This window comes from Coffea arabica, chromosome 7e (assembly GCF_036785885.1).
Source record: "Coffea arabica cultivar ET-39 chromosome 7e, Coffea Arabica ET-39 HiFi, whole genome shotgun sequence".
In the NCBI taxonomy this organism is placed as follows: Eukaryota; Viridiplantae; Streptophyta; class Magnoliopsida; order Gentianales; family Rubiaceae; genus Coffea; species Coffea arabica.
In genome coordinates, this window is record NC_092323.1 from 16,064,745 (window position 1) to 16,136,833 (window position 72,089).

The window sequence follows — 72,089 nt, forward strand, 5'->3', positions numbered from 1 at the left end:
ACGAGAGGTCGAAGGAGTGGAAGTGAAAAATCTCGAATCCGAGACCTCCCACTTACACAGTTACACTTAAAAAGAAAATAACCACATTTCCTTTTGTTTGATATTTTAGTTGTCTTCAATGTATACTTGCCTTGTATTTTTCCGCAGAATGTCAAGAACAACTGTGGCATGGCAAAAACATAGTGCATGCTTGGTCCGTGCATGATAACATCGCTTGGAAGCTATTTCCTCCTATGTAATTTTTTTTTTTTGGGTTCTATGTAACTTAATTATGTGCTTGAGATAGCGTTAATGACTGCCACTCGTTTATAAAGATTGATACTTTTTTTTGTGAGTTTAGTTTAAGGCACTTCTAGTACTTCTTTCTTTGGTACTAGTATGATGGATTGAATTAATCTATGAATGATGTATCCACTATGTAAAGGATTCATTTATGCAAACCCTTGCTGATTATGTAAGAACAGGTCTAAATATCATAGAAAATAGCTTTAAAAAAAATATATAATAATGACAACGAAGTGTAGCGTAATTGATACAATGCTTCATCTGTAACCAATTTCAAGTTGGAGTCATCGAAGCAAAAGGTATTTGTCATGAGAACAAGATGTTTTATGACAACAGGACCAAACCATTAGCAAAAGGTATTTATCATGGGACCAAGACGTTGTATTTTCCATTGCTAAAGGGTTCATGATATATATATATATAACACTGACTCTTTGATCACTACTGTTTCAGAATTGTCATAATTTCCTGGCAAAAACTATTTGCAATGGCAACAAAGCTGTTTATTAAGCTTTTGCCACGGCTTCCAAACTGTGGTTTTGCTTTATGACGATTTCTAATATATATAATCTCCCACTGACTGGTTGCGTGGCCAAAGTTTTTTTTTCCGTCTTCTTTTAAGTGAAGTAAAAGCCTTTAGGGTCTCTTATGTTAGTTGCTTTTGATTTGTCCAAAAAGAAATTATATGGTTAGTTGACCAAGGACTTAACAATAGTTGATTATGAATTTTGTTTTCAATCTTTAAATCTTAAACCTATTTGAATTTTTTCTCTTTATTCTTTTTCTTTTACTTAAGAGTTTTTGCTTGCTTTTCTTTTTTTTTTTTTTTCTTTCAAGGCAACAAAACTCTTGAGTTAATCACACTTTGTCCGATTAATTGCTTATGATTTGTCAAAAAGGAAAACATTGGTTGATTATGAATTATGTGGTTAGCCAGCTTTGGATTTTCTTTCTATTCCTTAAATCTTAAAGCTACTTGATTTTTTTTTCTCTTTATTCTTTATCTTTTACTCAAAAGTTTTTGCTTTCTCTTTTTTCTTAAGCAAGAAAACTCTTATTATTCTTTGACCGGCTTTTAAGACTCCAGCATTCAAGCAATCGGCCCCGTTTGGTTAAGCGGAAACAGAAAGTAGGCAAAACAAATATCAAGGGTTTCTTTCTGATATACGACTGAATTTTTTTTTTCAGGTTTTTTATAGTGTTGAAGGTTGAAGATAATCCTAGGAGGATAAAAGTTTGGCCATCCGTTAGAGATGAGGAATTAGAGGGAGCCAGCAAATACACGTAATTTTTTGGGTTTTGGCAGTTGATAGAAAAACATTGGACACCTCAAACTAAAAAAACAAATGGGCATTTGGAAACCCAATCTCAAACTTTCAGCCCCTAAGAAACAAACAAAATGCATTTTCAGTAATGTCGACAACACCAATGAAGCCAGAAAACCCTTTGCTGTTTGCCTTTTGAAAAATGATAAATTACACGGATACGACTCGTGGTCGTGGTATGATATCCAAAAGGAATTGATTACGACCCATGAGCATGATACCCAAAAGAGACCGTAAAATCTACTTAATTTATGTTGATAATAAGATGAACGTATCATTCTTTATTCTCATTTTTTTCTCGTTCCACTATCTATCGAATAAATCTATTGTCCCATATTTGTCATAAAAATATTTCTCAATAAACTACCACGTTAAATAGTAATATTGTTTCCTTGCTTCGTTTTTTATTTCCTTTGTGAGGTTAATTTGGTCAATTTTACAGGATTTCAGTTGATAATATGTCAAATGCTAAGATTTATCTGCCAATTGACATTGAAGGACTTGCCGGTGAAATGAATAGGAGAATGGTCCACCTTGATTAGATAAATGAACTTTTAATTTTATCCCGAGCAAATTATATACGCATTCTAGTTGATGATTTCAATTTATGAGCTGAACAAGGTTTGTCCAAGTAGGAAATCGAGCATTATGAATTATGATGGATCCTGGGTCTCTCCGGTTGAAGTTCTATCCAATTCCGTCCAATTGTATAAATTGGCATAATTTCAGTGTAAGCTAATAACTGTTGGCACAATTGTGAGTTCCACACAAATTTAGTTATATAATTCATGTTTATATTAAAATTGTATCATTTAACACCGAAATTTTATTAGTTTATATAACTAAATAGAATTGGAACTGCAGGGTTCCCATTTCCCATTATGACACCTAATGCACTAGTATTACTGGGATATAGTTAAAAAAAAAAAAAAATTGTAGGAAACATCTACTAACGTGGAAACGGGGCTCACAAGTTCCATTTCATATAAGTTGGTGCAAATTAATAATTTATTTTCAACTTACACCAAATTATCCTTAATTTACACTAAATGGTAATAATTAACTTTAAAAAAAAATTATGAACAGTGCTGGACACCTATTAAGCAACCATGTAGATGACCAAAAAAATCAACAATAACAACCGGTGTTGCAATTAAAAATTCTCAGCATACACTGAACTGCACCTTATTTACATCAAACTAGACCTGACTTATACGAAAATCTTATTAATTTATACCAGAGGTCAACTTTTGTGAAATTGTAGGAAACATAAATTGTAAAGCCCCAAATCCTAATAACATGTATGTAGGTACAAAGTAGTATGGAAAAGACAGCCAGCGAGTTTCACATGCTGAGAATTTTTAATTGCAACACCGGTTGTTATTGTTGATTTTTTTGGTCATCTACATGGTTGTTTAATAGGTGTCCAGCACTGTTCATAATGTTTTTTTTTTAACATTTTTTTTTTTAGTATAAGCAGGAGGACTCGAACACGAGACCTCTTGCTTACACTCCCTTCCCCCATACCACCTAACTCATCCCTCTCTCAGCACTGTTCATAATGTTGTTACAAATAGTTTGTGCAACCAAATAATAGAGAGATGTAAATATTCAAACACTACATTTAAATTTTTGTTTTGATGGCCAAATCATAACCCACAACAATAAGTGGAGTTTCAATTACTAGTTTTTGGATAGAGAGGAGTTAAATTAGTAGCATGTCTAACACATAAAAGAAATAATAATGTGAGTCCGTTTAGATTGTAGATTGAAAAATGTATATGGTTCATTTTTTCATCTTACTTATACCCTAAAATTGCAAAAGTGACAAGTGATAATCACAGTTTATCCCTTAAACTTTAGGTGTGATCATACTTTACTATCCAAAATTTATATTTAGACCCCTATAAATACTGGTCAAATGTTTAAAAAATAGTTAACTTAATCCAAAAAAAAATAAATGCATTGTTAAAATAATTAACAATATAAGTCGCTTGCTCCATCTCGAAAACAGACAATATAAAAACAACATTAGAGAATTTTGAATTTCTTGTGAAACTATATGAAATTTGTTTTCAAGAATTACATGAGGAATTTGTCAAATATAGTTTGAAACAAAGAATATTTGGTTTTAAGCATGATATAACCAGCTACATATTCTTAACTTGAAATGCAAGTTATTAAGCACAAAGGAAATTGTATGTTGGTACTTATGTCACTAATCTTCCTCCAATCTTTGAATATAGTACTAACGTATTACTACCATAAATGTAAAAAATATACACTTTATTTTCGTGAATTATAGGAAAAATCATACTTTTCCACAACCATACTTTTTTTAAACCTTTTTTTTTTTCTACAACTATGATGCCCGTATGAAATGTTCATGTAAGTTTTCAGGGTTAGGTTCCTTCAAAAAAAAAAAAAAAAAAAAAAATTTCGGAGTTAGAGAGTGCTAAAGTTTTTATAAATGTTCACTTCACTTCCAATTTTGGTGATATTTCATTTACCGTTACATTTTGAAATACAAATTTTGAAAGAAGTGCTTTTAAACATAAAAGTGTGAAACATTGCGCAAGAAAAAAAAAAGTTTGACACCATTTTTTTTTGCATACATCATTTCCTTTTTATTCTTTGAGATCAAAGATCTTAAGGTTAATACATATAACTTTAAAAAGAGATTGAGAGATTAAGACAAATAAGGCTAATTGTGAAAAAAAAAAATTTACCAATACAAGTCGCTAGCTCCTTCTCAAAAGCATAGATTATTAAAATAACATCTAGAGCATTTTCAAGAAATAACACTTGATTTATTTTGAAACTATAGAAATTTATTTTCAAGAAATAAAGGAGATATTTGTCAAAAAATTGTTTAAAATAAAGCATGGTTGGTTTTTAACCATTATATAATCACCTACATAAACCTAAATTGAACTGCAAATCTACAAAAAGAAATTAAAGGTTGGGTATTTATATTACTAGACCTTTTATTCTCACTATATATAATAGCACTACACTACTATAAATCTAAAAAATATACACTTAACTCCTCTGAATTTCATAGAAATTCACACTTTGCCATAAGAATAATTGAACTATTAAGTATTCAAATGTATTATCCGAGTTTTCGAAAGGTTTCAAAATCCCTGGGTAAAGTGTATACATATATATATATATATATCTTATACTGTCAACATTGGATAAATGATAATTATGTAAAATTTGAATTTAAAATATAATTTTTGTATACATGTCATAAATCCAATGATGATAGTGTATACACTATCAGTGTTTATAAGATTTACTCATATATATATATATATATATTTATATCCAAAGTGAGAGATTTAAAGCACTAAAATGTGACTCCCCAAAACTTGCAAGGGGCAAATCGTGATTAACCCAATTGACAGTAACTCCGAGTAAAAATAAATCAGCATCAATAGGAACAAAAGTCCCACAAGTAAGCGTTTCCGAATTTCCTCAAAACGCCAAAAAATTGGGCACCAAAAATCCTCAAAACTGAAAACCCCAAATTCTCTTCTTCTTAACCCCTTCTCCTCTCCTCAGCCCTCCCAGCAACCTTATCCTTCGTCTCCTTATCTTCTTCACGTCTCCTGTTTTCTTCTTCCTTTCATTCCTCGAAACCCTTATCAAGAAACGTCCCAAACTCGAAACCCGCAAGAACCCACCATCGAAAGGTGGGCAAAGTTTGTCACCCTTCAATATATTAGTTGCACAAGCAAAGGGAGGCTCTCAAGCTCCAATGGACTCGAAGGAAGTGGCTGCTGCGTCTTCTCCGGTCTCAGGTTCTTCTCCTAATAATAATACTGGTTTTGAAATTGATATTGATACTGCTCCTAAGGTTGGTAGTAATTTGAATACTGATATTCATGGTAGTGGTAGCAATGGTAAAGTTAATTTTAGTAGTGCTTCTGATGATGAGGGGTTTGTGAGTGGTGAGGAGGATTTTGATATGGCTTCGGAGAAGCCATTTGTGGCCGGCCCTGATGAAAAAGAAAAATCCGACGGCCTTGCGGGGGAGAATTCTGACGGCCCTTTTGCGGCTTCGTCGGATGTATCTGTCCCAATCGATGATAATAGGGCTGCTTCTGAGGTTTTAGTTGGTGATAATGTCGAAAATGTTGATAAAGTTGGGGAATTAGAGGATGGGAAGGATGTTGAAGGAGGTGAGGGCGAGCCGGTGAAAGAATCTCAAGCTGTTGGTGTAGGGGATAGTCTTTCTGATAATTTGGATGAAAGTGTTGTCGAGGGCTTGGAGGGGAAGCCTGAAGCTCCTCCTGTCTTTGCTGGGGATTCGGTCTTGAATTTGGATGGGAGTGGTGGTGATAGTCAAGGGGGCACGATAGAGAGTTTTGGGGAAAGGAATGGAACTAGTGCCGGTGAAAAGGAGGAATCAAAACAACTGGAACTATTAGTGAATGCCAGTGAAAGAGAGGAACCAGAACAAGCGTCACTTGTGACCAATGCCTGTGAAGTTGCAAATCATGATAAGTCAGATAGTGCAGCGGTTGATACCTCCACCGTCAAAAATGGTCCTCAACCAATGGAAGAGAAGAATGTTGAAGGGATTCCTGAGACTGGAATGGAGCAATTGGCTGTATCAGAAGCTAAAGAAAATGGCACTGTGTCGAGCAGTGGTGATGCTGGGGAATTACTAGGTGGAGATCAAATTCAGGCTGGCAAATCTGTTGACGAAGGAACATACGTCAGCATTCAGGATGATGGATTGGAAAAAAGTGAGACTGGCATTTCTCATTGGCCTGAGCATGATAAACCAAAATCAATTCATGATGCTACAGAAATAGTAGAAGCAGAAGATGAAGCTAAGATTCAGATGGGGGAAGAAGCTGGCCTTGAAGGCTCAATTTCAGATGGGGATAATGATGGTATGATATTTGGAAGCTCTGAAGCAGCTAAACAGTTCATTGAGGAGTTGGAGCGGGGATCAGGTGGTAATTCATTTTCAGGTGCTGATACTTCTCTGGATCAGCCACAGAGAGTTGATGGCCAAATTGTCACAGACTCTGATGATGAAGTGGACACTGATGAAGAAGGAGAAAACAAAGAATTATTTGATTCTGCTGCCTTAGCTGCCCTCTTGAAAGCTGCGACTGGTTCTGACTCAGATGGGGGAAGTATCACAATAACCTCTCAAGATGGATCTAGGCTGTTTTCGGTAGAGCGCCCTGCAGGTCTGGGATCTTCATTGCGGTCCTTGAGACCTACTCCCCGACCAAACCGCCCCAACATCTTTACTCCGTCCACTTTTTCAAACAGTGGAGATTCTGAGAGCAACTTGACCGATGAGGAGAAGAAGAAGTTGGAGAGGTTACAGCAGATCCAAGTGAAATTTTTGAGGCTTCTGCACAGGCTAGGGCTTTCAACTGATGAATCAGTAGCAGCACAGGTTATCTACAGATTAACTCTTGCTGCAGGAAGGCAAAGTGGTCAACTGTTTAGCACTGAAGCTGCCAAAGCAATGGCGCTGCAGCTTGAAGCAGAGGAGAATGATAATTTGGACTTCTCCTTGAACATACTGGTTCTTGGCAAATCTGGAGTGGGAAAAAGTGCTACGCTAAACTCAATTTTTGGGGAAGAGAAGGCTCAGATTGACGCATTTCAGCCTGCCACAACTACTGTGAAAGAAATATCTGGATTTGTGGATGGAGTGAAGCTTCGGGTTTTTGATACACCTGGCCTCAAATGCTCAGCGATGGAACAGTCTTTCAACCGCAGTATCTTGTCCTCAGTGAAGAAATTGACCAAGAAAAATCCACCAGACATTGTCCTTTATGTGGACAGGCTGGACGCTCAAACTAGAGACCTCAATGATCTGCCACTACTGAGGACCATATCTGGCTCTCTTGGATCCTCAACCTGGCGAAGTGCTATAGTGACCCTCACGCATGCTGCGTCTGCACCTCCAGATGGACCATCTGGTTCCCCTATGAGTTATGAGGCCTTTGTTACTCAAAGATCTCATGTTGTTCAGCACTCTATTGGGCAAGCTGTAGGTGATCTCCGCTTGATGAGTCCAAGCCTTATGAATCCTGTTTCACTTGTGGAAAACCATCCTTCATGTCGGAGGAACAGGGAAGGCCAGAAGGTGCTACCTAACGGCCAAACTTGGAGACCTCAGTTGTTGTTGTTATGCTATTCAATGAAGATTTTGTCAGAAGCAGGTTCCCTCTCGAAGCCTCAAGATCCATTTGACCACCGCAAGATCTTTGGATTCCGGGTTCGCTCACCGCCTCTTCCATATATGTTGTCTTCAATGTTGCAGTCCCGTGCACACCCAAAGCTTTCTACTGAGCAGGGTGGGGAGATTGGTGATTCTGATATCGACCTGGATGATTTGTCAGACATAGACAATGATGATGAAGATGAGTATGATCAGCTTCCTCCTTTCAGGCCTCTTAGGAAAGCTCAAATTGCAAAGCTCAGCAAAGAGCAGAGGAAGGCCTACTTTGACGAGTATGACTACCGGGTGAAGCTCCTTCAGAAAAAACAATGGAAAGAGGAACTGAAGAGAATGAAAGAGATGAAAACAAAGGGAAAGGATGCTGAGATTGTCAATGGTTTCACGGAAGAAGATGCAGATTCAGCAGCCGCAGCTCCCGTGGCAGTTCCATTACCTGACATGGTGCTGCCTCCTTCTTTCGATGGTGATAATCCTGCCTACAGATACCGATTCTTAGAGCCAACTTCACAGTTTCTAGCCAGGCCTGTTCTGGATACCCATAGCTGGGACCATGATTGCGGGTATGATGGTGTCAATGTTGAAAACAGTTTGGCTATTCTGAATCGCTTTCCAGCAGCTGTCACTGTTCAAGTCACAAAAGATAAGAAAGATTTCAGCATTAGTTTGGACTCCTCTATTGCTGCTAAGCATGGGGAGAATGTGTCAAGCATGGCAGGATTTGATATCCAAAGTATTGGAAAGCAGCTTGCATATGTTGTCCGTGGTGAAACCAAATTCAAAAATTTGAAGAAGAACAGGACCGCTGGTGGGGTATCTATAACGTTCTTGGGGGAGAACGTGGTCCCTGGGATCAAGATTGAAGACCAGATTACTTTGGGCAAGCAGTATGCCTTGGTAGGCAGCGCTGGGGTTGTTAGAGCTCAGCAGGACACTGCTTATGGAGCCAACTTTGAGTTGCAGCGCAGGGAGCAGGATTTTCCTATTGGCCAGGTCCAATCCACATTCAGCATGTCAGTGATCAAATGGAGGGGGGACTTGGCTCTAGGTTTCAACAGTCTAGCTCAGTTCTCTGTCGGGCGTGGTTCAAAAGTTGCTGTGCGTGCAGGAATAAATAATAAGCTTAGTGGACAGGTTACAGTGAGGGCAAGCAGTTCAGAACATCTCTCTCTTGCACTCGCAGCTGTCATCCCGACTGTAATTTCCATCTACAAGAAACTGTGTCCTGGTGTTGGCGAGAAGCACTTGATGTATTAGCTCCCTCTTTCACTTGGTGTTGCCTTGATCAATACCAAACGGCTTCATTTTGGAGCTTCTGCAGATTTTTTTTGTCATCTTGTTGGGTAACATTTATGTCATCTAGTTTAGAACTGCAGCTCATTACTAGAATTTACATGTTTTGGCGTGACGTTGAATGTGAGATGGAACTAAGAGGGTATAATTTCATTTTTCAACTCCGAAAATTGGGTACCAGAATTCATTATGGTTATCATCGAAGGCATGAATTTTGCTATGATTCCTTGGATTTCGTCCCTCTCTCTGATGCTAAGTACTGATCACAGTAATATCATAAATTTATAATTATTTTGGTATGCTGACTGTCATAAGATTAAGGGTTAAAAACAAAAAAGCCTCTTATGGTGTACATAATATGTAAAAAAGTTCCCTGTGGTTTCAAAACATAACACCTCATATTTTGAATTAAATTATAAATTAACAAAATTCGTTAAATTTAATGAAATTGACGGTTTTAGCCGTTAAACTTATCGGATTTCGTTAAGTTTACCGTTAAGTTTATCGAATCCCGTTAAGTTTATCAGATTTCGTTAAGTTTAACGAATTCTGTTAATTTATAATTTAGTTCAAAACATGAGATGTCGTTTTGTATGTTTTGAAACCACGGTGGCTTTTCTGTGTATTACATGTATCACAGGAGATTTTTTTGTTTTTAACCCTAAGATTAAAATGCCCTATGGGGAAACTGGTCAAAGCAACAGTTTCGTGGGAAGATTGTCCAGAAGTTAGTACCATCCAAGATAATAATTGGTGAACTCCTATTGAGATGATCTACGCAATGGTGGACCAACTTGCTAGGAGATGTTGATCCTTAATAGCCAATGCACAAGGCTAAAGCAACACATAAAAATAGCAGGCCATGAACAGAAGTTTATTCTCATCAGAACAGGGTAATTATGCAACACGAAGGAAACAGATAATAAAACTTGAAATACAATTCCTGAATTATACGTCACTGATAAAAGAAGCTGGAGAGGGAGGATTTGGAATGTCCATGGGTGCCTTCGAGCATAAGAACTTTCTTCATGGATGGACAAAGGGCTGGCTCATTCTGAATGCACCAGACAGCAATTTTGATCATTCTTTCTAGTTTTGTCATGTCAACAACCTCCTCGTTCCCACCAATTTACGCAGTTTACCATCCATGAAACAATTGTAAGCCGACATTTCAAGAATTGCTTCATCCTCAGGCAGTCTATAATCTGCTTTTTTCCGACAGCAAATGATCTCTAGCAGCACTATTCCATAGCTATAAACATCTGCTTTAACTGTCACTGGCAAATTCCAATGCCATTCTGGTGCAACGGAACCCCTTGTTCCTCTTACCCCTGTATAAGTTCTTGTTCGGTCATGATCTAATGGCTTTTCCAATCCAAAGTCAGATATCTTCGCGCACCTGCAGTCATCTATAGGTATATTTTGAGGTTTGATGTCACAGTGGATGATTTGTGTCTCATACTCTTCATGTAAATAAAGAATTCCTCTTGCAATGTCACAAGCAATTCTGATTCTTTCGTTCCAACTAGCGTGATTTTCTGGTTTGAAGAGAATATCCATTACTCGTATGTTTATATACCAGAAGCCAAGCAACTGGATGAGATTGCGGTGGTGTGTTCTTCAATATTTATCTGATCTCATTTTGAAACTCTTTTTTCCCCTTCTGCTAATACTTTCTGTGATTTCTTCACAGCCAATACCTTCTCCGAATTTGGCAAAATCCCTTTGTATACAGCACCAAATGCTCCTCTGCCCAACTCATCTCTGAATTCATTTGTTGCTTGCTCTAGATCAGTGAAGGTGAAGGCCCTAGGAGGCATCCTCAACAATTTGACATTCCCATTTTGCAATATCCTTTATAGGCCAATTCCTGAATTTTGTGAACATAAACCCCCAAAACTACAGACATCAGGAGTTCAAATACAGCAGGTGAAATCTCAATTAATGACTAGGATACCCACATGAACTTTCTTTTTATCGTTCTTCGAAGGATTACTGGGAGGATTACTAGGAATTACACCTTCATCGATGGATACAACTCCGGGTCAATCTCCTAAAGTCTTTTTTTTTTTATCATATATTCTGAAATTGAAAAAAATCATCTAGAGATATATGAAATTGTCAATTTGGTATTGAAGACACTATATAATACACTGTAATTTATCCTTACGATGATTTTACATAGAAATGTAATCGAGTCTATAAAAGCTAACAAATGAAAAATTAAATAATACTGAAAATAAAAATTCAAATTGAATAACAAATAATATTTGATTAGGGACATGCGAACATAGCATTTTAAAGCTAAAACTCGATTCAATTTACTACTCGAACAAGATCAAATTGAGCCAAGTAATCAAGTTTGAGTCGAAATTTCACAAGTTAAGCATCGAGCTACTCTCTTGCACCCTAAATTCTACTGCTCAAACCAAAATGAAAATTATACGAAAAAAAGGGCAAGAAACATTCATCAGCATAATATAGTCAAAATAACATATTGACCCAAGTCAAACCTTATTATAGGATATCAATAAACTTTAATTAATAAAAGGGTCTACCTAACAGGTTAATTGATACAAAAGAGGGAAAAAGAAAAAAAACTAAGGAAAGAGCAAGAGCCAATTTCACTTAACCAAATATGCAGAATTGCCAAATATTTCTTTTTCTTTAGAATATTTTGACTTTGAGTGCATAACCTCAGCCCGAGGTCCAATCTGATATGGGCCTTCTTAACATTGTGTTGTTGGATGACTTAAAGGCGTTGGCCGCGAGCACCATTCATAAGCGCGCTTTCTTCTTTGACGGTAATGAGAAAAAAAGGAAAGTTTCCAAAACCTGTGTTCCTTATCCTAAGCGAATTGATTTCGACTTTTCCGTTAAAATTCAAATCAAATCCATGTCCTAACCAGATCTGGAGTCTGCAATTCCTATATAAGAATTAGAGTTCATAACGTTAGTTTCACATGATTCATACTGGAGTATCATTCTTGAAAAAACCCCCTCCGAGAAAAATGCAGCAACAGCAGTTCTATTCACCTGCTCTTCATCAGCATTATCATGACTACCAAACTTATCCGCCAAGGATTCGAGAAAACATGGGAATTTACGACGGACATTATGTTTTCTTCGCCTTGCCTGATCAGACTCCTTTTTACCCTGTTCCGTCAGCTTATGACTTCCCAGTTTATCCTCAATTCATTCAGCCAGGTTACGATTCTCGCGATTTTTTTCTTCCTGGCCCTCTGCAATACTACTACAGTTATCCTGCTGGAGCGATGTACTATGATCAGAATAACAATTACTATGTTAATCAAGAGCAAAACCTCCAATTGCCCCGGAGCCATCTTCAAGAATCTGATCAGGGACCGGAACTCCTCTCCCGTTTTAGCTTTGCACCAGAAGATGAGACTGTCATACTTGATTTGGATGCGGAGGAGCACTACCCACTTGAGAACCAGCTTCAAGAATCTGATCATGGACGAAATAGTCACTTACGATTGAGCGCGAGCTTTGCACCAGAAGATGATACTCCCCTACCTGCGTTGGATGTAGAGTTCGTCAATGAGGAAGGAAATCTTGCCAGCGTCACGACTTTGATTCCTGCTGATGACCCAATTGTTGAGTTCCTGCAACAATTGGTTCCAGAAGACAGGATTAGTAAAAATAGTGGTTTGCCGGAAGCAGCCATCTCAGAGCATCCGAAAATCAGAAATTATCAAACACTTGCTGATCAACAACCTGAAATTTGCGTAGTTTGCCAGTGCGAGTACGAGAATGGGGAGACAATTGGAACTCTAGAATGCGGGCATGAGTACCATGCCGGTTGCATCAAAAGGTGGTTAATGAAGAAGAATGTTTGCCCTCTTTGCAAACGTGAAGGAATTCAACAGAAAAGCTAGTTGAGAATTTAAGAGCAGTTCTGTTTCTCAGAATCTGGAAGGCTCTCCTCCGCTTTCTGGATTCTTTTTGTATTATTCTTTATTTTGTTTGGATTTGTGACATAAGTTAGGAAAGCTATGAACTTTCTTTGTTTAACTACTGTTATTGATCTATATTTGAGTTGCACAGAAATTCTTGAAGTTTGTTCCTGAATTTGCAAACTAAGCCTACTATGTGATACGTTTGAACTTTTAAAACAGAGTTTAAGGTTCTGCAATTGCAAATTTTAAAGGAATTTTTTTTGGATTTGTCATCTGATGAAGTTGCTTCTCAAATATCATCTTAAAATAGAGTTTAAGGTTCTATAATTGCAAATTTAAGGAACTTCTTGGATGAGTCATCATGACTTGAGAAATTATGGAGTGCTGATGTGCTATGAACCTTAAGGAGCAATTGACTCGAATATTGCTCTTGGCAAGGTCAAGTAATCCTCTAAAATGCAGAAAGGAAGAAGTTCGTGTCTCTGTCCCTGTAATTCGGATTTCTCTTGCTGTTCTAGGAGTTCTGATATCTGTAATTGCCGGAGTTTATGTTCGTAGAAATCAGGTATGGGCTTATAAGCAGATATTACTACGATCAAGAAATGTTGAATTTCTTGAGAATGTGGCTCCAAGGGCCTGTACTTTTGCTGACTTGGAGCAAGCAACAAATGAATTCAGAGAAGTGTTGGGCAGAGGAACATTTGGGGCTGTGTGCAAAGGGATTATGCCAGATTCTGAGAAGGTTGTGGCTATGAAGAAACTTTAGAAAGTATTAGCAGAAAGCGAAAAGGAGTTTCAGAATGAAATCACGGTGATTGGGAAAACACATCACCGCAATCCTGTCCGGCTGCTCGGCTACTGCCTTGATGGAGCTAAAAGGCTTCTAGTTTATGAGTATATGAGCAATGGTTCATTGGCTGACGTCCTTCTCAAACCAGAGAACCATCCGAGTTGGGATGAAAGAACTAAAATTGCCTGCGACATTGCAAGAGGTATTCTTTACTTACATGAAGAATGTGAGACACAAAATCATCCATTGTGACATCAAACCTCAGAATATACTCATGGATGAAAACAGGTGTCCCAAGATTTCTAATTTTGGGCTTGCAAAGCTATTAAAGCATGATCAAACAAGAACTTACACAAACTTTAGAGGAACTAAAGGCTATGTTGCACAGGAAAATGCCTGCGACAGTTAAAGCAGACGTTTACAGCTTTGGAATTGGGCTGTTGGAGATCATATGCTGCTGAAAAAGTCTAGACTGGAGCTTTTTCTGGGGATCAAGCTGTTCTTGAAGATTGGGCTTGCCACTGTTTCAAAGCCGGAGAGCGGCATAAATTGGTTGGTGATCAGGATGTTGTTGACACGAGAAAACTGGAAAGAATGTTGCAAATAGCTCTCTGGTGCATCCAGGATAAGCCAGCACTTCGTCCATCCATGAAGAAAGTACTTCCGATGCCCGAAGGAACTGTTGATATTCCAGATCCTCCCAGTCCTACATCATTTTTAAGTTCCACATAATTCTAGTTTTTTTTTTTTTTTTTTTTTTTTTGCAACACACTTTCTCTTTGAAGGCTTTAAATTCTGTTAATACTTGAATAGTTGCCATAAATTTTCGTAGACTTGTTAATCATACTGACTTGGCCACGAGCATAAATTCGACAACTTCATTTACATGTAGCACTTCCGTACATGCTTGCTCATAAACTAGAACGATTTGCACTTAATCTAATTAGTGATGAAAGAAGAGAACTGAGAATTGTTTTTTTTTTCCCTCTAAATAATAGACAGCATAGAAACATCCTTTCAAACTATGTATGCAACTAAACGAACCCTTTTTATGCTTTATGTTTGATCCACAAACAATAGATATATAGTTAAATATTATTTTTGGATAAAAATTCATAAATCTTGAATTCAAATTCCCCTGTCCCCTGCTGCAATGATGTACATAGGGAGGGTAGGCAGGGGCAGCCAGCCGCCCTACCCGCAAAATTTTCCAAAACTTCTGATATTTTATATTTAAATTTGACCTCTATCATTTTGTCCCCTCAACAAGTTTTAGCTCATCCTAGTATATAGACACACACGCATACGCATATACATATACATACATACATTTATACATACATGCATGCATGCATACATACAAACATACATACTCTAAATTTCATTATTACAAATTTAATGTATTTAGTATGTACTTATATTAGTTAAGGTAAAGAAACAAATAATTGACAAACAAAAAAGAAATTTAATCATATTTAGAATTATATTTATTTGCGATCGACTTGATATGTTAGTCCAAAGCCAACACCTAACCAACAAGCAAGCATCCATCTTTTCCCACATTCCTTCAACTCATTTCAAATATCCACTCTTCCCAAAACTCCATTTTTTCAAAGGCAAGTCTAATTTTTTTCCTTTACAATTCCTTTATAATTTGATTCATAAACATTCATTATTTGGACACAGATACTTATTTTAAAATTGTGATTTAGATTATTTTTTATGATTATTAATTTGCCAATTGTTCTTAATCTAAAATCTGTATCTTAAAATTCTTGAGTTATTTTTTATTGGGTTAATGTTTATTTATTGAATTTAGTTAATGACTATATGATTTTGGTCCATGAGCTAATTTTCATCTTCTGCTTTATATTTTGTCTCTTCTTATTAAAAAAATTTAGTGTTTAGTTATCACCTATTAAACTTTGGTTTTAAGACTTTAATTTTAGATTAGAGCACATCATTTGTTTTGATAATTTTTGTTAATCATTGTTTGATCATTCCCTTCCCCTAAACCCTTGTATACTATCTCTCATCTCCTAAGAACCCTCTCTCACCACCCATGTATAAAATTACATGTCGTCTCTTGTGTGCCCTTATGTGTCTCTTTGTAGTATGTCAATCCACCTATTTATAAGGAACATTATTTGACCAAAATCCAAATAACAACGGGAAATAATTCTGATTCCTAAGCTTATACAAAATAGAAAATAATTTTTAATCCTAAACAAAATAGGAAATTTCTTGATTACTACTTCAAATAACTAAAACTAATTAGGAAACTAGTTACTTCCACACAAAACAAGAATCCTGCCTAAAAAAAATTAAGCCAATTTCCTAACACAAACCTTATGCCCAGTTTTAATGAGTACGAACAGAGTCTAAATATACCATCCACATCAAGTTTTGGGGGATATATATTTCCATCCTGCGGATATCCTCCGTCAGTTAGATTAACGATATAGTTGAATTGATCAAGTAAGGATGATCAAAGCTCCTACAGAATCATCAGTTTCAGAAGCACTAGAAAACAGCTCCTGACCATTTGACAACTTCTGGCCAGGTAACAAAGTTTTCGTTGGATGCTCAAAGCTCTGCCAAACAATCTCCTATTCTCCTTATCCGAATTGTATATGACAAAAATTTCCTGAATCCAACATGGAAGCCGAGGAAGTACTGCTAGAAGCATTAACAATAATAATGTCATTGCTTCATGGTTGCTGCAAAATTACCCTACCTTCGCTTGATAACCATGGTTCACCGTCGCGGGTCACAGTCACGATTATTTCACATCCGTCACAGCATATCAGTGGGATATCGGGTGATACGCACATTATAACACATAAAAATTTTCAAAAATCTGAAAATATTACTAAAAATAGTAAATATCAAAAAAGACATAATTTGAAAAAAAATATCGGATTTCGAGTGGACTCGGATATTTTGGACGATTCCATGCATCACGGTTCGAATTGGTCAATATCGGTTGGGTCAGAGCGAGTCGCAGCAATAAAGATTTGGGGATCCACTTTCAATAATGTCCACAGAAATTTTAGTTTTGAGGATTAATCATCATCTTTCATATTTTAATGGAGCTTACGGAAATTCTTACAGACCATTTATCAGCGGATCCTAATTCCTACACACTATTTGCAGTTCCAATTTTTCACTACCATTCTTTTGACTATACAAAACTGGATTTAATTTTTCCAAATTAAGCATATCACCCGGAAGCTTCCCAGTTCTGATTTCTAGACAACCTGTATGGTCCACAATTAGTATTCTGAAAATTCAGTTCCATCTTAATGAAAACTTTGAAAACCTTAGTCCACACAATAACTCAATCTTGTTAACGTATTAGATGGTACATTTTTATTGGAGAAAAACCTATAAGGTCACGTGAAAGATATTTTATCAAATATAAAACTGGAATAGAGTACAATCCTAGTAGGTGAACATTTTTCGAATTATTATATTATGAGCAACATTAACTGCAGTAATAAATTTGAACAATTTAGTACCTGAAATGTATTGAAATTTTCACCAAGCCTTGAAACTAGCACCTTATAGGCAGATTTTTGTTTTTTTTTTTTTTGCCTTTTAACAAATTCGGAATCTAAATAATTTGAAAATTTAACCCGTCAAAGAGATAACAATATGGTTGTGAAAATTTTTCATTTTAACGTAAACATTTCCTTTAATCTCTTTATCAGCACGCTCAAAGAGAAGTTTCAAGAAACCTTTTTCTTTTATTTTCTTCTTCTTTTTTTTTTTTAAATATGTATAAGACTCATATAACCTAACTTACAACTCTTCAATTACCACTAACCTAAACACTATCATGAAGTTAGAATAGTCTAAACTCGCAACTTGTAATACTTTAGTAAAAAACTCGTAGTATTTAATAACTCTTCAAGATTTTGATCACTAAACCAAGATTTCATCGACTTCTCTTTGTGCAAATAGTCAACCGCAATTATGTCCAACAGTTACCAACATTCAAGCTGCAGCTCTAGACAGTGCCCGAGTAAGAAACGATGATGTTGTAAAACTATACCTCAAATTCCAATTGATTTTTTAAATTGTGGTTTTCTTTATTTTGCACTTCCACTTTTTCAGCATGATGGGCTAATTTGGTGTGCTGAATCTTGTTCGGCTAATTGAAACATAGTTGTCTAAAATGCCGTAGTGTTATGGCTCAGAGTGGTATAGAATCTTCAATCAGAAACTCATATTTTGACAGACTGGTAATAAACTGTAAAATAATAGTAACCTTCTGGATATCAATCCAAAAGCCTTAGGGGGGGAAAAAACACTTATCCAGAATCCTACAACTAATTTTTCTTTTGCCACGATATGAAAGGATTTAAGGTAATAGTGTGACGCTAAAAAACCAAACACAAACTACAATTATATGGCACTTAGAAAAGATGTAGGACTTGGAGGAACTGGAATATCAACAGTTCCTTCCAGCATCAGAACGACTTTCTTCATGGATGGACGAAGAGCAGGCTCATCCTGGATGCACCAGAGAGCTATCTTGATCATTCTTTCCAGTTCTCTCACTTCAAGAACCTCCTGATCACCAACCAATTTATATAGCTCCCTAGCCTCGAAACACTGATAAGCCCATTCTTCAAGAATAGCTTCATCCCCAGAATAGGTCCAGTCTGCATTTTTTCGGTAGCATATGATCTCTAATAGCATAATTCCAAAGCTGTAAACATCTGCTTTTACTGACACGGGCAAGTTCCGGAACCATTCTGGTGCAACATAACCTCTTGTTCCTCTTACTGCAGTACAAGTTCTGGTTTGATCATGTTTTAATATCTTTGCCAACCCAAAATCAGAAATCTTGGCACACCTGTTTTCATTCATGAGTACGTTCTGAGGTTTGATGTCACAATGGATGATTTGTGTCTCACACTCTTCATGAAGGTAAAGAATACCTCTTGCAATGTCACGGACAATTCTAATTCTTTCATCCCAACTCAGGCGGTTCTCTGGTTTGTACAGGATATTTTCCAATGATCCATTGCTCATATACTCGTAAACTAGAAGCCTCTTAGTGCCATCAAGGCAGTAGCCCAGTAGCCGGACAAGATTACGATGATGTGTTTTCCCAATCACTGTGAGTTCATTCTGAAACTCCTTTTCCCCTTCTGCTAATACTTTCTCGAGTTTCTTTACAGCCACAACCTTCTTGGAATTTGGCAAAATCCCTTTATACACAGCCCCAGACGCTCCTCTGCCCAACTCTTCTCTGAATCCCTTCGTTGCTTGATCTAGTTCAGCAAAGCTAAAGGCTGTTGGAGCTACATTCTGCACAAATTCAACATTTCCAATTTGCGATATCTGCTTATATGCTGATACCTTAATTCTGCAAACATAAACTCCAGCAGTTACAGAGATCAGGACTCCAGAAACAGCAAGGGAAATCCCAATAATCAGGATATACAAACGACCTTCTTCCTTTCTTTTTTTGGGAGGATTATTGTGAATTTCACTTACACCTTCATCCTTAGTTGCAGGTTTTCCTACCTTGACTAGAGCAATATTGAAGTCACTTACTCTTTTTCCATATGTCAATGGGAGCCTCTGCTTCTTGCATTGTCCATCTTTGAAGAATGCCGCTTCACAGTTGCAATCTTCAAGACAAATCTTTGCACAATCTTCTCTCGTGTTTGTTTCCAATATGAAAAAGGGGTTATCTTCCCATATAGTAGATTCCAAGTACTCAATGGTGTAATTGACCATTGGATCCGTGGAATTACAGCTACCTGCAATAAAACTTCTCTCACAGCCCGAGCTCCAATTGCCTTGATTGACAAAGTCAAATCCAGTAAGGCATTTGCATTCAACCAAGTTATCCAGTTTTGTACAGAAGCCATTGAACCCACAAAGGCCTTTAGGATCACATTTATCAGCTGAAGATGCCCATAGGATCGACCAATTGCCCTTCTGATCTAACGAATGTGAATACAATCGGAAAATACCATCCACATCAATCTTCATCAAATAGATCATCTTGTTCTGAGGCTGTCCTCCATCAGAAAGATTCTGCACTATATTAACACTTGAATTGATCAAGTACAGATGCCCATCATCCTGGAGATTTAGAGTTATATTTGGACCGTCTCCACCAGTTCCAGATGCCCAGTAAGCATTTTCCGCCACATCTGTTGTGCCCACAGGGTACTGTACAAGGTGTCCATCCGTTTGCATCTTCAGACGAAAAATTCCTCTTGAATCGTCAGTTTCTGAAGCACTGGATATGAGCTCGTGATCAGCTGCCAATCGCTGACGAGGCAATAAACTATTAGTCGGATGCTCGAAACTTTGCCATATGATTTCCTTATCAGAATTGTATAACACAAAATTTCCAGAATCTAACATGGAAGCTGAAGAAATCGGTTCCAAAGGATCAGCAACAGTTATGTCTTGGCCTTCTGGCTGTTGCAAAATGAGCCTGCCATCTGTAGACAAAATCAGCGAAACATTGCTCGAAAAAATGGGGTTATCCCTGTTGGCAGTCCAAACTGCAGTCTTTTCAGGAATTCCAGCAAGAAAAATCCCCACAGCATAGCCATTGCGTTGCTGATAGAATCCAAAAGCAAATATTCCAGATGGCGACAACCATGATGATGAGTTGCCTGTGGGCGTTAGAGAAGAACCTAAGCTAATGTTAAGAGGGCTTTTTTGAGTTGCTATTCCTGAATAGAATGCTGATGATAGGACGAAGAACAAAAAAGCAGCCATGTATGGAAATTGGAGATGCAATAGAAGAGAAGCCGGTTTTCTCTTGCTTTTCTGTGTATCCTACTTGCTTTCTTAGTATAAATATAAGACTTGCGTCGAGATTTGGCATGGTTGACTCCTCAAGTCTTTGCAACAACTCAGGTCTTCCGAGGAAAAAATTTGTATTGGCAGTTCTACAGCAGCAATAAATGTTTCTGTTGACAATTGACAATTTCAACTACCATTTGTACTGAAATTCTATAGAGAACTTACCATGCAGAGTAAAGACTGGGGGATCTTCCTTCAATAATGTCCACAGAAGTCCTAGTTTTGATGGACTAATCGTCTTTCAGATTTTACTGGATCTTACGAAAATTCTTACAAATTGCTCGTCAACGGATCCTAATTCCTGTGCATTATTTTCAGTTTGAACCTTTCACTACCATTCTTTTAACTATACAAAACTGGATTTAATTTTTCCGCATTAAGTATATCATCTGGAAGCCACCCATTTCTGATTTCCAACAACCTTTATGGTCCACAATTAGCATTCTGAAGAATCAGTTCCATCTTACTGAAGCCTTTGAAAACCTTAACCATAACTCAATCTTGTTAACATATTAGATGGTATATTTTTTTGGAGAAAAAACCTATAAGGTTACGTGAGAGATATTTTATCAAATATAAAACAAAATAAAGTACAATCCTAGTGAGCGAACTTTTTTGAATGATTTATTAGCCCTTTCTCGTTAAAAAAAAAAAAGGAATGTAACACAAGGACTTCTGATGCTGTCAACCATCCTAGTACTACCCTTGCCCGCTGTTATTAATACTTCTAAAGCTGTACTACATACGTTAGAGGGGTCAATTCTGAAGAATTAGAAGTCTGTGAGAGGCGTTAGAGAGTCGATTTTGCACCTTCGAATGCTGAACTTGATGTTGAAGTTTTAGCCTCTGACCCTACTTTTCTTATTCCACCAGCACGGCCTTTATACTTGAGATACTGAGATTATGAACTATATTATTAGATCAGGTGTTCTGCATTTAAATATAATTAGTTTGAGTGTGAAAGAAACAATTGAATGTAAATTAAGGGGTGCTAATCAATGCCAAACTTCATGGATCCAATTGGTGCCACTGACCATAGAAGTCTAGAATAAGGCTTCTTCACTATCACTCTCAACCAGTAAGCTAAAACAAATTTGGCCAAGAAAAAAAAATGCTAATTTTTAATTTTTTTTAACTCCAATGTCAAAATTAAAGTTCATAATTACCGGATAAACCATTCTAACAGAGCATTTGATGATTCGTTATGTTAGGGTTGAGATTAAAGATGTATATTGCACATGGCAGAAATTTAATCGTGCATGCAACATTAGAAAGTGAACTTCTAGTTTTGGTCTCAGTTGGATGCTTCATGTGTGCTTCTTGCTTTACCTAGTGGTGTGCTAGTAGAGGCTGAGTTGAATCCATAACAACGGATAGAGCTCGATTTGTTAAAGGCTCGAGTTGATTTTGATTTCTAACAAGGTCGAGTTCGAATTCGAATAAGAATTAAGATTCGAGTAAGTTACTAAATTGAGCTCAAATTACTAGTTATCCGGCTAGTTAAGGTTCTATAAGGCTCAAACAGTTTTTTGGGAAAACAAAACTTTGACCATAATTTATGAATTCAGTTAATATAGGGAACATATCATGAATATGTGCACATTAAAAGATTCTATGCTTGTTTCTTTCTCTTGTTTGAGACAGGTCGTGAACGTAGAATATTGTAGTAATTTACAATGAAAGAAGTTGGGACGAAATTGTTAATAATAGATTACCTAAAGAAATAGGTGAAAGAAAATTCCTCCCAAGATTTAATAGTTGATCCATTCTCTGCCTTGGTAAAGTCCGCTTTGTTGCAATAGGAACGAACCAGAATAAATAAGTTTTAGCTAATGTAATAAAGATACCAATTACTGATGTAAATCGAAGTATTGTCATGACAAGTCCCGGATGTGGATGGATGATGACACAAGTCTAGCTCTACTCCCAAAGTTAAAGAATTTGAACTTCCATTCCAAACTAATTGGTAGTGATTAAGAGAATCAAGAACTTGATTAATTATTAATCCATTAAGTCTCTTGTCCAACTACTGGACTCATTTGGGATCCTCTGGTTTCTCTCCATATAATTATATCTAAATTACTATAAGTACATAAAATTATCTATTATGTTATTACTTTTATTTTGATGACTAGATCGACATACTAAAAAACGATATCTATTCGAGAATACTTCATTCAAATTTGCATGAAATATTTATGTAATAAAATTTGCAACAATTAATCAAATGCCAAAACTTAGTCAATGTAATACCGAATTTTGTGGACAACTAATACAAGTGCCGAAGTATATTCACATTGATTTTGATGTTGGTGTTTGAGTGGGATCCAGGGAAGTAATTAGGAAATGGTTTTATTTTTTTTTATTAGAAGAATGGGGGTTTTCTGTTAGTATTATCAGCATTAACTGCAGAAATTTTTTCATAAATAAAAAATGAGGGGTAGTTTGGGACAGGGGTAGTGTCGTAAGCACCTTTTTTGGGGGTACAGGGAAGCTCTTAGGATGTCACAATGGATGATCTGTGTCTCACATTCTTCATGTAAGTAAAGAATACCTCTTGATGATTCGGCTTGATTTCGTCTAGCTCATGTGGCAAATCGAGTCAAGCTCTAACTTTAAAAAGCTATACTCAAGATTTTTGTTTTGTCAAGCCCAATCAAGTTTATTTATTAGTTAATTTTAGTTTTTAGTTTTAGTTTTGTTTAATTTTTAATTTTTTAGTTTTTTATTTAATTTTGAACCTCTGATTTTTTTAGTCGGTTTAATTTCAGTTCGATTCAATTACATTCCTGTGCAAAATGATATGTATTGTTATTGTAAAGATGTATTATAGTGTATTGCATAGTTTCTTCAATACGAAATTGACAATTTTGACATATCTTTGGATGATATTTTGTAAAATTTCTGATAGGGTGTAATTTGTTATTAAATTTATGATTAATTTTTACTTTATTCTTGACAAATATTATTTTAATTGTAGGATTCTACTTATATTTAGTATTTTGACCTAATTATAGGAGGTGGAACGCAAAAATGCTAAAAAGAGCGATTTTCTTAAAGTCATGCGATTTTCTTGAAGGCAATATCGGTGGTTGCCTTATTTTTTCTTATTTTTTTATTCGATTAGGAAATTGGCTAGTATATAGACTAGTCAGTTAGGTTTTCATTAGGGAGGCTGGTTGGCCACAAGGCAAAAGCAAGTCGTTTCTTCGTTCCCTTACTTTTTCATTCTAACAAATATCACATCGTTTTCGGGGAAAAGATTGATGTCAATGAATTCAACTTATTCGTGTAGAAATTTCTCTATGAGAGGTGGCTAAATTTCTAATCTAGTTAAAGATCAACTCAACGACACAGTCCTGAACACTTGTGAGATCGAACTAATCTCAACTTGTTCCTTCAATTTATTCATATTTGTACATTCTCTATTTCAATTTTTCGAGATTATTTTGTTAACTGGATGTCAAGGGTCTGATATTCAAAATGATCTAATAATCTATTGTCAAATTAATCAACTAAATTTGTAATTGTTTAGTCGATTAATATTAGTGGTAACTAGCATTTACACACGTTAGGGGAACATGCAATCTAATTTAAATAACCCTCTTATTGTGTTATTAATTCGGGTTAGGCTTTTCTAATTCTTAATACAATTGAAAAATTAAATTCTACGGTCGTACTTAGAGTTATTTCATAATTAGGGGTGATCAATGGTCGTACTTTGATTACCAATAAACTAATGAAAAATTGGTCTTCAGAGCTTATTAACAATTATAACTGACCTGTTAATTAATTGAGCAAACCATCTTTGCATCAATGATCGGATGAATGAACTATGTCTGAGAGGTTGTATCTTTGGCTAGAGTTTGTTTGCCATCGATTTAATTCCTACTTACTTTCGTGAATTATTTTATTAACTGGTTATGTATTTATTTTTGTTTGAGTTATTTAATTATCCCCAATTTTATAAAAATCTCCCTTACTTTGTACTCTAAAAGAAATAAATTATCCCCAATCCCTGTAGATTCGACCATACTCACTGTTACAGACAAATATATATTTTTATTAAATAGGAATTTATTATTGTACAGGCTCGACATCTGTCAATTTCAGAATATATGATTTAAGAAAAGAAGAAGTTAGAAGATTAACCTGGACAATGCAAAATTTTAGTTAGTTTCCAAATATTTTGCCCTTCTGCAATCAAGAAATTAAACTCCACCAAGTTCAGTGGGCCGAATCAATTTGGACTTCATCGACTTAGTTGTCTATAACACAACTTGCTCTGGATCTTTCACAGTGGTATCCACTTGAATCCTCAGTGATTAATTCAGCAAGTTTTTGACAGAATAGTTTGTAATAAAGTGTAAAATGATAGCAAAAGCAAAACAAATTTCAACCGACCATGACAAGAACCAGGCTAGTAATAAGCACTATACACTTCTAATGACATCAATAATCTCAACCACCGGTAGTGAAAGCTAAAGAAACACATAAAAATGATAATCCAACAATGAAGTTTATTTTCCACAAAATACATGATAGAAATAGATAGGATGTGAAACTAGAAAAAGCGAAACACAAACTACAATTCTATGGCAATTAAAAAAGATGGAAGGCTGGGAGGATCTGGAATATCAACAGTTCCTTCGAGCATCAGAAGAACTTTCTTCATGGATGGACGAAGAGCTGGCTCATCCTGGACGCACCAGAGAGCTATCTTGACCATTCTTTCCAGTTCTCTCACGTCATCAACCTCCTGATCACCAACCAATTTATATAGCTCTCCAGCCTCAAAACACTGATAAGCCCATTCTTCAAGAATTGCTTCACTCTCGGGACTCGTACAGTCTACGCTTTTTCGTACCGTCTCCATTAGTTCCAGATGACCAGTAAGAATTTTCCGCTACATCTGTTGTGCCCACAGGGTACTGTACAAGGTGTCCATCCGTTTGCATCTTCAGACGAAAAATCCCCTTCGAATCATCAGTTTCTGAAGCACTGGATATGAGCTCCTGATCAGCTGCCAATCGCTGACCAGGCAACAAACTATTGGTTGGATGCTCGAAACTCTGCCAAATGATTCTCTTAACAGAATCGTATAAAACAAAATTTCCAGAATCCAACATAGAAGCTGATGAAATAGGTTCAGAAGGATCAACAACAGTTATGTCTTGGCCTTCTGGCTGTTGCAAAATTAGCCTGCCATCCGTAGATAAAATCAGTGAAACGTTGCTCGAAAAGATGGGGCTGTCCCTGTTGGCAGTCCAAACAGCAGTTTTTTGGGGAATTCCAGCAAGAAAGATCCCAACCGCGTAGCCATTGCGTTGCTGATAGAATCCAAGGGCAAATATCCCAGATGGCGACAACCATGATGATGAGTTGCCTGTGGGGGTTAAAGAAGAACCTAAACTAATGTTAAGAGGCCTTTGTTGAGCTGCTATTCTTGAATGGAATGTTGTTAAAAGGAAGAAGAACAAGAAAGCAGCCATGTATGGAAATTGGGTGGTGGAAGAGAAGACAACCAGTTCTTTTTGTTCTTGCTTTTTTTCTTTTTATTTTACTGGTTGCATCACACTTGCTTTCTTCATATACGTAAAAGTTACGTAGAAATTTGGCATGAGTTGGCTTCTGAAGCCTTTGCAGCGATTCAGATCTTCTGAGTAAATTTTGCATGTTTCAGTTCACATTCAGTATATTGTTAGGAAGCTTCCCAATTCTGACATCCACACAACCTCTGTGGTGCAGAAATAACATTTGAAAACTCAATTCCATCTTAATCAAAACTAAGAAAATCTTGGTTGACATGAAAACTCTCACTACAGCTGTTCTGACAACCACCGATCTCACGGCGGAAGCAGGAAGCAGGAAATGCATGTGAATGAAATATAAATCCAGACTCATGAGTTACTCAGTAACTTGGATAAAAATAAATCATTTTAATCCTATAATTTTTTTTCGTTCAAAAGTTATAGGGCCAGACCTTGGATTCGAGGAATTATAACCTTACAATATTCAAGGAGTCCTTCAACTCAAGGCATTACAACTCTACTATGTTAGAGGATTCATGAAGAATTTTATGCCTGTGTTAGAAGGGTAAGAGTAGTCCTTTTAGAATAGCCCTTAGACCTGGGGCATTATGTTAGAGGGGTCAATTCATGAAGAATTTTATGGAGTCTCTGGAAATTTATCAAGTCCGTGTTAGAGGGATCAATTTTCTTATTCCACCAGGACAGTGAAGAAATTTCTATTAACTTCCACCAAGTCTAAAAAGATTAAGTTTATACTCGAGATACTGAAAAATTATAATCTATACAGTTAGATCAAGAGTTTTGCATTTAAATTAATAATTAGTTTGGGTACGAAACAAAAAATTGAATGTAAATTAAGGGTACTAATCAATGCCAAACTTCAAGGATTCAATTGGTGGCACCAACTATACAAGTCTAGGATTAATGTATTGAGATTTTAGAGGTATTTTTCTTTTCTTTTTTTTCTTGGTCATAGAGGAAGGGTGAGATTTACGAAATAGGGAGGGCGAAGAGGGGATTAGAACTCAGGTTTTCAAAATTCAAAATTCTGAAACTTCAACTTTTACCTCTGGATCAAAACATATATAAAAACTAAACTATTGATTTTAAATAAAACAATGGTGGGCAACAAAATTTATGAAATCTCTCCCAGAATTTCTTTTTTCCCCCTTTCCGGTGATCCTTGTCCTTGTGGTGCAGCCTGCATCCTTCACTTTTTATAAGAGGACACAAATAACAGATTAACAAAACATGCCTGGGGAGACTTCCACAAGACTTTTGGTGTTTAGACGGTCCTGCCACGGAATACCTTTCGGCTGTGTTGGAAATGTGTTAATGGTTTGACGGAGAGATGAATATGGAAGCCGCAAATCTTGCAAAGACTAGTCCTTACATGTTGCTCTCTATATTATTGGTAGACTATTCCTTTTAAGATTAATAAGGGGAAAAAACAATTTTTTAAAATTATTTCTAGCAAAGGAAAGGTGGGATTTAAAAAGTAACGAAGCAGCGACGGACGCAGGATTTTGGTTTAGAGGGAGGGGGGAGGGGAATGATCAAACAACGAGTAACAAAAAATAATCAAAACAAATGATGCACTCTAATCAAAAATTAAAGTCTTAAAACCAAAGTTTAATAGGTGATAACTAAACACTAAATGTTTTTAATAAGAAGAGACAACATATAAAGCAAGAGATGAAAATTAGGTCATGGACCAAAATCATATAGACATTAACCCTATAAAAATTAACACAAAAATTTTAAGGTAAAAATTTTAGAATAAGAACAATTGACACATTAATAATCATGAAAAATAATCTAAATCACAATTTTAAAATTGTCCAAATAATGAATGGCTATGAATCAAATTATAAAGGAATTGTAAAGGAAAAAAAATTAGACTTGCCTTGAAAAAATGGAGAGTTTTGGGAAGAGTGGATATTTGAAATAAGTTGAACGAATGTGGGAAGAGATCGATGCTTGCTTGTTGGTCTAAGTGTTGGCTTTTGACTAATACATCAAGTCAATCATGCACATATAAATATAATTCTAAATATGATTAAATTTCTTTTTATTTGTCAATTATTTGTTTCCTTACCTTAACTAATGTAAGGGCATACTAAACACACTAAAGTTATAATAATGAAATTATATATATATATATATATATATATATATATATATATATGTATATGGATAACAGTTGTAAGATTTTGTGTTTGTTATTGGGTGTCTTTCGCCTAATTAAACAGTCACTCATTGGTCTCATAGTACATTCTTCCGAATTTTGCCGATAAGTATCTCTATCTATATAAGTTGAATCACTAGGTTAATTATCATGCCAAACAATATTATTATTTTCCAGCGGCTGCATGCACCAAATTAGTTGAGGAGTGAGGACCAAATTTGGACTCTAATACCAATACAGTTAATTGTAGTAAATATTTTCTACTACATCTAAGAACTTGCATCTAATTGTTTAGGAACTATAAGTCATCTGCAATTCAACTATTCTTGGTATAGAAAAAATTAACCTTTTTTTTTTACATAATAGTATGGCAAATAACTTAAGTTTTTACCTAATAACGAGTCTATGTAGGATTAGTAATAAGAGACTACGAATATTTATGGCAACTATTCAAGTACAAAGTAGAAATATAGAAGTGATACACGTAAAAAACTAGTAAAGGAGAATGTGTATTGTAAAGTAGTACTATATATATTATGCCCTTTTTGTTCTTATGATTATGCATCGGCAGTTGCATGTAGCACTTTTTATTTCTAGTATAATGTAGTGATATAGAAGTGCTTATATAAAAATGCTATTATAGGAGTAACTTTTTTTTTCGACATAAAACCATGGCACTTAAAGTTTTACTTAACAACAAGTCCAAGTATAAAGTAGAAATATAGAAGTAAATGATTGACAATCCAACCACAATGTAAATGACAGAATTTAAAGTTTTAAAAGAGACAGTGTGTTGCAAAAAAAAAAGACACCAGAATTATGTGGAACTTAAAAACGATGTAGGACTGGGAGGATCTGGAATATCAACAGTTCCTTCGAGCATCAGAAGAACTTTCTTCATGGATGGACGAAGTGCTGGCTCATCTTGGATGCACCAGAGAGCTATCTTCATCATTCTTTCCAGTTTTCTCATGTCAACAACCTCCTGATCACCAACCAATTTATACAGCTCTCCGGCTTTGAAACACTGGTAAGCCCAATCTTCAAGAACAGCTTGATCCTCAGAAAAGCTCCAGTCTAGACTTTTTCGGCAGCATATGATCTCCAACAGCACAATCCCAAAGCTGTAAACGTCTGCTTTAACTGTCACAGGCATCTTCCTGTACCATTCTGGTGCAACATAACCTTTTGTTCCTCTAAAAGTTGTGTAAGTTCTTGTTTGATCACGCTTTAATAGCTTTGCAAGCCCAAAATCAGAAATCTTGGGACACCTGTTTTCATCCATGAGTATATTCTGAGGTTTAATGTCACAGTGGATGATTTGTGTCTCACACTCTTCATGTAAGTAAAGAACACCTCTTGCAATGTCGCGGGCAATTTTAATTCTTTCGTCCCAACTCGGATGGTTCTCTGGTTTGAGAAGGACGTCTGCCAATGATCCATTGCTCATGTACTCATAAACTAGAAGCCTCTTAGCTCCGTCAAGGCAGTAGCCGAGCAGCCGGACAAGATTGCGGTGATGTGTTTTCCCAATCACTGTGATTTCATTCTGAAACTCCTTTTCGCCTTCTGCTAATACTTTCTCAAGTTTCTTCACAGCCACAACCTTCTCACAATCTGGCAAAATCCCTTTATACACAGCCCCAAATGCTCCTCTGCCCAACTCTTCTCTGAATTCATTTGTTGCTTGCTCCAATTCAGCAAAAGTGAAGGCCCTTGGAGCCACATTCTCAACAAATTCAGCATTTCTGAATTGTGATACCAGCTTATAAGCCCATACCTGATTTCTACGAACATAAACTCCAGCAATTACAGATATCAGAACTGATAGGTTGCAATTTGATAGTTAATTTTATTATTAATTTTTCCTATTACTTAACCCAATGTGAATTAATTATTAGATTCTACTCACTTTTCGTAATTTACATTTATTTCAGGGAGTAGAACAAAAATGTCACAATAAAGGCCAATTTGACAGTTATCGAGAAAGAGTTCACATAGCAGGCAATCGAGGGCATTTCTGGAATAAGGAGATACAAGTCTTTTTTGGTAATTCGCAGATGGCAGCATTAAAAGGAGGAACGCAGGGCTGAAGTGGAGAGCTTCTTATTCCTCCGGAGTCCTCTCCGCAAGGGAGGGCGCCGCACAGAGCCGCCGCACAGCAGGGAGCTGGCTTCCCTCTTAGTTTTTCCATTTTTATAGTTTAGCTTTTCCTTTGACCGTTTGGTCTCCTTCGTCTTGTAGTGGAGAGCTTTTGACTTTTCCTTGGAATCTTTTGTGGCTACCTCCTACGTGAGTCAGGAGCACTGAAGACTAAATCATCCATTGTTACTTTACTTTGCTTTATTCCTTCGAGTGAATTGCATTTCCCAATTTCGGAGTTGATGGCCGCGACTCTTGTTTCAATTTTGTGTGGATTTTGTTCATCAATTATGAACTAATTCCCTCACTCTAGTCAAGGAACAACGAAGGCTCTGGGTCGCCTAAAATTTGTGAGATCGATTTAATTTTATCTTTTTCTTTCATTTATTGGTATCCGCATATTTCTTGGTTGCTATGTTTATGGTTATTTAATTAATTGATTGTCTTGGATCCAGATAATTAGTTGATTGGATAATCTATTGTCAATTAGGGCATTAAATCCGTAATTGTTTAATTGCTCTAAAATAGTGGCAACTGGCATAATTAGACTTGTGTCAGGGGAATACGCGGGCTAATCTAAAATAACCCTGGTAGTGCGTTATTTGATTAGAATAGGGCTCCTCTAATACGTAAGGCAATTGGGGAATTAAATTCTATGGGCGTACCTAGAATTATTTCTCAATTAGAGCAGTGATTAACGGGCGTACCTTAATCATCGACACAGTAAGGAGGGGTTGACTGTCATCGCTTGTTTGGCAGTTATAACCTATTTATTAGTAAATAATTGGAATTGCCTTTGCTTATCGATGATCAATTGGGTGAACCATTGCTGAAGTTATTCCTTGGCTAGATCCTTAATTACCATTCATTTGATTTTAGTAATTTTTTGTTATTTAATTTTTAGTAGTTTCTTAGATTTTATTTGAACTTTTTTGATTGTCACCTTCTGCACAAAAACACCCCCCTTGTCACTGTGAACTTGAAAAGAAATAATTACTCCCAGTCCCTGTGGATTCGACCCTGCTCACCGCTATCTACAGAAATCACTTTTAGTTTGAGCAGGTTTTATTATTGCACAGGCTTCGACAACCTGTCAATTTTTGGCGCCGTTGCCGGGGATCGAACCCGGGTCACCCGCGTGACAGGCGGGAATACTGGATTTAATTTAATCTCGTTTTCATTTTTAATTTATTTTTTTTTCTTATTTTTTTTATGGCTTCTAACACTTCGTATTTTGGTGAAATACTGGATTTTCTTTCCGGGAAATGCGATATGACTAGTTTTATTGCTGAGTCTGCATATGCAGAGGCAGTAAACTCTATTAGAAAAAGAATGGCTGCTGCAACCTGTAAAATTTGTTATGCCAGGGATCATTCAACAGGTATGTGCCCCGAATATCAAGATAATCAGAGTGTCCCATTCAATAATTACGGAGATTTTTCACCCTGGTCTCAAACGTGGTATGACCATAATCCATACGGGTATGATCAAGGATGGTGGGAAAACTCCAATTATAATTATTCAACGGGGCCAATGAATTTTCAGCAGTATGAGTCTCAAGAATCGTCATCTATGTCAGGTATGTATCCTGAAGAAATAGTTGAACCAATAGCTACTAATACATACCAATTCCAACAGGAGACACAAATGGAGGATGAGATGATGAAGGATGCAATGAATTATCTGGCAGATCAACTATGTCTATTGACATCCAGAGTGAATCGATTGGCTTCTCAAAGGGAAGAATTGCCCTCGGAAACCATTGTTGATCTAGAAGAAGATGAGAGTGCAATTGTCCGGCCAAATGACATGGAACTGCAAGAGTTTCAAGAAAACGGATTTAAAGATGCAGTTGAAAAGGAAGCTGAAGTGCAAGAAATGAGACTCCAGGATCAACTCATTCAAGTGAACGATTCCAGTGAACAATCTCCAAATGCGGTGACATCTTCTCCACTCCTTAATCAATATTTTCCTGACTCCTATTCTTCAACTCCTGTTACTGAAATTGATTTTATTATACCAGAAAATTTAAAATTTCATGACAGGAATAAGTTAAGAGTGGAGATGGCAAAATATCTTGAACCAATGAATGCGTGTGATGGAGGAGTGAGTGGAGAATGCAGATCATTGTTGACTTGTTTAGCGCCATTTATTAGTCCATGGAAGCCCGTAACTCGTGTGCCCAAGAATTACTCCATCTACGAGGGTTATCAGGACTATATAGAGGATGAAGCATTAAGACGAGCTACAAGATTTTATCCGCCATGAGCAAAACATGATAATGTCTAGCCAAAGACATTAAAGAAAGGCGCTCATTGGGAGGCAACCCAATTGTTTCTTTTAATTGCTTGATTGGTTTCGTGTCATAGTTTAAATCTGCTTTCCTTGAATTTGACTGATTTTGGGTGTTAATTTTCGTTTTTGCTGATTTATAGGTGCCCTTCAGTCATGACGCGCCCGCGTGGTGACGTGCATGAAGCTCACGATCAGAAACTTCTGGGAGCTCTCTTGCCCTCTTGACGTGCCCGCGTCACGTTCGCGGGAAAGGTAAGGATTCAAAAAAAAAAAAAAAAAAAAAAAAAAGAACAAAGAACAAAGAAAATTTTTCTTATCAACGTAGCTTTAGTTTCCAAAATTCAAAAAAAAAAATTTGATTTCCGTAGAAAAAAAATTTTTCTTTTCCTTCTTTTCTTTCTTTCTTTTTTTTTTCTTTCTTTCTTCTTCTTCTTTCTTCTTTCTTCTTTCTTCCTCCCTTGCTCCCTCTCTGTTGCCCGCCGCCCACTTGCGCCGCAACCCCCATCACGCAGCAGCCTACCGCCGCAGCTCTCCCATCTCTCTTCTCTCTGGTCCACCGCCGCCACTCAGCGGACCTCCACCAGCCCCCATCGCCGCCCGCCAGACAGTGCCGTCCACCACATCGCCTCCACTGTCCGCAACCAGCCGCCGCCCGCGACCCCAGCGCTCCACCAGAGCGCGGCTCTCCGTCGCCAGTCGCGGCCCACCTTGCGCGCTCCACCGCCATCTTCACCTCCATAGCGCGCCGCTCGCTCCTGCTCCACCGTTGACCGCCGCTGTTTTCATCGACACCGCCGCAACCCCTCACGCGATTCCGGCACAACTGACACCCACTACTGTCCCATTTCGTCTGGCTACTACCTACGGTGGAGGTAATTGGAAGTTGCCCCCCCTAATTTCTTCATTTCGTTCGGTTGGCCACCTGGTTAACTGCTGAGGTTTTGTGATTGGGTTGTAATTGTTTAATTTCTGAAATGCTGTCACTGGTATGCCATATTATTGGGGCCCTTGTTACGATTTGACTACATTGGGTGGGCTGGTGTTGTGAAATTTTCTTTTGCTAATTAGGACGGCAGCTCTGCCTGTGTTTTGATTGTTGAAATTCTCAATTGTTGGCATTGATAGTTGTTATTTTGGTTTATCGGTGGCCGGCTAGTGGTAGTGTGTGATTTCTTTTCCACAGTTTACTACACCAGTGGTACTGGTGAGGTAATTGGACCTCAATTGCATACTTCTATTTAGTTGACCAAGTGATCATTGTCCAATCCCTGAGCTGTTATCATTGAAATTAATAATTTTGAGTTGCGACTTTTATTGGCCAACTGGAGCCATTTGTTGGGATTTTGGGTGAGCTGAAATACTGCAACTGTCTAGTGACATTTGGGCGATTTGATTCTGCTTTTGCATGTTGAATTGGAATATCTGGCCGCTTGTTTTACTTGTGAGATTGGTAGCATTTATTAATTATGGAAGACATCCTGGTGATTGGTTAATATTGCTATTTTGGGACCATTGTTTGTGACCTCAGTGGCCGGGGTTCCCAACTGGTGGATTAGTACATACTTGGGGCTATTGCTTTACTACTGCTTTGATCTGCTATAGCATTTGTTGAAATTTCTGGAGATATTTGTTGAAATTTTAGAATGCATTTGTTGAGAGTATGGATGGCCCGAGTTTGCTTGTTGACTGACTGATTTGGGTAGCCCCTGTGCTTATTGACGTGACCTTGCTAGTTTCTAGTTGTTGATAATAATTGCTGGTTGTTAGTTTTGGAGTGCAACTGTTGCTTTGTTGACCATATTTGGGCTTGGGTGGCCCGTGTTTGCTTTTAATTGTTGAGTTGGGGAACACCGGTGACTATGAATGTGCGTTGGTGATTGCTATCTTTGTTGGATATTCTGTCTTTTGTTGCTTGGGGTGATAATTGGCGTCAATGGTGAGTGGCGCCACTTACAAGCACAGGTTCACAACGTAGATGAACGAATGACGAACATCACCCGCCAAGTGGCAAGGATGTCTCAGAGCTCGGCTTCCTTCCACTGTTCCCTCCTATCCTTTGGCCACTCGTGAGGGAAGTTTCGTTGCCCTCTTCGCTTTAATTGCTTTAATCCCTCCATTGAGGACAATGTAGGATCTAGGTGTGGGGGGGACAGCTATACTAGTTCTTTATTTTTAGTTTGTTATTTGTCCACCTCTCGTTCATTTTTTTTTTCTTTTTAGTGATTGGCTCGTAAGTGCATGCCAAGGTTTGATGTTGGATTATTGTCTCTGTTTCTACTATTGCCAATTTTAATAATAAAAGGGTATCAAGTTAATGTGGTTGAATTCAAGAACATCTCTTTGGTGAATATCAATAATTGTTTTACTCTTATAATTTTTGGTTAACTTTCTTAGGCATAGGGAATGATTGTTGGCATTTTTAGTGAATTGGTCCGGTTATTAACTTTAGTTCTCCATGTTTGAAAATGAGGCTAGCTGATGCAAGTTTTCTTTTGGTTCTTGTGTTATATTGACTTTTTGTGATTTTTAGCTATGCATAAACTTGACTGTACTCCGCTATTAGTTACTACTGAGTAACCGGGGATCTGCACCTAAAAGTGTCGATTCTCGCGTCAAAAAGTAGTAATTGCTATGAGTACGTGGTCACGCGGCGATAGAAGCTGAGTAACCGGGCTCCTTCATCTGGCCAATGTTGGAGTTCGCGTCAAAAGGCTCAAATGGCTAGCGACTAAGTCTTTTGTTACTATTGAAAAACAAAAAAAAAAAAAAAAGTAGAAAAAACAAGTGAAGGTTGTGTTAGTGTGTAATAAAAGTCAGCTTGCCGAATTATGGATTTAATGTTGAAGATTTTGGTTAATAGTTGGACCATTTACTGATAAATGTTATGCGTCATTCCTTTTTCTTAGATTAGTTAACCTAAAATTAGAGGAGTTTGTGGTTTAGAAGCTAACCGGAGTGATGTTTCTTGGACTTGACCATTGATTCTTGATTATTATTTTTCTTGGTACCTTGGCAATTTGTTGGATAGAGCAATGACCATTATCAAATATTGGTGCTTGTTTACTTTTCTTATGCTTGAGGACAAGCATGGTTTAGGTGTGGGGGAAATTGATAGGTTGCAATTTGATAGTTAATTTTATTATTAATTTTTCCTATTACTTAACCCAATGTGAATTAATTATTAGATTCTACTCACTTTTCGTAATTTACATTTATTTCAGGGAGTAGAACAAAAATGTCACAATAAAGGCCAATTTGACAGTTATCGAGAAAGAGTTCACATAGCAGGCAATCGAGGGCATTTCTGGAATAAGGAGATACAAGTCTTTTTTGGTAATTCGCAGATGGCAGCATTAAAAGGAGGAACGCAGGGCTGAAGTGGAGAGCTTCTTATTCCTCCGGAGTCCTCTCCGCAAGGAAGGGCGCCGCACAGAGCCGCCGCACAGCAGGGAGCTGGCTTCCCTCTTAGTTTTTCCATTTTTATAGTTTAGCTTTTCCTTTGACCGTTTGGTCTCCTTCGTCTTGTAGTGGAGAGCTTTTGACTTTTCCTTGGAATCTTTTGTGGCTACCTCCTACGTGAGTCAGGAGCACTGAAGACTAAATCATCCATTGTTACTTTACTTTGCTTTATTCCTTCGAGTGAATTGCATTTCCCAATTTCGGAGTTGATGGCCGCGACTCTTGTTTCAATTTTGTGTGGATTTTGTTCATCAATTATGAACTAATTCCCTCACTCTAGTCAAGGAACAACGAAGGCTCTGGGTCGCCTAAAATTTGTGAGATCGATTTAATTTTATCTTTTTCTTTCATTTATTGGTATCCGCATATTTCTTGGTTGCTATGTTTATGGTTATTTAATTAATTGATTGTCTTGGATCCAGATAATTAGTTGATTGGATAATCTATTGTCAATTAGGGCATTAAATCCGTAATTGTTTAATTGGAAAAAAAAAAACAATTCTAGCAAAGAACGGGTGGGATTTAAGAAATGGGGAAGGGGTAGGGTTCAGAACCCAAAATCTAATTATTATAATTTGAAACACCAATTTCATTTAATACTTAATTCATTTCTCTAAACCAAAAAAAATGAAGAGAATTAGTATCATTTATCTATAAAATGGAGACAAGTTTCCAGCCACGGCAAATCTTTCGGCTGTGTTGGAAATCTGTTAATAGTTTGTCTGAGGGATGAATATGGAAGCCGCAAAGCTTACAAAGACTACGTGCGCGTGCTTTTGCTCCTTACATGTTGCTCTCTATATTATTAGTAAACTATTTCTTTTAAGATTAATAAACTTGACTCGAACTCGGTTGACCGAGTTCAAGCGCCTCAATAAGCTAAACGAGTCGAGTTCAAGCATCCAGAAACATTGCTCGAAGGCTCGTCGAGCCTTATCGAGTTTTTTAATTTTAATTATTTAATATATTATTATTATAAAATTACTCTTATATCCAAAATAATTATTGAATTTACAAAATGTTTCAAGTCATAAAAAAATTTAAAAGGCAATAATGTCTTTTTGCTCAAAAATTGTCAAGAAAATAAAAATTTCTAACTCGAGCTCGATAGACTCGTATTGACTCGAGTTCATGCAAGTCGAGCTCGAGTTCTGTGAGCAAGCATCGAGCTCGAGCTCCAATAATACTACTCTCTCGAGCTCGAACACCCTTCTTGCATGTGTCAAACTCGAGTTCAACTCGACTCGATTACATCCTAAATCAAACCAATCAATTATGGTCAAATGTGATCAAACCAGTTAAATGGGTCAAGACTTATTTGATTATAAGTCCATATCCATAATTTGATCAAAATTTATCATTTAAGCCCAAATTTTTTTTGAAATTCATAAATGTTTTATAAGATTATATATTTAGTGGGCCAACATTTTGAACTTTATAAAATATAAATATCTTATTTAACTTTATTTGAGTTCACTCAAAGTAGAGAAACTCTAATTTTCTTAATACAAATATATGCATATTTATTCTTAAACAAGAAAACAAGTCAAAGAATAGTAACCTAAGTCCAAATACAAGAGAATTAAATAAACATAAAAAGATTGCCTTCTAATTCAGTTCTTGCATGATATTCAACATGAAGACGCAACCAAACTATTGGAAAACACTGAGCCAAAACAAGAAAATTTTCCATCCAAGTTGTTTGCACGTCAAACAACTACTGGACTGCATCGTACTTTGTATCCATAATTTTTCTATTAAATAATCTCATGGACAGAACATTGAAACCCATGATGTTTTCTTGTCAATTTTAATCCTTAAGAATAGGAAAACCAAAAGAAACCCCATGCTTGCCAACTAAAGTTTGACCAAAATAAGACCCACTGAATTCTATTAGAAATGTAGTATAAACCGAGAAGATGGTTTGAGAGTGTGGTCATCCTCCATGTGAGTTTCACATGTGAATTGTGTTGCTGTTTTGTTTCCCTTTTTTTCCACCCAACCTCCACATTTTTTCCCCTGCCTTGGGGCTAATGAGGGATGATTACTCTTTACACTTTTATCAAAAACGAGCATGTAAACAGCGGAGTGCTTATCATGAAAAGCATATACTTGGAAGGGCAATTGCTGATCTCTGGTCTGACTTCCACCTACAGAGAGGCAACTGCATTGTTATTAAAAACGTATATAATGTGCGTGGTTTAGCTACATGCCATATTTGGCCGGCAATTCTTTGGTATTTCTTTTTTCGATAGGATAATTAGAATTAAATTCTACTGGCATGCTTTGTATTAGCAGCAAAGGTCTACTTTGCCTGTACCCTAATAATTCTTTTGATTTCTAAGACTTCTCTTGCCAGCTTTTGGTGCATTCTCTTTCCGACTTTTCATAGATTCTCTTTCCAAATTTCCATAAACGAGGATGAAAAGCTACATTTTGGTCCTTATACAGCCTTTGGCCTTATTTTGTATCTCTGCGGCATCTTCTTTGCCTCTTGCCCAGCGTTTGTTTGTTTTCTTCCAATCTTTGTTGCTCTTACCTTCACCTTACCCATGCTACTGGCTACTTTTATTGGGGTTTCCTTCATCATCAGCGTGGTTTTGCTGCTATTACTCCACGAAGGTACTTGTTCTGTTCTTTTTTTACCCCTCTTCTTCACGACTTATATCTTGCTATCATGTGTATTGCAGTTTATTACCTGCTTTGTTAGTTATTTTCCTATTTTGTATTGGTTACTGCTGTTCGGATGCTCTTCTCAGGATGTAGTAACATTCATCGTCATTTAAGAGAAGGCTATTGTGTTAGAAAAACATTAAAGCAAGATCTTTAACCATGACCTATAAATCATGAGACAAGGAACATTTAAACGTACCTTGTTCCATTGAGTATGTCTCTTCTTGAACTTGTGTTAAGAACTTGACCCTCAATTGCTATAGCTCTTGATCTTCCCTCTCCTACTCTCTCTTATGTTTGCTACAATGATAGGATAATCATTTTTCAAACTAGTCTAGTGGAGAGAGGGACCAAGAGCCTATTTATAGATGCATAAGTGACCCTTCCCATCATTGATCATTAATAAGACTCATTCATTCTTCCTTCTGGATAAGGTAAATCTTATTATGAATTACTTGTTTCAAGAATGTATATACATAGTCTTAATACTATGTACATTTATTTATGTGAGGTTCCATGAATGGTAGGATAAGTTCATTTATCACCTCAGCTAGATTCATGACTTTGGTCATTGAATCTTGTGCTTCATTAATTAGGTACATGACTTTGGTCATAATATCTTGAACCAATCCATTCACCTATGTGGGATAGCATTACATTTATGTGGTCATGTAAGCCACATTATAGCATTATTCCAACATATAGAACATGGATTATCAAGCTTCATAAGCAATCATTCACTCAAGGATGGCAAGAGTTTTGCTGCAGCAACATCATCAAGGAAAATTACTTTTTCTTGCTTCGACATTCTGGTAGACTGATCTTCGACGTCATCCTCTTCTACGAAGACAAGAAACAAGTATACATGCCATGGACAGATCCTCTGTCTAATATGCTGCATTCACAGCCATTCCTTGAGTCAGGACGTTGATAGTTATCTGCTTTTGTTTTCTATCAGCCCATTTGTATTTTTAAATTTTTTTGCCTCATGCATGTCGTTCAATTTCCAGTTGATAGAAGCAAAAAATGATACGACAGCGTCATCATCAATGAGGCCTGGTTTCATGCAAACCTTAATCGAAGGAGTGTGTTTCTATCAATTCATTGACGGACAAAATCGGCATAACCTTGTAAGTTTTATATACACATTTATTCATTTCTTGCTATCTATATATTGCATCACTCTTAACTTTTGCCAGATACAATGCCAAAAAGTTCTGAGATTTGCTGCTCAATTTGTTCATAGTAGCAAGACGGCTTCATTACTCTGAGGACTGGAAACAAAACAATAACTGTTGCAATACGTGGAAGACAATTTACGGACAATTGGATATCTTTGTGGCAGAACACCAACTACAGTTTGGAGAAATTTTGGTCTTTGTTCCTGAATCTGTTACTACCTACACTATTCACAGGTTGTCAACCTGTGCAATAATAAAAACCTGCTCGACTAAAGTTAATTTCTGTAAATAGTGGTAAGCAGAGTCGAATCTACAGGGATTGGGTGTAACTGTTTCTTTTCAAATTCATAGTAACAAAGGGGGTGTTTTTGTGCAGAAAGTGACAATCAAAGAAATTCAAATAAAATCTAAGAAACTATTAAAAATTAAATAACTAGGTACTAAAATCAAATGAATGATAACTAAGGATCTAGCCAAAAAATAACTTCAGCAATGGTTCACCTAATTGATCATCGATGCAAAATCAATTCCAATTATTTACTAATAAATAGGTTATAACTACCAAACAGGGGATGACAGTCAACCCCTCCTTACTGTGTCAGTGACTAAGGTACGCCCGTTAATCACTGCTCTAATTAGGAAATAATTCTAGGTACGCCCGTAAGATTTAATTTCTCAATTGCCTTACGTATTAGAGGAGCCCTATTCTAACCAAATAACGCACTACCAGGTTTATTTCAAATTAACCCGCGTATTCCCCTGACACGAATCTAATCATGCCAGTTGTCACTCATTCAGAGCAATTAAACAATTATTTATTTAATGCCCCAATTGACAATAGATTCCCAAATTAACTAATTATCCGGATCCAAGACAATCAATTAATTGAACAACCACAAGCACTGTAATCAGGGAATATGCAAATACCAATAAATAAAAGAAAAAGATAAAATTAAATCGATCTCACAATTTTTAGATGAACCGAAGCCTTTGTTGTTTCTTCACTAGAAAAAGAGATTAGTTCATCTCCGTTGAGGAAAACTCGTGCAAAATTGCAGAATTAATTGTTGCATGCATCGTTCCTCCAGGCGATGAAGAGAACCGATTCAATTAAGAATAAAACAAAAGAACTGCCAAGGCCAAAGAATGACCAATTGTTTTTTCCGCCTCCTTCGTGCGGCCTCTGATGGCCTAATAAAATAATACTACTAAGACTAAAAACAAGTTTCCTAATTGGGATTGTCCTTCCCTCATACTATGGAAAGAAAAGAAATAGGAATTAGTCGAGAAACTAGCTTTCTCCCTACTTTTTTGCTTGTAGCGGCTGGCTCTCCCAAGGCTCCCTGGAGTCCTCCTCGCAATTGACCTCTATTTCCTCTTTAACCGTGGCCAACAAACTAGGAGATTTCCTAGTTGACACATTTCTTATTTGTGCTGAACTACCTTTGTCAATTCAAATCATATTCGATAAATTTTCACCTTTTTATCACATTTTGCTCCAAATTCCTGTAATAAGCACAAATACCAAAAGTGAATAGAATTTGACAATTAATCCACGTCTGGTAAGGTAATAGGAAAAATTAATTACAAAATAAATAATAAAATTGTAACCTATCAACTGTTCTAATCTTTGATAGACATTGTGCAGAAAAACATTTCCCATGGTATGACAGTTTTTATGTGTATTCTATCATAGGAGGTGCAGCAATTTAGTTGTAATCCAATGAACATCTTCCCTAAACTTAGCTTGTCTGATGAATATTTAGTTTGAGGACTCCGTTTATTCCTCTATTATCCTATTCTGCGTGTATATCTGTGGTATACAATATACATTCCTAAAAAATGATATGCTTCATAGACGGAGCTTCATTTATAGTTTACACATGCTTGCAAATAAAATATGCACCATATAAGTAGCTTTGTGAAGCTTCATCTACAGCTTGCAGATAGTCCCAAATGGAATATACACTATATCATTGACTCGCTCTTATATCTCCAACGTTTTCTCCCTAAGTAGCAGAAAAGGAATTGAGCATGGGCTTTAGATCTAGACATAATAAAGAACATCCTCACTGCATTTCCCTTTAAAAGATGAATGCTTTGCACTTAACCTTACAAAAATATTCCTTATTCATGAATACGGAGTATGGGCATATTTATAATTTACCATCATGCGCGAGCATGGTGATCATCTCCTAGTGAAACCAAAACAATGAATCAATGTGAACATCATAGCAATCATGTGAAAAGCTGAAACAGAAGCCAAAACATGAAACATGACCAAAACCTGGAGTTGAAACACGAAGCCATGTATTCGGTACGAAGGTGAACGATCAGCCAATTAAAGTTTGACCAAAGTGGGACCCAATGAATTCAATGTAACCAAAGAGAACTCTTATTGCATGATCTATTAAACCTTTTCTTCACAAATACCACATGAATTTAATTTGGGTTCGTGCGGCAATAAAAAAAATTCCGAAAATATTAAATCTAGTAGATCCAATACAAACGACATAGGAGCAGTCATAATTGATAATCTTTAAACTAAAACTTTCAAAGACTACAAATTATGGATTTAAAACTTAACGATTTAAAATCTGATATTGGTTGCTCTAATACCACTTGTAGGAGTTTTCAAGATCTCAATATCAGATATTTGAATACAACTGTAATATAATTGCGGAAGCGTACCTGGATTCATATTGACAAACTGCTACTTGAATTCCTAGAGATTTTGGGGTGGTCTTCCAGGTCAACGCGTATTTGCTATTCTCTTGAAAGAATCCTTTAATTTCTCTCTGGTATCTTTCCTACGATGGATATCAAGAAAGAGTTATTTTGTGATATTAGAAAATACGACGATAAGAATACGTGTAAATTGGGGATTACAACCCTATTTATAAATAACTTTTCTGTTATCTTTGGACTCCTATTTCAGCCCATCATAAAAAAATAGGAATTACTCTTAAGTCTTTACACATTAAAGGTCTATATCCTATTAGATACATTAAAGCCCAAATCATTATTCATCACTCTAATTGGATTTAATCATATTTGACAGTCTGCAACACATAATTATTCATATATAAGTCCAATATTGGATTAAAGATTCAACACTTATAAGCCCATACCTAATTTCTACGAACATAAACTCCGGCAATTACAGATATTAGAACTCCTAGAACAACAAGGGAAATCCCATAGAGACATAGACATGAAATTCTTCCTTTTTGCATTTTAGAAGATTACTTGACCACGCCAAGAGCAATATTCGAGTCAATTGCTCCTTAAGGTTCATAGCACATCAACACTATAATTACTCAAGTCATGATGACTCATCTAACAAGTTCCTTAAATTTGCAATTATAGAACCTTAAACTCTATTTTAAGATGATATTTGAGAGGCAACTTCTTCAGACGACAAATCCAAAAAAATTCCTTAAAAATTTGCAATTACAAAACCTTAAACTCTATTTTAAAATTTAAAGCGTATCACATAGAAGGATTACTTTGCAAATTCAAGAACAAAATTCAAGAATTTCTGTGCAACTCAAATATAGATCAATAACAGTAGTTAAACAAAGAAAGTTCATGGCTTTCCTAACTTATGTCACAAATCCAAACAAAATAAAGAATAATACAAAAAGAATCTAGAAATCAAAGAAGAGCCTTCCAGACTCTGAGAAATAAAACTGCTCTTAAATTCTCAATTAGCTTTTCTGTTGAATTCCTTCACGTGTGCAAAAAAGGCAAACATTCTTCTTCATTAACCACCTTTTGATGCAGTCGGCAGGGTACTCATGCCTGCATTCTAGATGACAGGTTGTCAGCCTGTGCAATAATAAAAACCCGCTCAACAAAGTAAATTTCTGTAGATAGTGATAAGTATGGTCGAATCCACAAGGATTGGGAGTACTTGTTTCTTTTCAAATCCACAGTAACAAAGGGGGGTGTTTTATATCAGGGGTAAAATTTAAACAATTCAACTAAAAGTAAAATAATAAAAATAAAATAGCCAACTAGAAATTAAATAACAATTTACTAAAATCAAATGAGTGATAATTAAGGATCTAGCCAAGGAATAATTTCAGCAATGGTGCACCTAATTGATCATTGAAATAAAGGCAATTCCAATTATTTATCAATAAATAGGTTATAACTACCAAACAAGCGATGACAGTTAACTCCTCCTTACTGTGTCGGTGATCAAGGTACGCTCGTTAATCACTGCCCTAATTGAGAAATAATCTTAGGTACGCCCGTAGAATTTAATTCCCCAATTGCCTTACGTATTAGAGGAGCCCTATTCTAACCAAATAACGCACTACCAGGGTTATTTTATATTAGCCCGCGTATTCCCCTGACACAAATCCAATCATGCCAGTTATCACTATTTTGAGACAATTAAACAATTACGGATTTAACGTCCCAATTGACAATAGATTATCCAATTAACTAATTATCCGGATCCAAGACAATCAATCAACTAAATAATCATAAGCACTGTAACCAGGGAATATGCGAATACCAATAAATAAAAGGAAAAGATTAAATAAAATTGATCTCACAATTTTTAGGCGAACCAGAGCCTTCGTTGCTCCTTGACTAGAGTAGTGAAATTAGTTCATGATCGATGAACAAAGCCCATACAAAAGTGGAAAGAAAGCAGCGGCCATCTCCCTAATTGAGAAAAGTTCAAACCGTTCAATTGGCGAAGGAAAACGTAAAATACAGAAGATGACGAAGTCCTCCAATGGCTCCTGACATGCGTAGGAGGAATCCACTAACAATCAAAAGGAGAAAGTCCCAAAACAAAAGCTAAGTTAAAGGTCCTAATTGCGCCTGACATACCAAAAGATATAGCTACTATATAGCTAGCCAGGAAAAGTCAACCAAAAACTAAGCTAAGTTTTCTTTTGCTCCTGCCATGCCCGCAGGAGGTTTCCTACTCAAAGGCCAAAAAGGCAAAAAATAATGCTAAGCTCCGAACTCCCCTTTTATTCTGCACAATTTTCCTCTATATAGCCCTGCTCCTTGCGGCGGCTCCTAGGGAAAAGAACCCTTGGCCAAAATGATCGAAAAGGGCTTGTGTCCCTTTTTTTCCAAAAATGCCCTTCCAAGCCTTCTATTTTATTTCTTTCCCAATGACTGTCAAAATAGCAGTGATTGTGGTATTTTTTTATCTACTCCCTGAAATAAGTGCAAATTACGAAAAGTGAGTAGAATCCAGCAATTAATCCACATCAGGTCAGGTAATCGGGGAAATTAATAATAAAATAAATAGTAAAATTGCAACCTATCAATTCCCCCACACCTAAATCATGCTTGTTCTCAAGCATAAGAAGAGTACACAAACACCAAAATTTGATAATGGTCATTGCTCTATCTACCAAATTGTCAAGATATCAAGAAAGACCATATATCGAGCACTAGTGATCAAAATCCGAGAAGCATCCCCCCAGTTAGCCTCTAAACTGCAAACTCCTTCAATTTCCAAATTAGCTAATCTAAGAAGAAGGAATGACGCATAACACTTATCAGCAAACAATTCAAATATTAACCAAAGCCTCCATATTCAGTCCATAAATGGGCAAGCTGACCTCTAACATACTACATAACCTGCACTTTTCTGTTTTTTTTTCATTTTTTCATCTTTTTTTTCAATAACAATAACAATAACACAAAAAGACTTAGTCTCTAGCCGTTGGAGCCTTTTGATGCGAACTCCAACATTTTTAGATGAAGGAGCCCGGTTACTCAGCTCTCACCGCTATACGACCACGTACTCATAAAAAGTACCACCTTTTGACGCGAGAATCAACACTTTTAGGTGCAGATTTCCGGTTACTCAGTAACAACTATTAGCGGAGTACAATCAAGCTTATTCACAGCCAAACAACGTAAAAACGCAAAATAACAACACCAAAATCCAAGCATAGGAGCAGCTCGCCTCATTATTGCCAAACATGGAGAACTGGAGTCAATATCGGACCAGTTCACATTAAAACGCCAACAGTCATTCCCTATGCCTAGAAAAGTTAATCAAAGAAATCAAAAGAGTCAAGCAGTCCGATATTCACCAAGGAGATATCTTGGGCTCAACCACATTAACCCGATACATTTTTATTTTAAAAACTTGGCAAAAGTAGAATTAGAGTCAATAAACCAACATCCAATTTTTGGCATTCACATGAGAGATAAGCACCAAGAAGAAAGAAAGAAAATGAGCAACTAGAAATAAAACTAAAAATTAAAAACACTAGCACCCCATTAGACCCCTCCCCCACACCTATAGGACACATTGTCCCCAATGTGACAAATAAATGACAAAAGTGGGAGAGAGAGCAACCAAACTTCCCTGAAGCCGGGTCAAAGTGGTGGGCGAGGTGGAAATGGAGGAGCGAAACCCGTATGAAGCAGAAACTACGCCAAATTCTGCGCCATGCCAGCTACATTGGCGTCGATGTTGACCCAAAGTAACAACAGCCCCAACTCACAGTCGAAAGTAAACTCAGTCCAACTAGAGTTTCAACAAATGTCCCCAGAAATTTCACCAATTGCCAGAGCAAAGCAAAGCAGTAGTAAAGCAGTAGCCTCAAGTATTAACCCAGTCACAAGAAAGATTCGAAACTTCCAAAGAGAGGCAACAGAGGACTAGATTTCCAAGGAACAAAGCAAGTAAAGGGGCCTTAGGTGGAATTCAGTTCACTGAAGTCAACAATCAATCCAGGGAATAAATCAATCCGGATAGGAGGCAGAGGCTCCACCAGTACCACGTCGGGCGGCGGACAGAGCAGCGGGCAGCGGTCAGCGTGCGTCCGTGGCTTTGGGAGGCAGCGGTGGCGTGGTCTCGCGCTAGGGCCTCTGGGTCTCGGCCAAGGAAGAACGGCGGCGCAGGGCTGGTCGTTTTGCTGGAGGTACGAGGAGAGAGAGAGATGATGGACAGTAGCTCGCGACCCACAGGTGGAGGGTGGCGGCGGCGGTCGTCCTGCTGCGGGCGACGCGTGCGGGGTCAGTCGCGACTGCGCGAGTGACCGAGAGGGAGAGAGAAATGCAAGAGAGGTCTACGGTGGTGGGGGGGAAGTGAGACGCGCACGGGGGCGGCGACAGCTGGCGCGGGCGTGGCTGGCCGAAACGGCGACATGCGGTGGTGAGATCGAGGAAGAGGGTGGCGCGCGGTGGAGGTGGAGATGGCGATGGAGCACGAAGCTTCGGGTGTCAGACAGGAGAAAAGGGGAGAAGAAAGAAAAAAGAAAGAAGAAGAAGAAGAAAGAAAGAAAAAAAGAAAGAAAAGAAAAGAAGAAGGAAAGAAATTTTTTTTTTTTTCGTGCTCCCTTTAAGCCACGGTGAGAAGAAAGGAAAATTTTTTTTGCGTATTAGAAGATATTTCTTTCCCCCCTTTTTTTTATTTAAAAATTCTTTTTTTTATTAGTTTCTCTTTTTTTTTTGATTTTTTTTTAAAATTTTAAACCTTTTTTTTTTAAATCCTTACCTGTCCCGCAAACGTGACGCAGGTACGTCATGAAGGCAAGAACCCCTTTTGACGATTCTGATCGTGAGCTTTCCGTTCGTCATGACGCGGGCACGTCAAGAGGACAAGAGAGCTCTCTGACCGTGAGCTCTTCCTGCGACATGACGCGGGCGCGCCGAGTCAGATAGACACCTACAACTCACCAAAAACGAAAATTGAAATCCGAAATCAGTCAAATTCATGGAAAACATATTTAAACTATCACACGAAATCAAACAAACAATTAAAAGAAACAATTGGGCTGCCTCCCAACGAGCGCCTTTCTTTAATGTCTTTGGCTAGACATTGAACACCACTCTTCAATCTGGGTGTAACTCAATTTTCCTGGAAATCGGTGGCCCTCCTCCAGGATCCAAATAGCCTTTGAGTGCAGCCTTCTTTCTTAATTTTCTACTCCTTTTCACCTCATACAGTGCTTTCATCCCCTTATACTTGTTCTCAGTAAGTTTGAATTTATCCCTACAAGCAAACTCAGAAAATTCTTGCAAAGAGGAATTAATAGCATGAATAGCAAACACAGGGTGAGAGTTAACAGGATGTTCCATTGTATCGAAAATATTAAAGTGGACTAGTTCTCCGTCAAATTCCATGGACAATGTACCCTTATTAACGTCAATTTTTGTCTGTGCTGTGCTCAAAAAGGGTCTACCTATTAGCAAAGGTGAGGGGTCAGGGGAATGATCATCATCCATGTCAAGTAAATAAAAGTCAACCGGGAATATCAATTCATTAACTTTAACCAGCACATCCTCGACCAACCCATCAGGGTATGCATTTGTTCGGTCAACTAATTGAATTATTATCTCGATTTCTTTTAATGGACCGAGATTCAGAGAAGCATACATAGATTTTGGCATTACGTTGATCGATGCTCCTAAGTCCAGCAAGATATTTCTAATCAGAGTATTACCTATCTTGCATGGGACAGTAAACCTACCTGGATCCCCACACTTTTGTGGTAGTTTTCTTTGGAGAACTGCTGACACATTCTCCCCAACAATAACTCTTTCATCTCCCCTCAGCCTCCTTCGATTGACACATAGGTCCCTCAGAAATTTTGCATATTTCGACACTTGCTTGATGGCGTCTAGTAGGGGGATATTGATCTCTACCTTGCGAAACACCTCCAGGATCTCTTTCTCCTTGTCCTGCTTCTTCGATTTTTCCAACCTGCAAGGAAATGGAGGGGGATTAGTTTTAACTGTAATTATTGGGTCTGGAAGTACCTTTAGATCTGCACCATTGCTATCCTCCCTCTCAAGTTCATTTTCGATCTTTTCCTCATCCTTATCCTTAGGGATCATAGGTTCAGGCACCTGAATTTCCTTCCCGCTCCTTAAAGTCATTGCGCTTACGTTCTTCAGGTTCAGTTCAGGTTGGGATGGCAATCTTCCATTTACTTGGGACTCCAAAAGGTTGATTTTTGTGGCCATTTGACTCATCTGATTTCTTATTGCCTGCATTTCGGAGTCCGTCCTTTGCTGATTTTGCGTAATGGTTGCTTCCGTCCTTTGCTGATTTTGTGTAATGGTTGCCATCATCTGTTTCATCATCTCCTCCAAAGATGGACCAGAGCTTGGGGGCGGAGGTGGTCGGGGTTGGTATTGCTGCTGGTACCCTGGTTGCTTATTTAGTACGAAATTGGACTGCCTGTTCCCTCCATAACTGAGGTTGGGGTGGTCCCTCCAACCAGGATTGTAGGTGTTCGAATATGGGTCACATTGATTCCTTGGCGCGGGCGCGTAACCAGCCATGTTCACTTGCTCCACATTTTCTTCTTGAATCATTGGGCACATGTCTGTTGAATGACCCATACCAGGGCAAATCCCGCACGCCTTGGCCTGAGATGCATTTCCTACAGCCAGTTGCCTAACAAACGAGGTCAACTCAGTTAGCTGCTGTTGGATAGAGGATGTCTCTACCTCATTCACCTTGCGTATTGGGACATCCTCCCTCGTACCGAATTGTTGTGAATTCTCTGCCATCCCCTCTATTAACTCTCTTGCTTCCCGAGGGGTTTTGTTCACCAGTGCCCCTCCACTTGCAGCATCAATTATGCTCCTGTCTCTGAAAAGGAGCCCCTCATAAAAATACTGTATGAGCAACTGCTCGCTTATCTGGTGCTGGGAGCACTTATGACACAACTTCTTGAATCGCTCCCGGTACTCATAGAGTGACTCCCCTGGGTGCTGCTTAATCCCGCAAATTTCTTTCCTTAGACTTGCAGCCCTGGATGCAGGAAAATATTTCTCTAGAAATTTTCTCTGCAACTGATCCCACGTGATAATGCTACCTGGTGGCAGGTAGTATAACCAGTCCTTTGCAGAGTCTTTCAATGAGAAAGGGAATGCCCGCATTTTTATTTGCTCTTCTGAGATTCCCGGGGGCTTCATACTGTTGCACACGACATCAAATTCCTGCAGATGCTTATACGGCTCTTCACCTGGTAAACCGTGAAAAGAGGGTAAAACCTGAATCAGACCAAATTTTAGTTCAAATGGAGTGTTATCATTTAAGGTGGGGAAGGTAATGCATAGAGACTGCTGATTTAAATTAGGGGCAGCCAACTCCCTTAATGTTCGTGTATTAGCCATGGTTCCTTCCTCCTGGTCAAAGTCACTTGAAGTGTCACCAAACGAATCTGTTGGGTCAACTCCTAGCTCAGGTCTCTGAGATGCAGCACAGGAGTGCTCCTCTCTGAGCTGTCTGATTTTCTTTCTCGTTCTACGCGCGGTCTTCTCTACCTCAGGGTCAAAAATTAAATCACCTGTACGAGAAGATCGAGGCATACACTAGAAGAAAACCAAAAAATTAGGACAGAAAAAAATAAATTTAAAAAGAAACAAATAATAACGCCAATCCCCGGCAACGGCGCCAAAAATTGACAGGTTGTCAGCCTGTTCAATAATAAAAACCTGCTCAACAAAAGTAAATTTCTGTAGATAGTGGTAAGCAGGGTCGAATCCACAAGGATTGGGAGTACTTGTTTCTTTTCAAATCCACAGTAACAAAGGGGGGTGTTTTTTATCAGGGGTAAAATTTAAACAATTCAACTAAAAGTAAAATAATAAAAATAAAATAGCCAACTAGAAATTAAATAACAATTTACTAAAATCAAATGAGTGATAATTAAGGATCTAGCCAAGAAATAATTTCAGCAATGGTGCACCTAATTGATCATTGAAATAAAGGCAATTCCAATTATTTATCAATAAATAGGTTATAACTACCAAACAAGCGATGACAGTTAACTCCTCCTTACTGTGTCGGTGATCAAGGTACGCTCGTTAATCACTGCCCTAATTGAGAAATAATCCTAGGTACGCCCGTAGAATTTAATTCCCCAATTGCCTTACGTATTAGAGGAGCCCTATTCTAACCAAATAACGCACTACCAGGGTTATTTTAGATTAGCCCGCGTATTCCCCTGACACAAACCCAATCATGCCAGTTATCACTATTTTGAGACAATTAAACAATTACGGATTTAACGTCCCAATTGACAATAGATTATCCAATTAACTAATTATCCGGATCCAAGACAATCAATCAACTAAATAATCATAAGCACTGTAACCAGGGAATATGCGAATACCAATAAATAAAAGGAAAAGATTAAATTAAATCGATCTCACAATTTTTAGGCGAACCAGAGCCTTCGTTGCTCCTTGACTAGAGTAGTGAAATTAGTTCATGATCGATGAACAAAGCCCATACAAAAGTGGAAAGAAAGCAGCGGCCATCTCCCTAATTGAGAAAAGTTCAAACCGTTCAATTGGCGAAGGAAAACGTAAAATACAGAAGATGACGAAGTCCTCCAATGGCTCCTGACATGCGTAGGAGGAATCCACTAACAATCAAAAGGAGAAAGTCCCAAAACAAAAGCTAAGTTAAAGGTCCTAATTGCGCCTGACATACCAAAAGATATAGCTACTATATAGCTAGCCAGGAAAAGTCAACCAAAAACTAAGCTAAGTTTTCTTTTGCTCCTGCCATGCCCGCAGGAGGTTTCCTACTCAAAGGCCAAAAAGGCAAAAAATAATGCTAAGCTCCGAACTCCCCTTTTATTCTGCACAATTTTCCTCTATATAGCCCTGCTCCTTGCGGCGGCTCCTAGGGAAAAGAACCCTTGGCCAAAATGATCGAAAAGGGCTTGTGTCCCTTTTTTTCCAAAAATGCCCTTCCAAGCCTTCTATTTTATTTCTTTCCCAATGATTGTCAAAATAGCAGTGATTGTGGTATTTTTTATCTACTCCCTGAAATAAGTGCAAATTACGAAAAGTGAGTAGAATCCAGCAATTAATCCATATCAGGTCAGGTAATCGGGGAAATTAATAATAAAATAAATAGTAAAATTGCAACCTATCACTAGAGTTCCAATTGTCTCCCCATTCTCGTACTCGCACTGGCAAACTACACAAATTTCAGGTTCTTGATCCACAAGTGTTTGATAATTTCTGATTTTCAGGTGCTCTGACATGATTGCTTCTGGCAAACCACTATTTTTATTAATCCTGTCTTCTGGGACCAATTGTAGTAGGAACTCAATGATTAGGTCATCAACAGGAATCAAAGTCCTGATGCTGGCAAGATATCCTTCCTTATTGATGAACTCCAAATCCAATGCACGTAGTGGAGTATCATCTGGTGCAAAGCTCGAGCTCAATCGCAAGTGCATTTCAGATTCTTGAAGCTGGTTCTCTAGTGGATAGTTCTCCCCTGCATCTAAATCAAGTATGGCAGTCTCACTGTCTAGGGTAAAGGTCAACCGGGAGAGGTTATCTCGGCCTTGATCAGATTATTGAAGTTGGTTTCCAAGTGGGTAGTTCTCCTTTGCATCCGAATCAAGTATGACAGTCTCATCTTCTGGTGCAAAGCCGAAATGGGAAAGGATGTCTGGTCCCCGATCAGATTCTTGAAGATGGTTCCGGGGCCATTGGAAGTTCTGTTCTTGATTAAGATAGTAATTATTATTCTGATCATAGTACATCGGTTCAGCAGGATGACCGTAGTCGTATTGCAGCGGGCTAGGAAGAAAAAAATCTCGAGAATCATAGCCTAGCTGAATGAATTGAGGATAAACTGGGAAGCCATAAGCTGACGGAACAGGGTAAAAAGGAGTCTGATCAGGCGGGGGGAGGAAAGCACAGTGTTCGGTGTAAATTCCCATGTTTCCTTTGCGGATAAGTTTGGTAGTGATGATAATGCTGATGAAGAGCAGGTGAATAGAAATGCTGTTGCTGCATTTTTGTTGGAGAGATTTTTTCAAAAATGATACCCTAGTATGAATAATATGAAGCTCACGTTATGAACTCTGATCCTTATATAGGAGTTGCAGAATCTAGATCTGGTTAGGACATGGATTTGATTTCAATTTTAGTGGAAAAGTCGAAATCAATTCGTTTAGGAACACAGGTTTTGGAAACTTTCCTTTTCTTCTGATTGCCATCAAAGAAGAAAGCGCGCTTATGAATTGCGCTCCCAGCCAACGCTTTTAACTCATCCAACAACACAATGTTAAGAAGGCCAAGATTAGATTGGGCCTCAGGCTGTGATTATGCACTCAAACTCAAAATATTCCAAAGAAAAAGAAGTATTTGGCAATGACAGGTTGTCAGCCTGTGCAATAATAAAATTCTGCTCAAATAAAATACAAATTCTGTATATAGCGGTAAGCAGAGTCGAATCCACAGGAACTGGGGATAATTTAATTTCTTCTCAAGTTCCAGATATGGGGGGTTTTTGAAAATGAGAGTAACTAAATTACTTGGAATAAATTAAAATAAAATAAAATAACTACAACTCAAATAACTAATTATCACAATAAAAATAATAATGGACGAACTCTAGCCAAGAGACAACTTCGGAGATGGTTCACTTAATTCGATCACAGATGCAAGGATTATTCCAGTTATTATCTGATAAATTAGTTATAGTTGTCATACACACAATAAACAACCAACTCTTCCTCAATTTGTCGATAGCCAAGGTACGACCGTTGACTATTTCTCTAATCAGGAAACAACCCAAGGTACGACCATAGAAGTTCAATTCCCTAATTGCATGAATAATTAGAAGAGTCTAATTCTAATCAATCAACACGCTACGAGGGTCTCTTTAAGTTAGCTTGTCTATCTCCCTGACACAAACCCAATCATGCCAGTTGCCACCAGTTTAGAATAATTAAATAATTACGGATTTAACTACCCTAATTGGCTTCAGGTTATTGAATTAATCTAGAATCCGGGCCCTGGATAATCGAATAATAAAACAACCATATGAACATAAAGCAGAAGATAGACGGATGCCAGTGAATAATGGAAATAAATAAAAACTAATGCGATCTCACAAATTTAGTAGAACCAAGTCCTCCGTTGTTCCTCGACTAGACAAACTTAGCCACGCCTCATGAGAAAATCTCCAAGTAATTTAGCTGAGGTCCAGGCCATCAAAGGAACCAAGAAAGAATAAAACTAAATTATGCTAAAAAACTCTCTAAAACTAGTGATAAAAAACTCTCTGTACGTCCCTTTTCTCTTTTAAAGCCAAAGATACAAATGCTATCTAGTCCCGTGGTCCCCGCACGAATTGAGAGTCCAATTCCATTTCACAAGCCTCTGTACGTTTCTTTCCAAGAGCCCAAATGACTCATGCTTCTTATCTCCGTGGTCCCCACGCAATTGAGAAAAGAGTCCATCCCCTGTAGTCCTCCGTTGTCCTCCTTTTTAGTTTCCTCTTGATAGTCAAAAACTTTAATACTCCAAAACACTCCTAATCAGCAAAAAGGAAGCGCAATCCGGTTCCAGTACAACGTGGGCCAGGCTCGTGGAAAATCTCCCACGCTTGGAGTCTTTTTCTCAATATGGTTTCTTCTTTTTAGCACATTTCAGTTCCATTTCCTGAAATTAAATCCAAATACCAAATATAAGTAAATATTAATAATTAAAACAATATTTGGCAAGGATAAAGGGAAAATTAGCAATAAAATTACTAACAATTAGCACCCTATCAGCATATTTGATTAAGCGAAGGAAATGATCATTAGTAGCAAAACCTTAAAAAATATCAAAATTACCATTGTTTAAAAATTAAAATGGCTGCGGTGACCAAAATATATAAATACGCTTTTATTTTATTAATTATTACTATTCTAGATATGTAATGGTACGGTATTCTTTGGACTACAAAATCAAACCAAATTCTAGAGCAAGATTTGATAACTAATAGTCAACAAATTGGAGTTCATTTATCAACAACAGATTTTTTTTTCTTTAATTGGCTCTTTCTCTTTCCTTAATTTTTTTCCTTTTTTTGTATTAATTAACTTGTTAGGTAGACCCTTTTATTAATTAGCTCAAGTTTATTGAAATCCCATAATAAGGTTTGACTTGGGTCAATATATTATTCTAACTACATTATACTGATGAATGCTTCATGCCCTTTTTTCATATTATTTTCATTTTGGTTTGAGCAGTAGAATTATGGGTGCAAATGAGTAGCTCGATGCTTGACTTGTGAAAATTTCGACTCGAGCTTGATGACTTGGCTCAATTTGATCTTGTTCAAGTAGTAAATCGAATCGAGTTTTAGATTTAAAATGTTTGTTTGCATGTCTAATCAAGCCTAATCAAATATTACTTGTTATTTAATTTTAGTTTTTATTTTCCGTATTATTTAATTTTTTATTTGTTAGTTTTTATACTCAATTTTGACTCGACTTGATTACATCCCTATGCAAAATGACGTGTAATGTCATTGTAAGGATGTATTACAGTGTATTATATAGTGCATTCAATACCAAATTGACAATTTCATATATCTCTAGATGATTTTTTTCAATTTCAAAATATATGATTAAAAAAAGACTTTAGGAAATTGACCCGGACAATACAAAATTTTCAATAGTTGTCGAATACTTTGCCTTTCAGCAATGAAGAAATTAAGCTCCATCAAATTTAGCATGCCCAGCCAATTTGGGCTTCGTGGGCTTAGTTGTCTACAACATAATTGCTGTGGTTCAACGTGGATCTTTCACAGTGGTATCCACTTGAATCTTCGGTGGATAATTCGGTGACTATGACATGAATCAAGCAAGTAATATAGTGTCAAATACCATGCACTAGCACATCAGCAGAATAAGCTAAGAAAACACATAAATATTTGTCCAACAATGAAGTTCATATTTCATAAAATAGATAAGATGTGAAACTAGAAAAATACCAAAACAACAAATTACAATTATAAGGCACTTGAAAAAGATGGAAGGCTGGGAGGAATTGGAATGTCACCAGTTCCTTCTAGCATCAATAGAACTCTCTTCATGGATGGACGAAGTGCCGGCTCTTCTTGGATGCACCAAAGAGCTATCTTGATCATTCTTTCCAGTTCTCTCACGTCATCAACCTCCTCATCACCAACCAATTTATATAGCTCTCCAGCCTCAAAACACTGATTAGCCCATTCTTCAAGAATTGCTTCATTCTCAGGACTGGTACAGTCTACGCTTTTTCGGCAGCATATGATTTCTAACAGCATAATTCCGAAGCTGTAAACATCTGCTTTAACTGTCACAGTCAAGTTCCTGAACCATTCTGGTGCAACATAGCCTCTTGTTCCTCTTACTCCTGTATAAGTTCTGGTTTGATCATTTTTCAACAGCTTTGCCAATCCAAAATCAGAAATCTTGGCACATCTGCTTTCATCCATGAGTACATTCTGAGGTTTGATGTCACAGTGGATGATTTGTGTCTCACATTCTTCATGTAAGTAAAGAATTCCTCTAGCAATGTCACAGGCAATTTTCATTCTTTCGTCCCAGCTTGGATGATTCTCTGGTTTGTGCAGGATTTTTTCCAACGATCCATTGCGCATGTACTCATAAACTAGAAGCCTCTTAGCTCCATCAAGGCAGTATCCAAGTAGCTGGACGAGATTACGATGATGTGTTTTCCCAATCACTGAGATTTCGTTCTGAAACTCCCTTTCCCCTCCTTCTGCTAATCGTTTCTCAAGTTTCTTCACGGCCACAATCTTCTTGGAATTTGGCAAAATCCCTTTGTACACAGTCCCAAATGCTCCTTTGCCCAACTCTTCTCTGAATTCATTTGTTGCCTGCTCTAGCTCAGCAAAGGTAAAGGCCCTTGGAGCCACATTCTCAACAAATTCGACATTTCCCTTTCCCAGTATTTGTTTATGGGCCCCTGCCCGATTTTTCTGAACATAAAGTCCAGCAAATACAGATATCAGAACTGCAAGAACAGCAAGGGAAATCCCAATTATTAGGACATAGACACGAACTTCTTCTTTTCTGCATTTTAGAGGATTACTTGGAATTACACCTTCATCTACAGTTCCACGTTTGTGCACCTTGACAAGAGCAATATTCGAGTCAGTTTCTCTTTTTCCATATGTCAATGGGAGCTTCTGCTTCTTGCATTGTCCATCTTTGAAGAATGCTGCTTCACAGCTGCAATCTTCGAGACAAACATTTGCACAATCATCTTTCGTGCTTGTGTTCACAATGGAAAAGGTGTAATCTGCCCATACAGTATTTTCCAAGAATTCAATGGTATAGTTGACATTTGAATCCGTGGAATTACAACTATCTGTAACAAAACTTCTCTCACAGCCCAACCTCCAATTTCCTTGATTGACAAACTGAAATCCAGGAAGACATTTGCAATCGACCAAGTTATCAATTTTAGTACAGAAGCTATTGAACCCACAAAGGCCTTTAGGATCACACTTATCAGTTGAAGATTCCCATATGATCGACCAATTGCCCCCCTGATCTATCGAATGTGAATACAATCGGAAAATACCATCCACATCAATCTTCATCAAATAGATCATCTCGTTCTTAGGATGTCCTCCATCAGAAAGATTCTTCACTATATTAACCCTTGAATTGATGAAGTAGAGATGTCCATCATCCTCGAGATTTAGAGTTACATTTGGACCGTCTCCAAATGTTTCAGAGACCCAATAGGCATTTTCCGGTCCGTTTGCTGCTCCCACTGGGTACTCTACAAGGTTTCCATCTGTTTGCATTACAAGACGAAAAATTCCTCTTGAATCATCAGTTTCTGAAGCACTGGAGATCAGCTCCTGACCGGGTATCAATTGCTGACGAGGCAATAAACTATTAGTCGGATGCTCGAAACTTTGCCATATGATTTCCTTATCAGAATTGTATAACACAAAATTTCCAGAATCTAACATGGAAGCTGAAGAAATCGGTTCCAAAGGATCAGCAACAGTTATGTCTTGGCCTTCTGGCTGTTGCAAAATGAGCCTGCCATCTGTAGACAAAATCAGCGAAACATTGCTCGAAAAAATGGGGTTATCCCTGTTGGCAGTCCAAACTGCAGTCTTTTCAGGAATTCCAGCAAGAAAAATCCCCACAGCATAGCCATTGCGTTGCTGATAGAATCCAAAAGCAAATATTCCAGATGGCGACAACCATGATGATGAGTTGCCTGTGGGCGTTAGAGAAGAACCTAAGCTAATGTTAAGAGGGCTTTTTTGAGCTGCTATTCCTGAATAGAATGCTGATGATAGGACGAAGAACAAAAAAGCAGCCATGTATGGAAATTGGAGATGCAATAGAAGAGAAGCCCGTTTTCTCTTGCTTTTCTGTGTATCCTACTTGCTTTCTTAGTATAAATATAAGACTTGCGTCGAGATTTGGCATGGTTGACTCCTCAAGTCTTTGCAACAACTCAGGTCTTCCGAGGGAAAAATTTGTATTGGCAGTTCTACAGCAGCAATAAATGTTTCTGTTGACAATTGACAATTTCAACTACCATTGACAATTTCAACTACCATTTGTACTGAAATTCTATAGAGAACTTACCATGCAGAGTAAAGACTGGGGGATCTTCCTTCAATAATGTCCACAGAAATCCTAGTTTTGATGGACTAATCGTCTTTCAGATTTTACTGGATCTTACGAAAATTCTTACAAATTGCTCGTCAACGGAGCCATGTATGGAAATTGCGAGATTGAATGGAAGAGAAGCAGCTTTTTTCTTGCTCTTCTGTGTATACACTGGTTGCATCACACTTGTTAATGTGTGTGTGAACTGATAGAAATTTGGCGTGGTTGACCCCTGACGTCTGTGCAACGACTCAGATCTTCCATTTGTACAGAGTAAACTTTCTGGACTTCCATTCTACGGATAACCTTCTGGACAGGGTAAAGACTGTGATCAAACTTATAATTCACACCTGTCTTTTCAAAATTAAGTTGAAAAAGTATTGGTATTCTTGAATGTTGAAAAAATTGAGGAAAGTTTTAATCATACTCTTTAAATTGACCTGGTCAAATACTCAAAAGTACTACTCAACTGAACATCTGTAATACTTTATTTCACTCAACAATGAAGCCTCAACTTTCAATTCTTGTTTACAGGAAATTTCTTCTACTAGAAAATAAATTACATATATTCAAATTCAATCGATCGTAGGATGAGAATGGAAAAAATTGTGAATTCCACTACATACAAATAAGAATCGTCAATGGACAAACAATTAAAAATAAGAATTTTCAATGAACCAATAACTAAAAAATTAAAAAGATGATATTTATCTCAAATAAGCCCTAAAATGTATTTCTAAATATTATTAAGTTGAAGTGATTTATGAAAAATATTAAAGATTTTGCTACATTGTATAGTTAACAAATAAGATAAAGAGAGAGATGCTAACCAGAGACAAAGAAATTCGTGTCTCTCGTTGATAGAGTTTTTTATTTGATAGGCACTATACTTCTCTAAGGACAGTATATAGTATGATAATATATATTTTCTTATCCTCTAGGTAAAAAAAAAAAAAAAGAAGATAAACTTCTATATTTATATTTAAGTCTAAATTTGACAAGTCATTAATATTTGAGACAAGGGATACTATTATTATACTACCATTGTAGGAGCATCACTAAGTTTTTTGTGGGGTGGTGGGGAGGGGTGTTTAACCACCCCCCCCCCCCACCCCCCCAAAAAAAAAAATTTAGGGGTGAGGGCAAAAACTAGAACGAAAATGGTCCTTAATTCTAAATACCTAAAACATACACAAAAAATTTTTTGAGGTTCATAGCACATCAGCACTCCATAATTTCTCAAGTCATGATGACTAATGACTAATCCAAGAAGTTGCTTAAATTTGCAATTATAGAACCTTAATCTCTATTTTAAAAGCTAAAACGTATCACATAATAGGACTAGTTTTCAAATTCAAGAACAAAATTCAAGAATTTCTGTACAACTCAAATATAGATCAATAACAGTAGTTATACAAACAAAGGTCATAGCTTTCCTAACTTATGTAACAAATCCAAACAAAATAAAGAATAATACAAAAAGAATCCAGAAAGCGGAGGAGAGCCTTCCAGATTCTGAGAAACAGAACAGCTATTAACTTCTCAATTAGCTTTTCTGTTGAATTCCTTCACGTTTGCAAAGAGGGCAAACATTCTTCTTCATTAACCACCTTTTGATGCAGTCGGCATGGTACTCATGCTTGCATTCTAGAGTTCCAATTGTCTCCCCATTCTCGCACTCGCACTGGCAAACTACGCAAATTTCAGGTTGTTGATCAGCAAGTGTTTGATAACTTCTGATTTTCAGATGCTCTGAGATGGTTGCTTCCAGTAAACCACTATTTTTACTAATCCTGTCTTCTGGAACCAATTGTTGTAGGAACTCAACAATTGGGTCATCAGCAGGAATCAAAGTCGTGACGCTGGCAAGATTTCCTTCCTCATTGACGAACTCTACATCCAACGCACGTAGGGGAGTAGTATCATCTTCTGGTGCAAAGCTCGCGCTCAATCGTAAGTGAATATTTCGTCCATGATCAGATTCTTGAAGCTGGTTCTCAAGTGGGTAGTTCTCCTCGGCATCCAAATCAAGTATGACAGTCTCATCTTCTGGTGCAAAGCTAAAACGGGAGAGGAGGTCCGGTCCCTGATCAGATTCTTGAAGATGGCTCCGGGGCCATTGGAGGTTTTGCTCTTGATTAACATAGTAATTGTTATTCTGATCATAGTACATCGCTTCAGCAGGAGGATGACCGTAGTAGTATTGCAGGGGGCTAGGAAGAAAAAAATCTCGAGAATAGTAACCTGGCTGAATGGATTGAGGATAAACTGGGAAGCCATAAGCTGACGGAACAGGGTAAAAAGGAGTCTGATCAGGAGGGGGGAAGAAGACATAGTGTCCGTCGTAAATTCCCATGTTTTCTTGAATCCTTGGCGGATAAGTTTGGTAGTCATGATAATGCTGATGAAGAGCAGGTGAATAGAACTGCTGTTGCTGCATTTTTCTTGGAGGGCGTTTTTTCAAGAATGATACTCTAGTATGAATAATGTGAAGCTAACGTTATGAACTCTGATTCTTATATAGGAATTGCAGAATCCAGATGTGGTTAGGACATGGATTTGATTTGAATTTTAACGGAAAAGTCAAAATCAATTCGCTTAGGATCAGGAACACAGGTTTTGGAAACTTTCCTTTTTTTTCTGATTGCCGTTAAAGAAGAAAGCGCGCTTATGAATTGAGCTCACAAGCAACGCCTTTAACTCATAGCACGCATTTTTCTCTCAAAGTCCCAAATGTTGTTTTGTACTTCTGTTACTTTAAGAGTTTATCAAAGGCTGGCGTTGATCACTGCCAGTGTTCAAATTTTACTATCACAGTAATTTTTATGTTTTCAAATTAAGTGACAAATAATTCAATGTGAATAATCTTTAACTAGTAAAAGGACATAGTTCTTGTTTTGAAATAAATTGCTGTGACTATGAAATACGAACTGTTGCAATTCATAAGCCATGTCAAAAGTTAAAACAAGAATTTTTACAAAAAGTAAAAATATGAGGAAAATGGATATAGTTATGGTCAATTAAGTGCCTAGCCATTCACTTATTCAAACCAAATAGAAATAAAAAAAGATAATCAAATACTAAGGTCTTGTTTGGATTTTCATTTTCTCTAAAAAAAAATTTATATTTTCCATGAACACATATTTCTCAATCACTTTTTATCTCATACATAACAAATCATCACAAAATATTTTTTTACAAAAATTTTGAAAACTAACCATCCAAACCGGCTCTAAATTTTGATTAATCCGGTCTTTCCTACACGATTGCAATTTGCCAGGTTCATTTTTGTCTCTTGTGAAGGTGGCCATATTGTACGATACAGTTCCTAAAAGACCCTTTTAGCCACCTTTGAAAAGAATTAGTCCTACTATAACATCAAGAAATCTTGCCCTCCCTCTCGCTCTCAGGTGTTTTGTGGTGCTATATATAATAATAATATCCCTTTCTCCTGCTTTCTCCCCCAAAATTGTTCATCAAAACCAAGAGGAAAAGCCAAAATGCTGAACTCAATTATCATCAGAGCATCAAATTTATTAGCAGTAGGAGCTGCCCTTCTTGATGCTTATGCCAATATCCGAAGAAGGGATGCATACAAAAGGCTGGAAGAAAGTTGCAACAGATTCACAGCCAAACTTGATGTTCTTGAAGAAGTCAAAAAGACGGATAAGGAAATTTTGGCTCTCTTGAACCAGAACCAAGGCTTTCTCAAAATCCAAACCATGGTTGAAACTCTCTGGACCCTGCAACTGAAGGCTTTGCCTCGGGCTTCTTCTGCTGCCGCTGATGATGATGGATATGGTGGTGATGGTGGCATCTTTGCTAACTTCTGAGATGGGTTTTTTTTTTTTTTTTTTTTTGTGTTGATGGGGTTTTTGGGGGGAGAAGCTAGGGGGGGCTGAAGGAGTTATGAAGATATCCATAGCATATGGAATGCTAGATCTGCTGTCTTTTCTTTTTTGTGACGTTTAGTTTCCAGAGGAAGAAAAAGTACTTGTAATTGCAACAAGAATTTATGCAATATATGGTGACTTTTGGTTTTTGATTAGTTTAGATTTGTCTGCTTAATTTCTTCCTTACTATGGATCTTTCCCATTTTAAGATTATGGTTACATTCTTCTTGAAATTTTACAGATTTACTGCTAATTACATATCATTTGGCATTTGATACATTGATCTCATATAGTACTTTTCCTAACAAGCCTTTGAAATACTTAACAGTAGTGTCTTCTTGATTGCACAAATTGAGGGTCGATACATGTAATTAATGGATGAAACCAGACCTAATTGCTAGCACAGTCTCCGTAGCACAGAATTGATTATCATCATGTTAGTTTGAGATTTTTTAAGGGCTCCATTAGCCCCGAATTGCAAGTATAATAGTGGAACCAAAATTTTGAGACTTCATCCTTTGTTTTAAATTAAGCTTTAATTTGGTTTAAAAAAAAACACACATTAATCAAGGATTTCTATTTTTCTTTTAGGTCTGTCTAACAGATACTAATTAAGCACATGTTAAAATGTATTTCAAATGATTAAATTTTTAAATGTTTTAAAAATTAATTAAAAAAGTGTATAAATGTAAGTAAAGTTTATACTTGTTTTGAAAAGATTTTCTACCGGAAAAATTTCTACATTTTTCGTAAATATGTTTTTCATTCATTTTTTTACTTTATATATATCAAATAGTTACTGTATATTTTTTAGCAAAACTCTAAAAAATTATAATGCAAACACAACCTTTGAGTGTGTATATATACAGTATGGAATTTAGATGCGTTATCTCGTTAAACACCTGATAAAAAAAGTTTTTTCATTTTATGGACCTAACTAGCCATAAGGAGTCAAGGAATTCCAATTACAAAACAAATTCTTGTACTTCTCCTAGAGTGGCAGTTTAGTCAATTTACAAGATGTACCACCACAGACCAACAAAGCCTGTCAACCGAGAACCTGCCAGCTGCATTCACAGTACTGGCAACTGAGCACCCTGCTGCCTCGTACCAGAAAGTGTTACGCTGCATTTGAACAAAAGTTAAATTCTGAAAAAAAAAAGGCCATTAATTTTCTTGTATTCTCAAAGGCGCTCTCCTTTTTATGTCCTTGCTTTCTCTCTTCCAAATCAGTTCTAAGCTCCAAAAAAAAAAAAAGAAACGAATTTTACTCTCAAAGAAAAAGAAAGATATCATGTCTTCCAAATCTACTGATATTCTGACGTTGTTGGGAGCATCTGCCATCTTGGGTCTTTCTTGTTATTCATGCCTTCAGCAACGTCAAGAAGCTAAATTCATTCAAGAAATGTGGAAGAATCCGACAAAAAGACTTGCGGGTTATGAAGCAGAAAGGGAAGAGGATGTGGAGAAACTGAATATGCTTCGGAAGATCCATATACTGTGGGCATACTACCAAGGAAACCATGGAGGATCTAGCAGCAATAATGGTGATGACTCTGGTTTCTGATGAAGAGAGGAGAAATGGTCAAGAATGAAAAGGGGTTTTTTGATTCTTCGTGATGATAAAGAAATTGGTTTCGAGTGGGATTCATAGTACAAGTTCAAGAAAATGGCAGAGATTACTAGTTTGGAATATCTGTTTTTGGAAAATTACTAAGAAATTTGCTTTTGATTTTGGTTGTATTTTGTCAGATTAGTTTAGTGGATCTTGGATTTGGCTGATCTGAGCTGCTTTGTTTCTTGGTTGCAATTCTCCTATTATTTCCTCAAACTATAATACATTTATTTAAGTATTTATTTTGTTCGAACATGTGGGAAAATCTATTTGATAATCAATTTTTTTTTTTTTTGGTATGTTACAAGTGCTTTGAAGATGTGTTTGGCATAGAATAATTTTACGGAAAAGAGAAACTAAATTGTGATTGAAAGAATGAGGCAACATATATGCTTTAAATCTGCCTGAATTTTTTTTTTTTTTTGGTTAGGATTGGCATCAAATAGTCATAAATACATCAATTTTCTAAGTTTTCTTACTGCCCTTTGACCCTTTGCGCTCCTATTTCATTAATATGCCTAATTAAATTCAATATAGTAATTTTTTTGGTTAAAAGAAAAACTAATTAGTATAGAGCACTCTCAAGGTTTATTTATTTTTTCGCACCAAATATAAAAAAATAAGAAGTAAAATTGATGCAGTTTTATCGAAATTTCTGTTGCATGATGGTCTTAACAATTTTCTTTTCCTTTTTGCTTGATTTTTTTTTTCAAACATATATTGATGAATCAAAATATCAGTCAAGTGGGCCTTGTAAGTCAGTCAGACTTTTCGTAGCCCAAATTCTGCCCAATACAAAGGCTCGCTCTTTTAAATTAACGTCTTTAAGGTTCTTTTTGAGCTCTTTGAGTAAGTTGGGCCTTGGACTGGCCCAGCTCAATACTAAAATCTTAATGCTTTTTCGTTTTTTTTCCCCCTTTTTTAGGTCCGAGATAAGAAGGATTGAATCAAGAAAACAGTTAATGGAGGATGTACTGAAATTTTGTAGAGTTAAAATTACCTTAAGGGCGGATTTATTATACTTAATTAGGGATCTTCCAAAGTCTCGAGTCTAACCGGAAGATCACGGGCAGAGCTTTATAGCCTGCAAAATTACATCAGTATTTATCCAAATTCCCTTTTTTCTCCCCACCAAGAAAATGAAATAAAAATTAGTAACTGCAAAATCTTATCAACTTTGTCTACGATGTTTTCCAAGTATTGTATGGTGATGCTCTTTTTGTCTATCAGATGTTGTTATTGCACACAATACTAGGATGTTTTCATCGTTACCTCATTACCATATTCACTACATCCAAGCCAATCTAAAAAGAAGAGGAGAATCCCCTACATTAAGCTATCAGATAAAATAGTTTAAACCATTAGATAGATAGACAGCATATCCTACTTTAACACCTTGTTTCCTGTAGCAAATTGACAGTTAAAACATTGATTTGATGTTAGGAATATGTTGTTGGAAAACTTTTATTGCAAACTTTAAGCCATGTTATAGAATAAGATTTGTCATAAAGAATTTCTTGTGCTGCTGAAATTCAGACCTATTGCAGTAGTCAAACAAATAAAGTTCCTCACTTTAACCTACAAATCCAAAAAACATAAACAATAAACAAAGGAATCCTGAAATTGGAGGCTTGCTTCACTTGACATAGGTAGAAATTAGAAAGGCAAACTATCAGCATTTTTGTTGAATCCCTTCACGTTTGCAAACAAGGCAAACATTCTTCTTCATTAACCATCTTTTGATGCAATCAGCATGGTACTCGTGCCGGCATTCTAGAGTTCCATTTGTCTCTCCATTCTCATACTCGCATTGGCACAACACGCAAATTTTAGGATCTTGGACCACATGATTAGCAAGTGTGGGATAATTTTTGGTTTTGAGATGCTCTAAGATGGTTGCTTCTAACAGACTACTGTTATTGTTATTCATCCTATCTTCTTGGACTATCTGTAACACAACAATCAAGTCATCAATAGGAATTGAAGTGCGGAAGCTAGCAAGAAATCCATCTGAAGACCCCACATCAAATATTCCAATGCCTTCTGGTTCTGGTGCAAACCTAATCTGCGAGCTGATATTCAATAACTTCTACTTCTTGAAACCGATTTCTGTAGTCTCACTCTCTATCCAAACCAAGTGTCGCCGTTTCATCTTCTGCTGCAAAACTAAAATGGGAGATGATGTTTGGTCCCTGATCAGATCTAATCCGCGAGCTGATATTCAATAACTGATTTGCTTGTTGAACCCGATTTTCCAGTGAGTAGTTTTGCTCTCCATCCGAATCAAGTATAGCAGTTTCATCATCTTCTGCTGCAAAGCTAAAATGGTTTGGTCCCTGATCAGAGCTAATTCGCGATCTGATATTGTAACGACCCCACCTCCCCCTAAGGCGTACCCATGGGTTTGGCGGACCGCCTGTCCAACTCTCGCCAGGACTCACTCACTAACAATCTTGGAATAGTCTATCACGCATCTAGATTGACATAAAAGTTCCATTCAACCAAGAATTTCAAATTAATTTATAACCAAAAAATGAAACATAGGATTACAGTTCCAAATCTCCCAAATACATTCCATCTATAAAAGTACGAGTACATGAAAATTATACACCATAGTTCATGCTTACTTGTTCCAACCTTCACTCTTGTAAGGAAAACAAACTAATGAAATGAGTTAAAAGTCCAGTGAGCTTCCCAAAACAAGTAGTCAAGTAGGTAAAACACAGAAACATCACATTTAACATTTTTCATAGTAATAAACAATCATTCAATCATTGGAAGGATACGTGCTCATTTGGAGCCATTCATTCAGTCATTCAGTCGCCGACCATTTCTCTTATTCCTCTGACATTTGAAAACATTTAACAGTGAAAACTTTTTCAGTGTTCATTCCATTCATTCATTCATTTCAATCATTGCATTGTATTCACTGGCTAGTTCTCCACCAGATTTCGTGGTCATACTCGAATATACCAAACATTGTCCCAGGGTCACCAGTCGCCCGACTGAATCTGCTTCTGGCTCGAGTCGACTGACAACGAAGGACAAGAGCCCAATTCAACCAAAGGCTTACATTCATGCACAAGTAACATTTAATCACTTGATCATTGAAAATTCACATTCACTTAAATCGAGTGCGATAAAGTATACACTCGCCCATTGAAAATCCATTTAACAATCATTGAAAAACTTTTAACACTCAAACAAATATTCACAACATTCCACATAGTCATTGGAAGCACAACATGCAAGGAACACTCACCAATAGTCAAGTCAGCAAAACAAGAGAAAACTTTCACAAGTTCTCTTCGGGGTTTCCCTCAAATTCCTTTTGAATATCTGAGACATGCACAATCAATGATTACCTATAATCATTCATTCAAAGCAAAACAATTTTCCCTTAACCCTTCATTCAAGCATGCTCAATTTTTTGTCAAATTAAGAGAGAAACTCTTTTCACTTAACCACTAAGATAACACTCAGGAGAAGATTCAAAAGTACTCCATTTGTACGTCAAAACGTGGCAGGAGTTTTCGATTCAAAAGTTAGCCAAACTGCTCAAGAGTTTAACAAAACACATGTGGGAGGGAAAAGCCACTTTCACTTCCTTAACTCCTAATCTTTTGCCTAAATTTTGATATATATATATATATATATATATATATATATATATATATATATATGAATGAGCATTCAAGTTTACTACAACTTATGAAGTCAAAATTTCACTAAACCACTATATATTTCTTAGCAAAGACACCAACAAATTCTCCAAGTTTTGAACATCAAGCAAGTGAAATTTTTCCACAAAACTCTTGGCATGACGCTCCACTTTTCACCTCTTTTTAATTCAAACTTGTTGCTTCTTTTAAAAGCACATTCGAGGGCAATTGATTAGCAAGTTATGTTGAGCAAAATTTCACATTAAAACTAGAGGAAACGAGACAAATTCCAATCCAAGATTCGACCAAAACCTTCCAAAATTTCAGCAAACAAGGTTCAAGAAAAACTCCTCATTTCACTTTTAAAATGAATCTTGAGATCAAATTTGGTGCTTGAGTGAACCATGAGAGTTCACCACTAAAAACACATTCGAGAAAGCTAGGTTTAAAAATCAGAAAATGTTTCCAAGACCCTTCCAAGTTTGTTTGTCATTTCATAAGAAAAATCCCAATTTTCGTAATACTCTTTCAAAAGTCATAACTCAGGTTTCGTAAGTCCAAAAATCATAAATCTTATACCGTTAGAAAATAGATTCAAAAATCTGCAACTCTCTAGAAGACACTTTCATAAAATTCAACCCATAAATTAGTCAAATCTCAGTTTCAATTCACTATTCAACTAAGTGCAAAAACAGGACAGTTTTCGATTTTCAGCCCACTTTGAAATTTTTCTGATATTTATAGAAAGTGAATCAAACCATGAATTTTACACAATAAAAAAACTATGAGTTTAGTTTCAAATGCAACAAACGAGACTCAATTCGAATTTTTCTTCACCAAGATATAACATATTTTCCAAGACTGCTCAGAATCTCCTGCGGAAAATATTTTCAGCAACACTTGACTCAACCTTCCCACTTAAACTCATGATTTTTGGTTCAAATCCGACTCACAATCAAAGTTTAATGCCTAACAAAGTTTGTGGTGCAAGATTTTCCCCAAAAGTTTTGAAAAAATAAGGGCTAACAGCACTCAAAAGTTTCAGCCAGTAAGAAACTTTCAAAACAAAAATTTTCCTCAAGTTATCTACCTAAATCAAGGTTTCAAAGAAATCCATCAACAACCCATTAAAGATCCAATCTTTCTAACTACAAATCTACTAGAAACTTGAAGAAAAGATAGGATTTCAAGTCAATACTTCTCCTAGTAATTTCAACCAAGCAACAAGTCCAAGTTTCCTCCAAGAGCTTCCCTCAAAGATTCACTCAAGATCTATTGGAGTAATTTAGGGTTAATCTTCGAATTTCTCATGGATCAAGCAAGAAATCAAGACTAGAAAATGGAGTATTTTCTCTCTCCTTACCTCCCAAATTTCATCTAACAAGAAACCAAGAAGAAGAAATGGTAATTAAGGCTTGGTTTAGAATAAGAAAAAAACTTAGTCTTGGTCAAGATTTCATGGTTAAGTGACAAGTGTCAAATCAAGATGTAATCCTTATCTAATTGTTTTCCATTTACTAAAATATCTAATCCATCTCTAATTATCTCTTAACACCTTATAGTACAATATTCCTTTTGCACAAAACTCCTTCTAATCTTTCAAATTTAGTATACACATCAAATTAGTTGGTCACACTAATATAATGCACTATGAAACTTAATATGTACTAAACTACAAAAAAAGGGAATGATAGAAATTTTAACTTAACCTTTAAAATCACTATCAAATTAAGACTAGCAAATAAACAAGTAAAGTAAAATAAAAAAATATAAATTAATTTTTTAAAAATAGGAGAAAATTTAAAAATAATTTTTGGGCCTCACAGATATTAAATAATTGATCTGCTTCTTGAACTCGGTCTCTCAGTGAGTAGTTTCGCTCTCCACCCAAACCAAGCATCACATTTTCATCTTCTGCAGCAAAGCTAAAATAGGAAAGGATGTTTGGTCTCTCATCAAATTCTTCTTGAACATGATTCCCAAACCATTGGAGATTCTCATGATTGTACATCACTTCAGCAAGACAATCATAGTAGTATCATGTAGGTCCAGGAAATGCAAAATCGTGAAACTCATAACCTGGCGGACCAGATTCAGAAAAAATTGGAGAACCATAAGCTGAGGGTTACTCTGATTAGGCCGGCGGAAGAAACCATAATTTCTGTAATAATTTTTCATGTTTTCTTGAGCCCTCTTTTGATAATTTTCCATGTTTTCTTAAGCCCTCTTTTGATAAGAAGGTGGGTGGTGACGATGTTGATGAAGAACAGATGAATAGAATTGCTACGGCTACAACCTTCTCGGAGAGATTTCTTAAAAAATGATAGGGGAAATCGCCATTTTGGTCCTTAAACTTTTTCACTAAAACCAATTTAGTCCTTCATGATTTTTTTTCAATTTAATCCTCAAACAATTTTATTGAGTCCAATGTAGGACTTTTTGGGTGGCGCCACCACATTTTATGTATTTTTCACAGCGGACCAGGGGTATAATTGGAATGACAGGTATAATTGTCTAAACACCTTGACTAGAATGGCAGCTCTGTCATGATTAGCAAAAGAAACCCCTGCAAATAGACTTCTTCAGAGCTCATAGGAATTAGGCATTCTGATCAAAATGTAAGAAAATGTGATTGCCAACAGAAGATAAGCAGATCCGTGTCTTTGATGATGGAAGGTGTCGATGGCGACAAGGATGGTGAAAAGGAAGCAGTTGCAGCAACACTATCCAGTAAACTTTAACCAGATCTTACTTAGCTTCTCCATTTTCTGCTATGCTTGTTTGATGTTTGAACAGCTGCATGTTAGTTTAACCTTTTCATTGATGTTTGAGCAGGTGTATGTTAGTTTAACCTTTTCATCAGAATGTTAAAGCTAATGTGTTTGTACTTTGTCGTTGTATGTGGGGCTGAAGTAGTTGAACATTTTCTTCTCTGTTTAATGACAGTGTTAAGCATGTGGGCGATTAATTAGTGGAATATGGTACATTGTGGGGTTGACGTGTTTTTTTAAAAATGTCTTCTGCGTGGGTCATACGCAGATCTGGGGATGGTGAAATATGCTATATTTAAAGCTGAATTTTTTTAATGGTGATGTGGTCCTTGTAGTTCTAAAATGTAGTGTGCTGTTGTCAGCCACGGATTTAAGGGGGGGCTGGTGGGGGCTTAAGCCCCCCCCAAGCTGCCGGAAAACCCCCTATATATAGGGGATTCCGGCGGCCAGCCCAGCCCTAATGCAGCACGTACGTTCTTGGTAATGAGTATAGCTTTTTATTGATTTCTTGTCTTCCTTAGTGTACTGGTTGGACCCGTGTGCTAGGTGGGTATCTTCTTCAAAGGTAAGTTTTTTTTTTTGCCCCCTACTCATTTCTTGTCTTCCTTAATATACTGGTTAGAACCGTACGTTTGTGATTGAGCTTTTTATCATAGTTGCGCCGTGGGCATACCATGTGTTTGTAACATTGTCCATGTGATTATTACATTAATATCTTGAGAGGAGATGCTTGGTTTGCTGCTGCTGTTGTGTTAAGCCGGAGTTAGTAAATTTGGACTGCCCCATTCAGTTCACTGAACGGTGAAGGGACAATGCTTAGTTGGCCTTTACCCATTAGTTGTTTTCAATGTGATGTCACGTACTGATGAGAAAGATATGAACAAATGCAAGGTGTGCGAACATAACTTTTATCTTTCTTTTAATTGAAAATAGTTATATTTATATTGCATAGTTATATTTTTATTTTTGCACAAGTGACGTATTGGATCATTTTCTCATAATGTACAATTTGGATAGTTTGTAATGTTATAAGATATTTAATCAAAGGTTATTTCTTGTTCTAATTTTTGTTATGACTATGCTGCATATTTATGAAATAGACATACCTTTATAATTAAATTTAATATTTGATATTTTAAGATGTCATATATTTAAATCAATGAAAATTATTTTGAATATAACATATTAAGATAATTTTGTTCAAAAAAATTTTGGCCCCCCTCCCAAGGAAAAAATCCTTAATTCGTTCTATAGTCTATAGAACGGACATTTTCAATTATGAAGATAATCAAAACAAAATTCCAAAACAAGATAAAAGATAATTTCTTGAATGATTGTCTAACAATGTACATAAAAAAAGGAAGTTGTTCGAAAATTTACCATTGATTCAATTATAGATGAATTTAGTTCTATGAAAGAACGTAAAGCTCAATTTACGTTTAATAAAAGAGGATGAAATTTCAAGACATGTTAACATAATTTTTATCTCTTTTTAATTGAAAATAGTTATATTTATATTGCATAGTTATATTTTTGTTTTTGCACAAGTGACATATTGGAGCATCTTCTCATAATGTGCAACTTAGG

General features: G+C 36.9%; 5 protein-coding genes across 5 annotated transcripts; 1 reads left to right on the forward strand and 4 right to left on the reverse strand.

Moving 5' to 3' along the window:
* The first annotated feature begins 5,091 nt into the window (after positions 1 to 5,091).
* Positions 5,092 to 9,349, forward strand: LOC113701630 (translocase of chloroplast 159, chloroplastic-like). Its single transcript, XM_027222379.2, has one exon. It carries the CDS (start codon positions 5,377 to 5,379, stop codon positions 9,088 to 9,090), a length of 3,714 nt encoding a protein of 1,237 aa, XP_027078180.1. The 5' UTR covers positions 5,092 to 5,376; the 3' UTR covers positions 9,091 to 9,349.
* An 8,734-nt stretch (positions 9,350 to 18,083) lies between these two features.
* LOC113702472 (G-type lectin S-receptor-like serine/threonine-protein kinase LECRK3) lies at positions 18,084 to 20,644 on the reverse strand. The gene has a single exon (XM_027223706.2). The coding sequence runs from the start codon at positions 20,593 to 20,595 to the stop codon at positions 18,247 to 18,249; it is 2,349 nt and encodes a 782-aa protein (XP_027079507.1). The 5' UTR covers positions 20,596 to 20,644; the 3' UTR covers positions 18,084 to 18,246.
* A 4,544-nt stretch (positions 20,645 to 25,188) lies between these two features.
* On the reverse strand, positions 25,189 to 26,294 carry LOC140010983 (G-type lectin S-receptor-like serine/threonine-protein kinase LECRK3). The gene has a single exon (XM_072058715.1). It carries the CDS (start codon positions 26,172 to 26,174, stop codon positions 25,512 to 25,514), a length of 663 nt encoding a protein of 220 aa, XP_071914816.1. The 5' UTR covers positions 26,175 to 26,294; the 3' UTR covers positions 25,189 to 25,511.
* A 2,924-nt stretch (positions 26,295 to 29,218) lies between these two features.
* Positions 29,219 to 33,565, reverse strand: LOC113700625 (G-type lectin S-receptor-like serine/threonine-protein kinase LECRK3). The gene is made up of 2 exons (XM_072060025.1): positions 33,326 to 33,565; positions 29,219 to 30,181 (listed from the first exon to the last, which is right to left on the reverse strand). Exons 1-2 carry the CDS (start codon positions 33,563 to 33,565, stop codon positions 29,219 to 29,221), a joined length of 1,203 nt encoding a protein of 400 aa, XP_071916126.1.
* A 22,256-nt stretch (positions 33,566 to 55,821) lies between these two features.
* Positions 55,822 to 58,272, reverse strand: LOC113702303 (G-type lectin S-receptor-like serine/threonine-protein kinase LECRK3). Its single transcript, XM_027223436.2, has one exon. The coding sequence runs from the start codon at positions 58,264 to 58,266 to the stop codon at positions 55,921 to 55,923; it is 2,346 nt and encodes a 781-aa protein (XP_027079237.1). The 5' UTR covers positions 58,267 to 58,272; the 3' UTR covers positions 55,822 to 55,920.
* Between the last annotated feature and the right edge of the window lie 13,817 nt (positions 58,273 to 72,089).

Coding starts and splice junctions, on each gene's coding strand:
- LOC113700625 (XM_072060025.1), bottom strand. CDS start 33,565: ATGGCGGTGGAGCGCGCAAGGTGGGCCGCGACTGGCGACGGAGAGCCG. Junction 30,182..33,325: donor TGATGGGGGTTGCGGCGCAA/GTGGGCGGCGGG, acceptor CGTAGAAATCAG/GTATGGGCTTATAAGCTGGT.
- LOC113702303 (XM_027223436.2), bottom strand. CDS start 58,266: ATGGCTGCTTTTTTGTTCTTCGTCCTATCATCAGCATTCTATTCAGGA.
- LOC113702472 (XM_027223706.2), bottom strand. CDS start 20,595: ATGGCTGCTTTTTTGTTCTTCGTCCTATCATCAGCATTCTATTCAGGA.
- LOC140010983 (XM_072058715.1), bottom strand. CDS start 26,174: ATGGCTGCTTTCTTGTTCTTCTTCCTTTTAACAACATTCCATTCAAGA.
- LOC113701630 (XM_027222379.2), top strand. CDS start 5,377: ATGGACTCGAAGGAAGTGGCTGCTGCGTCTTCTCCGGTCTCAGGTTCT.